This window comes from Trichomycterus rosablanca, chromosome 4 (assembly GCF_030014385.1).
Source record: "Trichomycterus rosablanca isolate fTriRos1 chromosome 4, fTriRos1.hap1, whole genome shotgun sequence".
Classification (NCBI taxonomy): domain Eukaryota; kingdom Metazoa; phylum Chordata; class Actinopteri; order Siluriformes; family Trichomycteridae; genus Trichomycterus; species Trichomycterus rosablanca.
Genome location: NC_085991.1, coordinates 10,752,164 through 10,824,252, shown reverse-complemented (window position 1 = coordinate 10,824,252; position 72,089 = coordinate 10,752,164). Strand labels below are relative to the sequence as shown.

The following is a 72,089-nucleotide window of genomic DNA, read 5'->3' as shown; positions in this document are numbered from 1 at the left end:
CAGCTATATACACGTACATATTGAAATGAAACAACGTTCCTGCAGGACCAGGGTGCAACATAGAACAAAAAGTGCAAGACAGTACAGTACACAGTGCAGATAGACAACAGTACAATAAACACAAAAAGGCCTAAAATAAATACAAAAATACATTTCTAATCTAAAAAGTAATTAAGGGAGACAAGACTAAAGACAAGTGTTGGTCAACAAGAGTTGATGGTACTCAGTACATGGTACTGAGTAAATGGTACATGAAAAGCATATTCTGATATGCAGTTAGCAGTGTAGGGTTTTTAGCAGCGGATATATAAAAAGAGTAAAAAATGCAAAAACTTTGCAAAGATGCAAGTAATACAGTCACAGTAATACAAAACAGTAGTTGTATGAATTCAAGTTGTGGGTGTCAAGTCAAGTCAAATTTATTTATATAGCGCTTTTTACAATGGACATTGTCTCAAAGCAACTTTACAGAATCCAGGACCAACAGACCAAAACCCCTATTAAGCAAGCCGAGGACGAGGGTGAGTACATAAGTACGTACATCCATGTGAAGTGATACTTAAATGTCAAATAATTCAAAATTGTATCTGCGTACAGTAATTGCATTACTTCTAAGTTGGACAGAAGGGTATTTGCTCTGTAAAATTAACCACAGTAGGAACTCGATGCAACAAACATCAAAACATCAGTACACCTTTCATTATTAAGATTTAAATTTTAAATATTTTTAAATACCTAGTGTGTCCACCTTTAATTTTGATGACAGACTCAATCCTCTTCAGCATGGAAGATACCAGTGTTGCACAAATATCTGATTTTTTCAAAGGTTTTTTCCTTTGGACGCCGTCCATAGAGGTTGATGTTATGCAATGTCCGTCCCACTTTCTGAGCTGTCACAGAAACCCCTATATGTATTTACTCCTATATGTATTTACTTTTGTTGCATTTATTGTCTACTTTAAGGCCTGTATTTAGAACATAGTCTTTCTAAAGTATTTATTTTTGGTTGTTTATAAGAGAGAATACTCTACTTGTCAACAATGCAGTTATTGAGAGGGGATACAATTTTAAATTATTTGACATTTAAGTGATATTGCACAGGGGTGTACTCACATGTAGATAAACAAACTCAATGACAGCAAAAAGTCACTAGAAATAAAGTACAACCCCAAATCAGAAAAAGTTGGGACAGTATGGAAAATGCAAATAAAATAAAAATGCAGTGTTTATTAAATTAACTTTGACTTTTATTTTATTGCAGACAGGATGAACCTGAGATATTTCATGTTTTATCTGCTATTTCATTTATTAATAAACCTTCATTCCTGCATTTCAGGCCTGCAACACATTCCAAAAAAAGTTGGGATGGGGGCAATTTAGGGCTAGTAATGAGGTGAAAAGACTAAACAAGTATGCAGTTTTAAACAGGTGATGTCAACAGGTGATTGTAATCATGGTTTGGTACAAAAGCAGCATCCAGGAAAGGCTGAGTCTTTGATGAGCAAAGATGACCAGAGGATCTCCAGTTTGTCAACAAAATGCTTGAGAAAATTAATGAAATGTTTAAAAACAATGAACCTCAAAGAAAGATTGGAGGGGATTTGCATATTACTCCCTCTACAGTGCATAATATCAATAAACCATTCAAGGAATCTGGAGGAATTTCAGTGTGTAAAGGCCAAGGGTGCAAGCTGAAGCTAAGCGCTCGTGATCTTCGATCCCTCAGACGGCACTGCATCAGGAACCAACACTCAACAATAGCTGAAATAACCACATGGGTGAGGGATTAGTTTGGCAAACCTTTGTCAAGCACTACAATACAGAGTTACATGCACAAATGCCACTTAAAACTTTACTGTGTAAAAAACTTTACTGAGTGCTTGTAACTTTATGGTGTTCATTTGTATTCTTGGGTAAGGTAAGCTTCTGGTTAAAGTGTATATTTTTTGCTGTAACTTGTTCTAGACTCTATCTTTGTAACTTTGATTATTAACATTGCTAGAATAGAAGTAGCATTTAAGTAGCATTTAACTATTGTTAAAAAATAGTCTGTTGATGCATTAATCTGTGTTTTGCTGATTGGTTAAAGTGGCTTCAGGTGCCTTTTGTTAGAGGCCTAGGTGTGAATTGAGGGGCAGGGCTAAGCTTAGTATAAAATTAAATTTCCGCTACAGACGGTACAGTCTGTAGTGGCTGGTCTTCTCTATCACTAGGTTTTTTCTACTAATCTAAACTAACTTGGGTAAGTACTATCAGTCTCTGACATTGTTTAATCTATCAAACTTTTTCTCAGCATGTGCTACTCAATTATTCCTGTGCTTATATCTCACAGACCCTGCAGATATCAGAGGGCACATTATAGGAACAGCAACGCCAGCAACCTCATCTACCCCCAACTGTTGCAACAGTCTCAAACAGTGGTGGTAGGTGGGGTCTGGAACTGTCAATCAGCCGTCCAGAAAGCTGACTTTTTATCTCAGCTTTTGCACTTTCTCACAGCCTTGACTTCCTGGCACTGACTGAGACATGGATCACCACCGAGAACTCAGCAACACCAGCAGCCTTATCCTCTGCCTACACCTTCTCTCATACACCGAGAGGATCTGGTAGGGGTGGAGGTACAGGTTTGCTCCTGACCAGGAAATGGCAATTCACTACTGTGAATGTTTCTCACCTAAACATTTCATCTTTTGAATTTCATGCTATTACTGTTACTTTTCCAATTACTCTTCATATCATTGTCATTTACAGACCACCTGGCGCACTGGGAGACTTCATAGAAGAGCTGGATGTTCTTCTGAGTTTCTTCCCTTCAGATGGAACTCCTCTGACTCTTCTTGGTGACTTTAATCTCCCTACACTTCAGTCCTCCTGTCTTCTTCCTCTTCTTTCATCTTTCGACCTCCTCTTTAACCACAGCCCTCCGACACACAAAGGAGGCAATCTTCTGGACCTGGTCTTCAGCCGTCCAGCTTCTGTTCTGGACCTCACTGTCACCCCACTCCACCTCTCTGACCATCACTTTGTGTCCTTCTCTCTCTGTCTCCCAAATCTTCCTACCTCCAACCACACTTTCACCCTTACAACACGCCCCAATCTTCACTCTTTATCTTCCTCCCTGCTAATCTCCAACATCCTAACTTCACTACCTAACCCTGACATGCTTGCTACCCTTCCACTCAACTCCGCAACTAATACTCTACTCTCTTCTCTTTCAACATCCCTCGATCAGCTCTGTCCTCCTACCCTCAAACTAGGAAAACCTTCTCACCCTGCTCCTTGGCTTTCAGATGCACTGCGCAGCAACAGAAGAGAATTAAGGGCAGCTGAGAGAAAGTGGAGGAAATCTAAGCTCGGTGTTGATCTCCACTCCTACAACGATCTGCTGTCCAGGTTCTCATCTGACGTGACTGCTGCAAAAACATCTTTTTACAAAGCCAAGCTTGAACAATCTGCTGCTGACCCATGTAAGCTTCATGCTATCTTTTCCTCTTTTCTAAACCCTCCTCCTCCTCCCCCTTCTGCCTCTCTCACTGCTACTGACTTTTCAACATTCTTTCAGGACAAGATCGACAAAATCAATCCTTCTCTCCGACTGACCCACTTTCAGCTGACCCTCAACCCACCAACACACTCACCAGCTTCACCCCACTCACCATGGATGAGGTTACACAGCTCCTCTCATCCAGCAATCCCACTACATGTGCACTCGACCCTATACCATCCACCATCCTCAAAGACATCTCACAGGACCTAATCCCCTTCATCACACCCATCATCAACAACTCCTTGACATCAGGTGCTGTCCCTACTACTTTTAAGAAGGCTCAGGTCATTCCCCTTCTTAAGAAACCTACACTAGACACTACAGACAACAACTACAGACCTGTCTCACTCCTCTCTTTTCTATCCAAAATTCTTGAACGTGCTGTCTATAACCAACTATCTGCCTTTCTTACTCAGAATGACCTCCACGATCCGTACCAGTCTGGCTTCAAGGCAGAGCATTCTACGGAAACAGCTCTTGTAGCGGTTACTGAGAAGCTTCATGCAGCCAAAGCAGCCAAACTGTCATCTGTCCTTATTCTTCTTGACCTCTCTGCAGCCTTCGACACAGTGAATCACAGCATTATCTTGTCCACTCTCTCCAAACTTGGAGTAACAGGTTCAGCATGGCAATGGATGGCCTCCTACCTGGAAGGGCGCTCCTACCAAGTGTCATGGAGGGGATCCATATCTCCCCCATGCACTCTCTCAACCGGTGTTCCTTAGGGCTCTGTACTTGGCCCACTTCTTTTCTCTATCTACACCCGCTCTCTGGGCAAGGTCATAGCCTCCCATGGCTTCTCCTACCACTCCTATGCAGATGACACTCAGCTCGTTCTGTCATTTCTTCCTTCAGACACGCAAGTCTCAGCTCGCATCTTAGCATGTCTGCAAGATATCTCGCAATGGATGTCGGCTCATCATCTAAAACTTAATCCCAGCAAGACAGAGATGTTGCTCATTCCTGGAGATCAGTCTCCAACCCAGGACCTAGTAATTTCTCTGGATGACTCCCAGATCAGACCATCTGATAAGGTAAGAAGTCTTGGTGTTGTCCTTGATAACCAGCTGACATTCTCTCCTCATATAGCCAACATGACAAGAGCGTGTCGGTTCCTCCTGTACAACATCAGGAAGATTCGTCCATTTCTCTCCAGGGAAGCTACCCAGATTCTTGTGCAATCACTTGTAATCTCACGGTTGGACTACTGCAACTCCCTTCTGGCTGGAGCTCCCATGTCCACGATTAAACCCTTACAGCTCATTCAAAATGCAGCTGCCCGTCTGGTTTTTAACCAACTCAAACACTGCCACATCACCCCACTGCTACGTTCTCTTCACTGGCTTCCTGTAGCTGCACGCATTCAGTTTAAAACACTGACGCTCGCCTACAAAGCCAAAAATGGACCAGCCCCAAGCTACCTTCGGGGTCTAATCAAACCCCGCTTTGTACCACGCAACCTCCGAGCCTCTAGTCTTGCTCGACTTGAGCCTCCATCCAGGACTAAAGGAAGACAAGCATCAAGGCTGTTCTCTGTTCTAGCGCCGAAGTGGTGGAATGAACTTCCTCTGTCTGTCCGAACATCTAAGTCTCTTGCTGTCTTTAAAAAACGATTAAAAACTCACCTTTTTACTAAACACTTAGGCTGACTTGAACTTATTTGCTAACATTCTAATGTTCCATTTACTAACGTTCCATTCTTTTATATTAAAAAAAAAAAAAAAAAAAAAAAAAGGCACTTTGGTTCTAACAGGTTTTAGCAGATTTGTGTTCTTTGACTGTTGTTTACCTAAACTTGAGAAATGAAATGCTCACTATAGAAGCACTTCTGTAAGTCGCTCTGGATAAGAGCGTCTGCTAAATGCTGAAAATGTAAAATGTAAATGTAAAATGTATGTTCGAAAGCGGCTTCGACTTCTGTGGGCTCAGAGGCATCTAGGATGAACCATCACACAGCGGAAACGTGTATTGTGGTTAAATGAATCAGCATTCCAGGTCTTTTTTGGAAGAAATGGACACCGTGTGCTCTGGACTAAATGCAAAAAAAGGCCATCCAGACTGTTATCAACAAGTCCAAAAGCCAGGGTCTGTCATGGTATGGGGCGGCTGCTCCCGTTAGGGGTCGCCGGCAGATCGTGATCCACATTATTGATTTGGCACAGTTTTTACGCCGGATGCCCTTCCTGACACAACCCTCCCTATTTATCTGGGCTTGGGAACAGCACTACAATGCACTGGTTTGTGCATCCCAGTGGCCGGGTACCTATTGGACAATTCAGTGTCTCCAATTAGCCTGGCTGCATGTTTTTGGACTGTGGGTTTTCTCCGGGTGCTCCAGTTTCCTCCCACACAGACACAGGGAGATCATGCAAATTACACACAGAAAGGACCCGGACCGCCCCACCTGGGGATCAAACCCAGGACCTTCTTGCTGTGAGGCAACAGTGTTATCCATTTAGCCACCGTGCCGCACGCCCAGGAAATCTAATACACTGTAAAAATAAAAATGTGACAAAAAACCTCTCAGAAGAGGGTGCTGTCTGTCTGTTTATGTTTCCCGTCTTTATGTCCAAATATAATGTTATGTAATCACATATATAAACAGTGTCTAATTTAAATAGCCCCACATATACAATTTATTGTGCATTACTGAAAGAATGTTAATTAATACAGTAAGTAATTAATTAGTTAACAGAATGACTTAATAGTATGTTAGTAGTTAACAGCTGTCTTTATTAATGGCTACTCATATGTCACTCATTATATTGTTAATGTACTGTATACATATCATTTATTCATGATGCACTAATTGTTAGTTTATGTATTAACTCATTGTTATTAAACTGGTAGTTAAGTGTTAGTATATGCCACTCAACATCTCAACAAAGCAATGCATGAAATCATACACACATGAATCATTAGCTACACAACAAACTTAAAAACATAAAAAAATGATCTAAATGTCTAAAAGGCTTCTTTTTTTGTTTTGCACTTACAGAAGAAGAAGAACCTTTATTGTCATTATACTTGCATACAACGAAATTTAGTTAGACACTCTCCGAAAGATAAAAAGAAGAAGCAAAGTATTTACATAAGCATATGGTTATTTAAAAAGAGGCAAACATATTTACATAAGCATATGGATATTTACACAATAACCAGTACAATCTAAAGTATGGATTTCAAGATAAATAATATAATAAAATATGGGTAAATATGAATATGTAAAGTGACTGTGCTGTGTGGAGATACCAGTTCAGTTTCAGAAATGATTTATGTTGAGTGAGAGAATGGTTGTTTGAAGATGTGCAAATACGCAATGTTCAAGTTCACAGTCTATGAGGTGTTGGAGGGGTGATGGAGGTCACAGCTCTTGGAAAAAAGCTGTTTCTCAGTCTGTTCGTGTGTGCACGAATAGCTCTGTACCGCCTCCCAGATGGTAGCAGGGAGAACAGATAGTTCCCAGGGTGTGTTGCATCCTTACTGATGCTGTCGGCCTTGTTCTGTAAACGGCTGTTGTAAACACTGTCCAAGTTGGGGAGTTCGGTCCCGATGATACGTTCCGCCGCTCTGACCACCCGATGTAGGTCCTTCCTCTCTGAGGCTGTGCAGCTGGAGTACAGCAGTTGGTGAGGACGCTCTCGATGGTGCTGCGGTAGAAGTTCACCAAGTTCACCAAGAAGTACAGATGTAGTGTGGAGAAGTATACACATGATGGCAGAATTTATCTACATCATTCTAGACACTGTAACAGCTGTACTGTTGGAAAGGGAAGCTGAAGAGAGGAAATGGTTTAAACCTGCTTAAGAATGTCAACAGACTTTGAGCCACATGATTCTGCAATTCAGCCATGGCACTGCTCACTTATCTTTGTCTCATTTTACTTTACTTAGGTAAGACACAGCATTTCATTTAAATGTTTTAACCTTTGATATTTGTATTTCTTATTAGCAGAATACAGAATCCAAACAGCAGGAAAAAAATTTATTAATCTGAACTTAAAATGTATGTTTAAATATGATGTGATGGTAGCTCCTCAGAGGGTTTCTTCTTACTCTCCCACCTTTTTCTCTTAGTCATTAGAAATATGATATACAGTTACCATCTATTTGCAGAACTGAACACTGATTTTATTTTAAACTTCCATTTTTTTTAACAGGTTATAATTCAGCACAGTATATTAAAGCAGTTTCCACCATCAGAAATGAACTGGAGAGAAAATCAGTTACATTATCCTGCAATTACAGTGGGTATGCTGGAACTAATTACCTGCTGTGGTATCATCAGTTCTCCACATTCAGACCAGAGTTTATTATTCGGGTTAGTGAGCTTGATAAAAAAGCTGCAGTTTCTGGGTTTTCTGCAAAGATAAATGAAGATAAAAATCGAGTGGATCTGAACATCTCCTCTGCTGCAGTATCAGATTCTGCTCTCTACTACTGTGCTCTGCAGCCCACAGTGACAGGAAATCATTCTATACTGTACAAAAACCAAACACCTACATTAAGTGTGCTCTGTTATTTCATGGAGGGGAAATATACAGGGCTGTGAAGAGAATGGGGAGAATGTGCAAAGTTCACACAGAATGGACCCGGATCCTGCTGTGAGGCGACAGTTCTACCCACCATGCCACCCTCATATAACTTTATTAACTTACTTTTGAAAGATTTCCAAACGTCACATTTATTTGATTTCACAACGAGATTCATTTAAATGCATTTTCTTTCTTGATAGCAACTCACACACACACACACACAAACACACACACACAGACACAGTGCCACCAGGCCAATGTGATTGACCAACAACACTTTTTTTTTACCAACATTTCAAGCTTTACTGTAAATTACGATTCAACACATTACCTAAGGTTTCTAATATATCTTGTACAGTGCAGTGGTCTATTAGGCTAGCCAACTACTGCTGGGATCCTGTTTCAAATCTGCTATTGGCCAGTGTCTACACAGATATCATTGGCTATGTGTGTAGTTATGCTGTAACATCTGCACTTCCTGTGTGTGGCTTCCTAGAGACATATTATGAGTTTAATCCAGAGTGCTCACAAAGCTGTGTTCAGAAATGCCTCAGTTATGCAACTTGCTGCACATTGGGAGATACATAACACTGATTCTCACTGTAGCATCAGGTAATAGTAAACATATTTATTTTTATTTGGTAAAACAATTTGTTGAGTAATGCTCATGTTATTAACAGTTTAGACATTAATGCATTGCATTGGTTTTTTAAATAAATTTCTTTTTGTATTAAATTACACATTTTTTCTTTACAACAGGTGCTTTTGCAGATGAAATTGGACCAGCTGATACCAACATTGTCAGGAAAGAAACAGAGACTGTTACTCTAAAATGTTCATATCAGTCCAGCAGCAGCTACATTTTACTTTACTGGTACAAACAAAATCCTAACAGCGCACCACAGTTTTTACTGTATAAAGGTGCCAAATTACGTAGTGATGAGTACAAACCTACTGACTCTCGATTACAGTCAAGCACAGGCGATACATCTACTGAACTCACTATTCAGAGTCTAAAGCTGACAGATTCTGCTCTCTATCACTGTGCTCTTAGAGACACCCAGTGATACAAAGCTATTGAGATGCTGTACAAAAACTCACTTATATGAGGTTTCCCCAAAGTTCAGAAGATCAAAGTTTGTTTTGCCTTTTAACTTATCAGTTAACCACACACACACACACACACACATGCACACACAGTGCAGTATAAATGCACATGCCCTCTCTGTGTGATCATGTATTATTAAACAAAACGTAAAAAACATGATATTTAACACCCAAGCAGCCCTTGTTTTTAACTAGGTAAGCTACTTTAGGTATTCATCTTCAGCATATAGCCATCAATCTAAAACATTTTTGTCAGCTCTTACAGAACGGTATTTCTTTAGACTGTAGTTTATCAGTGTATATCACACCATTACTGGAGCAACTACAGTTAAGCATATACGTAGGTAGTAGTGTAATAGTACAGGGGTGCTGAGGTTTCTCAGAACCTGTACGAATGTTGTGTTATGTGGAATCAACATAATAAAGCCTGCAACTAAATGTATTTATTTATTATGCAACATGTTATTAACCTCATGGCAGTCCAGCCTATTTTTGTGCATTTTCCGCCTGATGAACATACCTAGTTTCTAAGGCCTTTCATTCAGAAAGTTTATAATACAAAATGTATTGTTTAATGTTATATAAAACCCTTTAAAGTATCAGAAATGCCAGCTAAATGCCAGGATGATATTTTTACCATGCTCAAATGATAATAAACCCCCCCCCAAAAATGTAGGCGCTTTTTACAAAATTTTTTTTTTTAATCCAAAGTTTCAGTGAGTGTAAGTAGGAATGCAAGTCCACAATGCCATTACCAACACTTTATTTCTGTGGCAAATGTTGTTTACAATCACCATCCCAAATTTTTCTGATCTGGAGTTATTGAAGTTGGAGTAAAAGGAGTCCATGTCGGTCTCCAAATGTCTCCAAGGCTTTCCAACCCAAAATGAACAGATTATACTGCAGACTAAATATGTAAGGTAAATTATTTGTTCTTTACAGTCATTATTTAATACATTTGTGCCTTTTTGGCTCTAAAACTCTTCCAGACTCTGTCCATAGACATGGTACCCTTCCCCATTTCTTCACATCAGTCTGTGAAAAAGCATCACTGAATCACTTAGTGAAACAAGTCCAAAACAACTCTTTTTAAACAAATTATTCATTGGAATCGAATCAGGGAGCTGTGCTCTTATCTGTGGTAAAGATTCATTTATTTTGCTCACTCTCTTTCATTGGGTGTCATGCGTAAACAACTCCTTGGATCAGTGCGCATTCATTTCAAAGATTCAGTCACTGTCCATGTGCGTCATCTAGATGAGCTGGCAATGAAAAACTTTATTGGTTGTAGAGGTATAAGTGACAGTTTAGTTAATTACCAGTTTCAGCTTTTAAACGTGAAAGCCGAGAGAATAAATTATACACTGTATATGGATTTATATATTCTGAAAACATGAAGGAAAACATTTACAAAAAGTGTATTATTTTCCTAATAGAACAGCACAAGCATATAAATTTGGTCTCGATTTGAAGAAGAGAAGCTCAGGTAAGCAGCAGTTATGATTTTATGCTGCTGTGTGGTTGATCTGGGTCGCGGTGCTGCTGTTTACCATGCGCTTTCATTTTGCAATAATAGCAAAGCATTATCAAATATTGAACTTTATTTTGATGCTCATTTATTTGAAGTGAAACGAAGAGCATAAATGTGATTGTGAGATTCTTTCGGTTTGTTTGATATAAATATTACCAATATGAATACAAATACAGCCTGTAATAATACAAAATATAAACAATGCAATCTGTCTGAAAAAAAAAAAAAAAAAAAAAAATTACATTCATTTGTAAAGAGGAACCGACAGTCAGTCATCTGCGTCTCCACACCCCATATGCCGCCCTATCTGCCGGACAACAATGGCAAGGCAGTACAGCATGATTCTGTTATGTTTTCCCCCAGCCAGTCTCCATGGCACATGGGCCCATTACACGAACAGACACACTCTGCTTTGATCATACTGAAAACAGTGGTAAGTCATGATCCAACAGCAATAAACTGTTATAAGGAGAGGCGGAGGACCCAAGGATGCAGAGAAATATTTTATTTTTACAAATAATATATATATTTTACAAAACACAAAAATGGAAAAGAATAACAAAAAACAAATCGGGAGAATTCCGATTGATGCCGCTGGAGTCGCAGGCAACTAAAAAGGGCAAAAGAGAAAAGAAATAAAACAAAAACAAGGCGCAGAGGACCAAAGTCCCGGAGAACGGAGACGGGAAAAAGAGAAACCGGTAGCGGTTTCGGAGTTTCCCAGATCAGCGCTGTCACCAGCCTTCGCACCGCTGAGCTGGGAGGAAGCCGATCTGTTAAGAAAAAAAAGAGAGAACAAATTTAATATTTTACTACATGGATTCGAACCGGTGCTGATAGCACAACAAGCAGATGCTTAGCCCGCTAGGCTAAGCCAGCACTGAGGGATCCGCCTATGTTAGCGGATAAGACCTTTCCGCTGTACCGACGGCTAGGCTAACGTTAGCCACCGGCTAACGGATACAGGGGAGGTCTGGCAAAAACGCTGAACGAAACAGCAGCGCGAGGGCTGCGCGGAGTCGCACCGATCTTTCCCTATCAGGAAAAGAAAACCCTAATTACCTCTGCCTTTCAGCATACACACCCGAACATTATAGAAATGCCCGGGGTTCCCGAACTGGCCCTAAAAAGGGTGCAACTGCACAGCCATACGTGGAAAAACAAGAGAGAAGGTGCGACGCCTGCAGCCATGCGAGGCTCGCTTAAATAGAGCGAGCGCAGCTGCAGGTCGTTGCACTAATTAGGCGGCCTCCTATTAGAGGCCTTGCTGTTCTGAGCTCTGTAACACCTGTGACGCTGGGAACTTGTGGTGCGTTCGCCAGACGCCGCAGGTACCCTAACATAAATAATATCTTTAGCACATGCTACAACACGCTATACCCTCCCGATAATCAATGCATCCCAAAGAAGCAGAAGCAAGGCAAATTTATTTATATTGTACCTTTCACATACTGCAGTAATTCAAAGTGCTTTACAAATTATAAAATGCAAAGGTAATAATTAAACTTTAACAGATGAAAAGAGAATTTAAAATAAAAACATAATAAAACATGATCAGAACAACTGATTTATGATAGAATAAATCAAAATAATTAAAAATCAAATAAAATGTAAAAATAATACATTTATCAAAAGTGCCATTACAGAATAAAAAGTAATCAGTGTTTTAAACTCAGCTGTAAACCTGCTCAAATAACAATGTTTTTAGTCTGGATTTAAAAGTGTGTAAAATATTTTAGTCTTCACATTAGGCAGGACTATATGGCTTGTTTTTTTAATTATCTGAGATTTCTGCTTGGCTTATATCTCTCTAGCATATCTAATAAACATGCTGGTCCTACACAGTTAAGAGATTTATAGACCAGTAACAGCACCTTAAAGTCTATTCCAGGCGTCGACAACCCACATTTAAAGAAAAGTCAAACTGTCATATTTAACCAAAATTAAACTACCTTGGGAGTCACAACATTTAATTATTGGTGTAATGTTTTAACATCTTGGTTGGAAATGTGTCTCAGTATATGCTAGTATAGGCAAAAATAGAATAGTGAATGATGAATTCTAACATCTTGCAGTTTTAGAAGTTACACAAAGAAAAGACTTCTCCACAGCTCAAACATAAAGAATTATATTTTTGTATATCTGCATAGATCGGGTAACAAACATATGAGCTCATCATTTGCAGTCCTTAGCCTCCATACGCATACTTCTGTGGTCCACAGCAGCAGTTCTAAAAAAGATAAAGCAAATGATAAAATATTACCTGTGCTGATATTAGATGCATCTTTGTGGAACATCAATTCTTTGCAGGGTCGTTCTTTGGGCTAAACCACCAATTAAAATCCTCTGTTCCCAAAGTATAACAAGTGTAATAAATATTTTATAATGTGTTAAAGAAATTAAATGTAAGCAAGTCCATCACTGAATGGTTCAAAAGGAGCAAAACTGAGGTCCTGAATCCCATTGAGATGCCGTGGCAAGACTTTATTCGGACAGTTCATGCTCAAAATCCTTCCTTCCTTTTGGAATGGAGACTTTCTGCTTCCCCCTGCTTAATGGTGAGGTGATTTAATACAGGTTTACATGGTTTTGTGTAATGTTGTTGATTAAGCTCAGCAGTTCAAGCACAGTGTGGTATAATATATTGGGCCCAGACAACTGCAGTGTGTTTACCCCTCTTTTACAAACCAAAAAAAAAGAAAATTCATTATCTGAAAAGCTATTTTTACTACAGGGAGGAGAGAGATTTTACACTGAAAATAAACGTAAGTACTTGCAAGCCAACACAAACCACAAGTAGTATTGAAGTAAAGTGTTGTAACAAGAAAATTATACACCAGATGGCGACTCCATCTACATCTTACAAAACACTGAAACAGCTACACAGTTTAAACAGGAAGTCAAGTTAAATGGTTCAACAGCAAAATAAATGATTGCAGTCTTAGCAAAGTCATACTGCAATTCAGCCATGACACTGTTTACTCATCTTTGCCTTCTTCATATCCTGTTAGGTAAGATACAAATTTAACCTGTTGTAAAAAGTCTTTCTTTTTTCTCCATTAGCTTTTAACATTAAATAGTGTATATAATGTAGGAACGAATGAAAAAAGTGTAAATCAATAAATGTGTTTCTCTTTCAAACAGGTTATAATTCTGCAGCAGACATTCAGCCCATCTCTCCAACTAAAACTGTCCTGGAGAAAACGTCTGTTACTCTGTCCTGTAATTACAGTGGAGATAGTACTAATGATTATCTGTTCTGGTATCGTCAGTACTCAACATCCAGACCAGAATTCCTCATTTTGATTACTGAGGGTAATTATGAAAACAAAGCTCATCCTGATTCTGGGTTTTCTGCTACAATAAATGAAGATAGAAATCGAGTGGATCTGAACATCTCCTCTGCTGCAGTATTAGATTCTGCTCTGTACTACTGTGCTTTGCAGCCCACAGTGACAGGAAATCATTCTATACTGTACAAAAACCAAACACCTACATTAAATGTGTTCTGCTGCTTTATGAGGGTTAAAATTTGACCTAAATTTATAGTATGTATTAGCCATACTGTCACGAGTACTAATTCTCTCCTTGCTTCTAACAATACAGACTCCATTTTTCATAATCCCAGTCAGCCAATCCGGATCGGTCCGGTCCTTTCGCTTACCATCACCGAAGTTTAGATTTTTCTGCAGCTGTGTGTAATTACATGGACTTTATTTAAACACTCCTGTTCGTTTGCCTCATCGTGAAGTATTGCTGACATTGTTTTGCATGCGTACCGAGCATTTCTTATTTCTGACTATTGCCATTACCGTGTATGACCTTTTTTGTCTTCCATCTACCGTTTTGCCTAAGCCCTTTCATTTTATCTGCCTGTTTGTTGACCTTCCGGTTTTGAACTCTGCCTGACTTTATACGCTGATTTTTGGATTGCCCTTTGATATTAAACTTACCTTGTTCTACATTTCTGTGAGCGTCTGGTCCATTTCTGTCTTGTGACACATGACAATGACCCAAAACATTCCAGTAAAGCCACCAAGGAATGGCTTAAAATAAAGAAATTGAGAGTTCTGGAATGGCCAAGTCAAAGCCAGGATCTTACACTTTCTAGTGTAAGAATATGTTGGAAGAGCTGAAAAAGAAATTTTAAGTTAAATAAATTAGATATATTAATATGCATATGATAAAATATCCTATCACTCTGCTTCAGTTAAGAATTGTTTTTGTATGCAACATTTTTGAATAGTTGCACATTTGTGGGAGGAAATCAGAGCACCTGGAGGAAACCCATGCTGACACAGGAAAACATGTAAACTCCACACAGAAAAGACCCTAGCCAAAGTTCATTCAGTTGGGGAATCAAGCCCAGGCCCATCTTACTGTAAGACAACAGTTCTACCCACTGTAATGAGGAATATTGTCGCTCTTTGACTCCAGAACAACTTTCATTAATATTGGAGTGCAGTAAAAAGCCCTGAATGGTTTGGTGTGGGATGTTGGTGACTGATAAACCAGCAGGTCATACACCCACTGTTTGACTTTTGTTTCAGTATTTGTTGCTGAAAGATTACAAGAGCTAATGTTTAGAGCACTTTTATAAATGCTGGTAAATATTAGTCATTATGATCATCAGTTACTTGAGCTCATTTTGGTTGTTCTTAATCACTGTTTATAGTTGTTATTTAATTATCACTAATCATTATGTAATTGGGTTCACTCATTTGGGGTCTCTGTAAAGCTTCTTTGTGACACTATTAAGAATGTTAAGAACGTATTTAAATTTCCATTGTTATCAAACTAATTTAAAAGCCAAACATAAAGAAAGAGTTTTTAGATATTTGATATATTTTTGTCAAATACTGACTCACACAGCCAACTAACTCTAAAAGTCTCCAGCAGTGTCTTAGTAAACAACTGATACTGAAATTGTGGATGTGTGTAGTTGTGCTGTAGCTTCTGCACTTCCTGGGTGTGGCTTACTAGAGATGTATGTGATACGTTTTATTCAGCACTACTAGACTTTTGGAGTGCTCACAGAGCTGCGTTCAGAAATGTCTCAGCTATGCAACTTTTTTCATGCTGTGAGATACGTGGTACTGATTCTCACTGTAGCATCAGGTAATATTAAAATATATATTTATTAATATATAAAAGTAAATAAAAATAAATAAAAGTTATTAATTTATTGCATTTAATGCATTTATTGCATTCATTGCAATGTAAATTATTGAAATGAATTTCACATTCTTTCTTTTTATTTTTCTCTCATTACAACAGGTGGTTTTGCAGATGAAATTGAGCCAATAGATGTCAACATTGTTGTAAAAGAAACAGAGACTGTTACTCTACAATGTTTATATCAGTCCAGCAGCAGTGACATTGATCTTTACTGGTACAAACAAAATCCTAACAGTGCACCACAGTATTTATTGTATAAAGGTGCCAAATCACGTAGTAGTGTGGAGAGCAAACCTACTGACTCTCGCTTAAAGTCCAACACAGATGATACATCTACTGAACTCACCATCAACAATCTACAGCTGACAGATTCTGCTCTCTATCACTGTACTCTTCAAGTAGTAGCCCAGTGATACAAAGCTATTGAGATGCTGTACAAAAACTTACTTATATGAAGTTCCTCAAAGTTCAGATTAAAGTTTGTTTTTTTTCTTTTTACTTTTTATCAGTTAACCACACACACACACGATGCAATACAAATAGCACCTGCTCTCTCTGTGACATGAATGTTTATTAATAAATGAAATGAAGTTGAGCAGACAAAACATGAAATATCTCAGGTTCAAACTGTCTGCAATCAAATAAATGTCAAAGTAAATGTAAGAAACTCTGCATTTTAATTTTATTTGCATTTTCCATGCTGTCCCAACCTTTTTTGATTTGGGGGTGTATGAAAATAACCATATGGTTAATAACCATAACCATATGATTTTATGAAGGTTTTTTTTTGTTTGTTTTGATTGTACGAGGACAAAGTTTAAGCTAAAGGTTAGAATTTTAATAATGTGGCATCCACGTAGAAAGCTGTTCAAGTTTTGCTATTTAATCACCCCTTTTCATTTCCATTTACACACTAGGATTAGAACCTGAAGAGGTAGTTGATGAACTAACAATATTTACAGACATGGGTAAACTAGGGCTCGTCCGGGATTTAAACCCGGGACCTCTCACACCCTAAGCGAGAATCATACCCCTAGACCAACGAGCCAGTCAAAACAAACGCCAGGGCATTTCTTTGACCTCCGTGGCTTAGCGTCAAAACCATGTTGACTGGTTGCACTGGGAAGTGTATTAATGATAAAACAAAATTCAATGCAGAGCTTCATTAAAGCATTTCTAACAGTTTAAGCATGAGGTGTCATTAAAGACTCGCTTTGTCAAATGAAAAGACTTGCAAGCATTTGACAGGAGCTGTGTGCAGTCCCACTGACTTTATGCTTCACACTGTTTACGTTATGTATCATGTTTATCCACCCAAACTGTACAATACAAACGTTGTGACTCTGTCTTTAATCGGTTAGTTATACAAGAGATTTTGTAACATTTACATTACCATGATATTTTATCTTGTCATGTTGACTTCATGCTCCTTGCTGTTTGGATTTTGTAACATTTTCAATGCTTTGAATTTGCCCAAAGATTCTAAAATCTGTAGAAAAAAAAACTTGAAGCTGACTGGAAGAATTGTTATGAAAGGTATTTACATTCACATAAGCTCACCAACTTCCACCAGTGTATCAGCATGTGTCATTTTTGTTTGATCATTTAACGGGACACTTCAACGATGCATTCGACTAAACAAGGGCTCATGTTTGGCGTGCGTGACTGTCGCTGCTGTGGGAGCTGAGTTTGGTGTCATATGAGTAAATCCGAAGTAAATCTCCTCAGGAGTTATACGCAGGTTTCCAGCCTCGCTTATTTGTTGGTCTTCCATTGAGCTATGAGGCACATGGTTGTTTTTGGATGACACTGACTAACCGGCTTTGCCATCACGGCTTGTATAGAGTTTGACCGCAGTTTCCCCACGTCACTGTCCATGCGTGGTTGAGTACACCTGTGCAGCAATTAGGTGGGTACATCCTGTTTTAATATCCCTTGTAGAGTAACCATTGGTTGAATGTAGGTACTTAGGTCGGTAGATATTCATATATTTGGTTACGTGTATATTTATCCTACTTAATAGTATTTACGTGTAAGTATCTAAGTATATTCGAGTATGTTATGAGTATTAAATAAGATTATATTTATTTGGTTAAAGTATTATTTATAAATGTTATGCTTTCTTAAACTGAGGCTTGACAGGAATGTATTGTGAAATAGTGTGTTTTTGTTCTGTTTTATCTGTTGCAGTGGAGCCGGGCCTGGTTGCCTGTCGTTCAAGATATTCTCATGTTTCAGGTGGTTCACAGAGTCTGTGGGGCCACTGTATATCCTTATATATTAGGTCTACAAGTGTCTTGTAAAAATAAGTCAAAGAAAAGCAGGTTCCAGGCTACTGATGCAGTAAGCAACTGTAAAATACCATAAAAAAAAAAAACTGTTTGCACACGAAAACTATATTTCTCTTTACAATTGAGACGTTTTACATACATAAAAAAAAAAAATCTAAAACACAATTAACACAATGCAGCTTTTCCAAAAAATGATTGCTAGCTTGCACATATGGGACTGAACTAGATTTGGTTTGCGAGTCTGAACAGATTTATTTTAGATTATCACATACTTCAAACAAATTTCAAGTTTTGCCATCCTAACTTCTGCTGGCATCTTGGAGCTTTACTTGCTTTTATTTTGCATTGGTGAAGCAAGTCATCACATGGTACTCACTTGTCTAAGAATATGATTGTCAGCCCAATTTTAAACACACATTTTTGTCTTATGTGTCTCGTTTTTATAGATTTAGAGAGGGACTGAAAACACTTTGTGTTCTGGATGCAATCAGAATGTATCCAGACAGCTTTAGACCCCTAATGTGTCATGAACCATCCCCACTTACTGCTGACTTAATGGATCAGCTTTTCCACATCCGGTTGTCTGCAGTGGGCAGCAACAAGAGAAGGGCAGAGTAATGTGTTGTTGCATTTTGGAGGGATTACCTCCAGGATGTTGAAGGTAAATATTACTGCTAAATACAGCATTTGTCTTGTTTATAAAGTGTACAAAGGGGTAGGAGTATGAAAAGGATAACCTTTGCTAAAGTGACACTGTCTGGCCATTTTGTCAGCTTCTGCTTCTAGACTTGTTTATTATTTATTCTTAATATATATCTTTTTCATCTTCTACTATCTTCTGTTTCTTTATTTTCTTACTTTTTATATTCTGTTGCCTTTAGAATTGACTCATTCTGTTATCTATACACTTTCAATACTTTATATGCTATCTTTGTAGTATTTTCTTTTTTTTAATCCTGTCCTTACATCCTTCAGTAGGTACAGTAGGTAATATAAATAAGGTAAATAAGTAGAAATGCCATGGCTAGCACAGCTTTCTAAGAAAGCTGTAAAGTAATTGTTAAAAGCCTGATGTAAATGTTTAAATGTTCTTTGTAGCTACGCTTTATCTACCAGTGCTCTGAGTGCAGACTTTGTTTTTAAGGCTGAAAGCCAATCAGGGGATGGGAATGTAAACTGTCTTCCTGTTTGATCAAACTAATTTCCTTTTTACATATATTTCACACTATCAAACTTTCCCTCTCACACACACTATCAAACTCTCTCATACACTATCAAACTCTCCCTCACACACACACTATCAAACTCTCTCATACACTATCAAACTTTCCCTCTCATGCACCACCACACTAAAAGTTAGATGCATGCAAGAGTCTCTGAATAAGCTTATTGGGAATACCTATAAGAATTGCATTGCAATAGTCGATGCGTGAAGTAACCAATGCATTTACTAACACTACCGCTGAATGTTGTGATAAGGCCAGTCGTAATGTTTCGAGGATGAAAATAAGCAATGCAGAAAATGTTATTTATATGACTGGAGAAAGAAAGTGTACTATCCAGGAAAACACCAAGAGCAGATACTACTTTTTGAAAGTGCAGATTTTGGCCCAATAAAGAGTAACTCAGTTTTACTACTATTGAGTTTCAGATAGTTGTCATGTAAACAGTCAATAAGAGCATTGGGAGGAAGGTCAGAGGTTGGTCTGTTAGACACATAAAGCCACGTATCATCAGCATAACAGTGAAAACGGATACCACAGTGGCATGCATAGGTTGCCATGTCTTCGTGAGACACAAACAGTCAAGTGTCCAATCCATTATAAAGTCATTAACCAGAGAAGACTTGTTGGTAATAGACCGAATGTTATAAAGAGCAAATTTATAACAAGACGCGTGTACAATTCCAGCTATTTTTGGAAGCGGCTTTAGCACACTGTGATCCACACCGCGGTTGTAGTTCCTTTGAAGCCGTGCATTGGTAGACCAAAGGGGACATATAGTCCCAGCTCCAGTATTGCCACTGTCAAAATTAAAATCAAAATGACGACGGGATCCACGATGAATATATCTTGGATGCCAGAGAGCAATGTCCTGATGAAAACACAATTCTCTCGGGGGTACATACTGCGTCCAAAGCCGGAAACGTGGTAAGATGGGCTGTAGGCAAAGGTAATAGTCTGTGTACATGCACTAACAACTGGGTAGCAGATAGTGTGGTCTGGCATGCGGTCTAGACAGCTGTGGTTGAAATGGACCACTATCTTAAACCTTTGTCGCTCCGACAGGAGCAGGTGCCTGTGGGATTGTCCTGTAAGCCATTGCATCACCTCAGGGAAAGTCATTTTCTCAGGGTCTTCAGAATCAGCATCTTATAAAATATAATACAGTAATATAAATTACAAAACAAGCATCACCAACTCAGTTACTGCAGATCTAGGGGAGTTCCCTCCCAATCTTGAATGAATATCTGTGACTTGGAACTTCTCTAGTTTAATTTACAGTAAGAAAAACAAAATTAGTACTTGTATGTCTTCACTAGTTCCATTATGAAAGGATGGGGGGGAAATCAGGAGAGGAAATTGCAAACATTCTTGGTTGTGTTTGCCTTCAGGTTCCCATGTAAGCGATCACTGCTAAATATTTCAGCCCAATTCTTTGTGATGGACAAGAGTAACAAAGAATGCTTGTAAAACAAGTTACAATCTACCTTGTCCACACTGCCAGACACAAAAAGGCCATGGCAATGCTCCTGGTTTTTCTCCAAGATGCTCAGAAAGTTGTAGACATCTAAACCTTCTTGTATTTGCCTTAGCTTTGCAGTTCTTTGCATGGTTGCATGTAACAGAATGGCCCTATACATGAAAATAGAAAAGTATACACCAATGTGCATGATAAAAAGAGAACACAAATGACAAATGTTCGACTGGTGTTACAGCTGTGGGCCTTACACCAGTTCTTAAATGTCTTTAGTGTCAAGACAGTTCACATTTGTACTCATCTTCACTTAGGAAGCGATAGTGAGCAGAGAAATAGAGCAAAAACACAAACTGCTAAGGGCTCCAAGCACAGTTTAAGAAACGCTGCCTTGCATTACAATATGTACCTAATAATGTTTGATTTACTCTCAACATTTAATTCGGCCAGTGCAGCCACATTATTTTTATAATAAATATACCAACATGAATTGCTATAGAAAATAAAGGATTAAAGATAAACATAGCCTTTGTATCAGAAGGGACAACTCCAAGTCATGGAGATTGTCTTTAGTTACAGCCATCAGCTCACCAGTTGCCAAGATGTGATACGTTTTTTATTTTATTTTTTTCTTATTATTATTTTATTTACTTTAAGAAGATATGGCATTTTATAGCTTGTATGGAAGGAGTTATGGCCACTTTATGTTAATTTCATACTACAACACTGTATACCTCGTCTCCAGTTCATTAAGGAGTATTGAGCACTTTAAGTTAATTTCATAGTACAACACTGTATACCTCGTCTCCAGTTCATTAAGGAGTATTGAGCACTTTAAGTTAACTTCATAGTACAGCACTGTATACCTCGTCTCCAGTTCATTAAGGAGTATTGAGCACTTTAAGTTAACTTCATAGTACAACACTGCATACCTCGTCTCCAGTTCATTAAGGAGTATTGAGCACTTTAACCCTTTCATGCCTGAGTGGAACATTCCATTTTCGGACACTATGTGACATAGTCATAGAAAAAATCTTACTGTGTAAATACAGTACATAGCATATATACACACCATTATAACCAGAAGAATCAGTTCTTTAAAATGATATAAAACTTAGTATGGTTTTTTAAGTGTAATATAACCAAATCTATACAAAAATCCTCCAAAATCAACCTCAAAAGTTATAATCAATTTAGCAGAAGGTGTCATTTAGCAATTTAGAATGTTCGAGTAGCTCCTTTTTTACTTCACTTTTTACCAATGTCAGCATACACTATAAACCAATGAAAGTGTACTTTTATGGAAAATAAAGACTACATATACACACCATTATAACCAGGAGAATCAGTTCTTTAAAATTATATGAAACTCAATGTTTTTCAAGTGTAATATAATAAATGTTTATAAAAAAACCTTCAAAATCAACCTAAAAGAAATCTTTCGTTTTTTATTTAATTCATAAATACTTAAATTAACACATTTCTGTGCAATATAGAGAAAAATATAGAATATATAAAATGTTTGCAATTTTGTGAGCCATTTGTCAAGACAATAATTTTGAATCCATCAGACAGAAGCCCTATGTAGGTCTAACTGCGAAACTCATCTCCTTTGATAGAATGCCAAGACTGAAAACAGTTTTGATTGCCAACTAAACAAAATCTTCTACCTTGGCACTCAGGAGCCATGCATGCAATCTTTGTTTTATTTTCTTTTTTGAATTTTTTGTAGCAAAGCCAGCAATTTTTTGATACTTGCTCCATCTGAGGAATGTCGGTGACATAAAACGATGAGGAAGTGGTTGGAGCTACTGAAGGCTGAGATGGCAAAATTGAATCGACGGCAATGTCTGCAAGCTGGCGCGAAAGATTTTCCCTAAAGTTTATCTGGCTATAGCCTGCTAAACTAAACCCATAACATGATGCTGGATTGGAACTATGCCAGTCCTGAAACAAAATGAAACTATTAACGACGGCTATGTCCACAAAATGGAAGAAAAGTGTTTTCCACCACTTTTGAGTTTTCTGAAGCAGACTGTATGTGTTTAACATTTGATCAGATCTGTCAACACCTCCCATGTGTTTATTGTAGTCCTTTACTACAGCTGGTTGACGGACTACTTTTCTGTCCCACGTGGCACCATTCTTTACCATCCTAGAAACCTCTGATGAATCATTAGCATTGTGGAAATTAGAGAGGCATGTAACTGCTCACGTGTCCTTTCACTGAACAATTAAGACATTTCCATAAATTCTACACCACCTCATATCACCACGGTAAGCTTGCCGCTCCCATTTTTTGACATCTTTGAAATCCACTGGGAATTTCTTACGATTAATCCTACATGTCCCACAAGCATTGATTCCCCACTCCTTAAGTCGGCCCATAACAGTTGGTGATGTATAGAAGTTGTCAAACCAAACTGTGTGACCTTGATTTTTAAATGGCTGCACAAGGTCTTCGATCACTTTTATAGCCAAATCAGTTATGCGCCATCATATCCCGAATCTGAAGTTGCAATGACCCACAATTTGAAACCCCAGCGAGTAGGTTTGCCCTTCATATACTGCTTGAATCCTGATCGACCTTTTGATTTTACCATTCTCTCGTCTATGCTCAGATTTTCATCAGCCTGGAAAAGCTGCTGACACTTGGTTTTGAGGTGGTCCATCAGGTAATGCAACTTCCTAAGACGATCAAGATTATTTTCTGTGGCAGGATCTACAACATGGAGGGCTGCCATCAATTCCTTGAAACGGTCACGGGACATGAATAACTTGGCCCATGAACCCTGAAGAGATCTGGTTCCCCAATATCTGTGAATGCTGTGGAGGGATGTGAAACCCATGTAAATGAGGAGCCCAAGAAACCGGTAGAATTCATCCAGGGTCACTTCTTCCCATGCCCCATGATGGTTCGCATAAGACGGCCTATTCAGTACAAGCTCCCACCCCTTAGAGTTTGTAAACTGGCAAATCTCGGCAACAATGGTGTACGTGAAAAACAACTTGTCTAAGAAGAAGTCTATTTCACGCAAGGTACTTGTGGCTGACCGTACAGCCCTATGCACACTTCCCAGATCTATGCCTACTGGACGAGAGGGATTAAATGGTATGGGCTCTGGTGCTTCTGTGTCTACATCAGTATAGGAAGGAAAGGACACCGAGTCAGGGAAGCGTTTCCGCTTCCTACCTGACATGGGACAAGAAAGACTAACCAAACCCATAAAAGAAAACAAACATTAGTAAAAATCATAATCTGAGTTTGTACTCTTTTGTTGATTTTAACTTTTGTTGGCAGCCCTGATTGTGTGTGTGGGTGCAAATGCTGACATTTATTGTCAGCATATATGTACACACACACATTTACAAACCCACACACTTGGAATACATGTATTTACCGATAGGAGGTTGTTGGTTGATCCCTCTGCTCATCTTGCTCTTCTTCATCCTCTTCTTCCCCTTCATCCAGGAGCTCCATGTCCATGAAGTCCTCTTCTTCAATGGTCATGCCTTCATGATCTTCATCGCTGTCATGTTCAGCAATAAGCCTAAGCTCGTCAGGGCCTAGCCGCCGTCTCCTCTTCAGAGACTCCAGAAGGCGTGCATATTGAGCCTTGTCTCCATCCATCTCAGAATAATAATAAAAAAGAGATTACAATGAATAAAGGTGGTGACAGTGATGCTATTTTAAAAATAATTACATGTATGTAGAATTCAATCACAAATACTCTATATGTTTTTGTCAGAGAAGCTAATGTCCACAGGCTCATGTTTTGAAGTAAACTCAAGTACACTGAACCAATACATATGACAAAAGTTTCTCAAATCTGGCACATGGTTTACACATAAAACAATAATTATCTAAGAGGAGCAATAATTACAAGACAAAACTTGATTCTATGGTTATATTTAAAAATGTTGTAAATAGTCACAGACTGAAATGTTATGCACCTGTATGCTTTCAAAAAAAGCTTTCAAAAAAAGTTTGATACCATATTTTAGTCCCTTTCAAATATATCTTGCAATACATTAGAAAATTATGCAAATCTGACAGAAATATTTTATAGATAAAACTATATTTCACTGATACAAGTAAGAATTACCACAGAAAAAAATATATTATGGTTAAAAAAAAAAAGTTATAAATTGCCCAGACTGACATGTTATCTACCTTTATGCACCTACAGTATATGGTAGCATAGCATACTTTAGTCTCTTTCAAATAAATGCAGCAATATTTTAGAAAATGATGCAAATTTGACAGAAATATTTTATAGATAAAATAATATTTCTCCGTTATAAGTACAAATTACCACAGATAAAATATACCATGGAAATAAAGGTTATAAATTGCCCAGACTGACATGTTATCCACCTTTATGCTTTCTGCCTCAGCTACTTACTTTAGCCAGTCATGCTAAATGCATGTAATGCAAAATGTAATGCTATTATGAGCAAAGCTAAGGTGATTTCTAAGCAGACTTTAGACAGTATTGAAGTAAAACAAGTAAGCTATAACTGATTTCAAGATTACATGCATATAATCTCACTTTGGAGTTAGTTGAGCACCCTGTTCCAACCACATGGCTGCAGAGTGCTTCGGTAGTTCTGGTAGCTTAGCTTAGCTTGGTTCACTACTATTCCCTTATTTGTGTAAAACTGCTGCATACTTTACAAACTACTAAACAAACGAGACTAAAAAGGTATCTGATAAACTCTCCACACGTATTTATTTCCATCTAAATGGACATAAAACACATTACAATCGATTCAGAAAGGAGAGTTGTGCAGCTGACTGACTAAACTTAGAACACAACTCTCAAAATCACCTCAGCTTTTCCAAAGCGTAAGCACTAATAATATTAAAATTTTACCATTAAAGCCAAGTTTTCTGAGTAGAAATAAGAAGTAATAACACTAACAAACAGTTTTAAAATAGATCTTACCTCTTTTAACTGACAGAATTTCTCTTTCTGTGTTGTTATCCAGTCGACCCTCTCAGCTGCGCTCCGTGTGAGGACAGGGCGAATGAAAAAAAAAATTATCCTCCTTCTCATTAAATATGCAAAACAGCCACGACACAAACCGCTTGACCAATGATATTGCCTTTTAGCCTGGGTTGTCAGCTACCTGGGGCAGTTTTCAGATTTACAATCAGTGATTGGACGGTGGAGATATAAGGCTTTAAGCCATCAAAATTATTGTTTCGAAATTTGAATGGGCCGGCTTTAAAGGGTTAAGTTAATTTCATAGTACAACACTGAATACCTCGTCTCCAGTTCATTAAATGAATTGACTCCTGAATCACTTATATCGATACTGTGAACAGGGCATCTCTCATAAAGACACACTTACGTCCTATAACATCGTCGTTGCTTTTGTCACCAATTTATCTTCACTGTTAGACGTATTTTTAAGGTTTTTTTTAGACTGAACTGGATAACATTAAACGTGTGTGTGTGTTCGTGGTCAGTGAGACTAATCATTTCATAAAGGGTTTTCATTTTCACAGAACACACAGTTCAAAGGTAAGAATTTCACAGATATGAATAACTGTAGGTGTGTAATTTGCAGTCACAAATCTGATTTTGCTCAGTACTAAAACATAGTAGTAGTACTAACAGAAGCTACAGAATTAAGTGTTTATGTACTTATTTTTTTTCCAGCAATATACAGTAATCAGATAAGAATTAAATTAAAGGTTCCTGAACCTCCAAGAGTGCAAAAGTTCTTAATACTGCAGTTCTGCTTGCAAGAAAAAAATACAAACAGAAGTCCTAAAGATAAAACAGCTAGCACAATCATCTGGCTCAGTTTCCACTTTTCTATCGGCACAGTCGGCAGAGTGTCAGAATCAGCCAGAATCAATGTAGCCAGATCCGGCCCAGTTGTTACCACAGCTGGGTTTGGCTAGTGCTCGTAGAAAAGCGCCGGCAGAACGAGCGTCACCATAGCAACAGTGCGACGCGAGCCATTGAAAAAGAGGACTAATCGTTTGTTCGTGTGAGGTAAATTAACGTTTTATCTTAACAACTTTTTACTTAGCAAAAAGTAAGCAGAAAGTCTATTAATGAGTTTTGGATTAAGATAGAGAGAAATTTGGAAATGGAAACTGTTAGGTAATGTTATCTAGTGAGTTTCAGGTTAACTGGTAGTCTGAACTGAAACACTTCAGGTAACGTTAGCTAAAACAGTTTCTAGCATTAGACAACAGCTGCAAAATAATTGAAGCTCATTAAATACTGTGGATAACGTTAACTTAAAAGCTACTATAAGCAACAAGAACAATAATAATAGTAATAATAATAATAATAATAATAATAACAACAACACAACAACAATAATAGTAATACAATAATAAGTAACTAACGGTTATTGGGCTATGATGGACGAGAGGGGCGGACACACACGCAGAGATGAATTAAAGTAAATATATTTATTGATAAAGACAAAGGACAGGTTACCACAAGACAAGCTAACAGGACCTAAGCTAAATACTAACTGCTAAATGCTAATGCTAATAAATATTAAACAAACAAAGATAAATGCTAATAAATATTAAACAAACAAAGATAAACGCTAAACCAATCTAAACATAAATTTACTAAGCTAAACAATAAACATGAACCTAAACCCTAAGCTAAGCTAATAACATGGAACAAGACAGAACTAGACAAGGCTAACAAGGATAAACAGAACTAAGGCTAACAGACAAGGACTAAGGTACAATCTAACAAACGGGATTAGGCTAACAAACAGGAACAGGCTAACAAACAGGCTAATAAACAGGAACAATGACAAATAAGGCAGAACAAACAAACCAACAGACTGGATAAGACGAACAGAAGCAAGGAACAAGGCAGAACAGAGTTCAGAAGGTACTTCAGACAGGTAGCAGAATCTTTAGTGATGTCAACCTCGAAACTCGTATTCGAAACTGAATCGATTCATTTGAAGCTCAGTGTTTGAAACGTTGCTTCGAAGTCCGTATCAAAATGAAAAAGTCACGTGACTGTCCCGAAAAAGGTTTCATTATGTCACACTGTTTCAAAACGTTTCAAATGATTTCCCACGTTTTGCTATACGTGCATAGCAACGTGCAAAGAAGTGCAAGCAGATAATCTGAGTTCACAATGTTTTTACTCAGAATGCTTCTAAATAAGAGTCGGAAAATCTTATCACTGATCCCAGAACTGTGATTAGTGTCAACATATCACATTACATCATTGCCACACCCTCACAAACTTTAAAAGACTTTTCTGTGGAAAAAAGTAACACATTCTTTTTCATTGTTCTCTTATTATTTTGCAAATTATATAATTTATAAAATGGAAAGATCTCGAACAAGACCAAGGTCTGCTGTTTGGGATCATTCTGAACTTCAAGACAAATAAGTAAAATACTTGATCTGCCAGCAACATCTGGTTTATTGTAATAATACAACAACTATGTGGTGACACTTCCGTTCAAAGCATCCTGAATTTTCCAGTGCCAATGTGGCTTCTGATGTTGGAAGAGGTTCCACATACAGTATATATGACATATTATTTATGAATTTTTTTTATGTGTATCTATGTGTAAATGTGTACAATTAGAGTATCTATATCTTACACTTTATAATACTTGTGTATTGTTAATACAAAAATGACATCATACTAATATTTAGCCTGCTTTGTGTGAAGTATATTAACAATATTACTATATTTACATAATCACATTAATGGTATTCTTACCTAACAGCAAGGAAAAAGGAGCTAGATTAGGCTCTTGTCAACTTAATAATAAAGGACTCACAACTATTTTCTGTTGTGGAAGATCAAGGTTTCAAAACTTTTGTTCACAAGCTTGACCCTAATTATGTTCTTCCATGTAAAAATGCCCTTAAGGCAATGGTGAAATCTAGATATTAAGAGGGCGAGAAAAAAACAATGACAGAAGTAATGAAAGCAATTGCTGTCATCATAACATCTGATATGTGGACCTCAGTGAACATGGATGCCTTCCTAGCAGTAACATGCCATTACATCAATGACCAGAACAAGCTCTGTACCACTCTCTTGGGGGTGTCAAAATGTCCTGAGACCCACACAGCAGAGCACATAAAAGAGGCCAAGTCTGCACTTCTGGATTCATGGAGAATAAAGGACAAAGTCACATGTCTTGTTACAGACAATGCTGCTAATATGATTGCCTGTGCAAATCTTTTACAGGTGCAACATGTGCCTTGTTTTGCTCACACACTGAATCTGGTAGTGAAAAAGGCCATAGAACAAACTCCTGGTCTGCATGAGGTACGGTCACAGTCTCAGGACATTGTTGGCTACTTTAGATCTAGCAGCTCTGCAAAATAAAAGCTCTCAAACATCCAGGAACAAATGGGCAAACCTAAAATGAAACTCATCCAAGAAGTGGAATAGCACCTTTTCAATGTTTGAGCATTTGTTTGAGCAACGTGAAGCAGTGGCAGCAGCCTTGGCCTCCCTCAACACCAGTGTGACTTCATTAAATAATCAGTCAGTGTCTTCAAATTCTTGTGGCCTTTAATTAAGCTACTGTTCAACTGTCAGCAGAAAAGAGAATTTCTGCTTCTAACATTATTCGTATGCTACATCACAAGGTCCAAGAGAAAAGCCAAAAGATATAAAATCCAGCAGCTTTACAGTTAAGCCATAACCTACAGAATCATTTGAGGGTACGCTGTGGGGTGGAATCTGTGAGGGTACTTGCAATGGCAACTTTACTGGACCCTAGATTCAAGGTTCTGGGTTTTGGATGTACTGAAAATGCAAACAAAGCAGTGAAGAATTTAACATGAGTGTTGTGCTATCATATGTGGAACATCTCAAACACAAAGCAGGTATTGTCAGCCATCAACATCAGCAGGTACAGCAGCTCTGGTCAGTCAGGAGAATCAAGACAACCTGTGGGATTGAGTTGGTGAAACAACCCAGAGTCAGATTATTACTGTCGATACCACTGTTGAGGTTCAACGCTACCTCTCATCTACATATCTGCCCAGAGGGAGAGGATCCTATGGACTACTGGGTCAGACACTCTGCTATCTTTCCTCATTTGTTTCAGTTAACAAAAACATATCTCTCAACTCCAGCAACCTCAGTGCTTTGTGAGAGAGAGTTCTCCAAAGCTGGATAAATTTTGAGCAAGAGGGGAAACTGTCTTAGTCCAAGCACAGTGGAACAGATCATGTTTCTTAATGAAAACTACTTAACAATTGTATACACTAATAATAAATATTGCATAGCCAGGTTGCACAAGCACTTCCCCTTTTAATTATATAATAAATGATGGTCAATGTCAAGGACACTCATTATATGACGGATTGATGTTTCATACCACTATCAAAACACACTTTTTTCAGTGATCTACAAGACAGATGTTACTGTTAGACCACTGATTGGACACTACATCTCACTGTGGTGCGATGATTCGCATCACTCAGGGATTGCAAGGTTATTATTCTTACTGAGACATGTCTTACAGAGTACATTCCAAACACCATGACTGACCAAGCAGGCTGCAACATCTTCAGATATGACCTGCAGTCTGTTCTATCAGCCTCGAGATATAATGTGCATTATCATTGCCGTTGATAAAATACATTAGTGCACTACCACTGAGATCCAGGGTTTAATTCTCAGCATTGCAATCAGCCGGTCGGATATATACACAAACATGATTGGCTACATCTGAGGTAGTGGCTAAAGCCCGGTAATGGCTTGGCGCCCTGTCAGGGGTGTACTCTCACCTTGTGCCTATTGTTTTAAGGTAAATTAAACCCACTCCAAGTTGAAAAATAAATCTGAAAACTTGCTCTCATTTGGCCACTCACACGCCATCACTCACATTTGTTACTTTGAGACTCACATATGTCTCAGGAAGCACTTAAGTCTGTACCCCCCTCTTACTCTACTGCTGGTGCCACCTGCCAAACATTCAGGTAAAATTTCCCAAACTTGCTGTATCATGCTCCAGTTCATACAGCACAATAGAGACACTTTTTTGTTACTGTAAATTGATGTGTGTAGTGATGTTGTAACATCTGCACATCCTGTATGTGGTTTCTTAAAGACGTCATGAGTTTCATACTGAACTATTATACAGTCCTCTGTAGACTGTGTTCAGAAATGGCTCAACTAAGCAACTTACTCCATATCGGGAGATACATAACACTGATTCTCACTGTAACATCAGGTAATAATACAATATTTATTTATATTTGGTAGAAAACATTATGTTAATTTATGCCCATATTATTAGGAGTTAAGATGTTAATTTATTGTGTTGATTTTCTGTTTACTGAAAATTTTTTTGTAATAAATGACACATTATTTTCTTTTTCTTTACAACAGGTGGTTTTGCAGATGATATTGGACCAACAGATACCAACATTATCAGGAAAGAAACAGAGACTGTTACTCTAAAATGTTCATATCAGTCAAGCAGCAGAAACATTTATCTTTACTGGTACAAACAAAAACCTAACAGTGCACCACAGTTTATACTGTATAACGGTGCCAAATCAAACAGCGGTGATGATCACAATCCTACTGACTCTCGATTAAAGTCAAACACAGATGATACATCTACTGAACTGACTATCAACAGTGTAAAGCTGACAGATTCTGCTCTCTATCACTGTGCTCTTAGAGAAGCCCAGTGATACAAAGCTATTGAGATGCTGTACAAAAACTCACATTTATGAAGTTCAGAAGATCAAAGTTATTTATTCCCACAGCTTGTTATCAGTTAACCACATACACACACACACACACACACACACACACACTCACCTGCTCTCTCTGAGTGATTGTTAGTATCTTGTATTATTTAACAAAAAATTATATTTAACACACATAACAACCTGTGATTGGTGATTGTTCTTTAGCTAATTATACACAAGCTCAGTGTCCCCTAGACCTGTGAAATAATTTTAATAAAATAAATGAATAAATTAATTAGGGCTCTGGAACTTCATAGAACGACTGAGTTATTATGGACAGGTGGAGAAAACTTGAGGCTTCACAAAACCTAGTCCAGGAAATCACAAAAGATACCAGAAACAGCTATAAAACTGCAGGTGTCTCTAGTCAGAATCTGAGATTTACTGAAAGACAGTGGAAATGTATTATTTGGTCAAAAGTGGACATCCAGTTCTCCTTGGCAAAAATGAAAAGGACCATACACAGTGCTGTCAGCAAAAGATACAAAGGCCAACATCTGTCATGGTATGGGGGTTCATCAGTGCTCACAGCATGGGTGACACATACAGTGTATCACAAAAGTGAGTACACCCCTCACATTTCTGCAAATATTTCATTATATCTTTTCATGGGACAACACTATAGACATGAAACTTGGATATAACTTAGAGTAGTCAGTGTACAACTTGTATAGCAGTGTAGATTTACTGTCTTCTGAAAATAACTCAACACACAGCCATTAATGTCTAAATAGCTGGCAACATAAGTGAGTACACCCCACAGTGAACATGTCCAAATTGTGCCCAAATGTGTCGTTGTCCCTCCCTGGTGTCATGTGTCAAGGTCCCAGGTGTAAATGGGGAGCAGGGCTGTTAAATTTGGTGTTTTGGGTACAATTCTCTCATACTGGCCACTGGATATTCAACATGGCACCTCATGGCAAAGAACTCTCTGAGGATGTGAGAAATAGAATTGTTGCTCTCCACAAAGATGGCCTAGGCTATAAGAAGATTGCTAACACCCTGAAACTGAGCTACAGCATGGTGGCCAAGGTCATACAGCGGTTTCCCAGGACAGGTTCCACTCGGAACAGGCTTCGCCAGGGTCGACCAAAGAAGTTAAGTCCACGTGTTCGGCGTCATATCCAGAGGTTGGCTTTAAAAAATAGACACGAGTGCTGCCAGCATTGCTGCAGAGGTTGAAGACGTGGGAGGTCAGCCTGTCAGTGCTCAGACCATACACCGCACACTGCATCAACTCGGTCTGCATGGTCGTCATCCCAGAAGGAAGCTGACGCACAAGAAAGCCCGCAAACAGTTTGCTGAAGACAAGCAGTCTAAGAACATGGATTACTGGAATGCCCTGTGGTCTGACGAGACCAAGATAAACTTGTTTGGCTCAGATGGTGTCCAGCATGTGTGGCGGCGCCCTGGTGAGAAGTACCAAGACAACTGTATCTTGCCTACAGTCAAGCATGGTGGTGGTAGCATCATGGTCTTGGGCTGCATGAGTGTTGCTGGCACTGGGGAGCTGCAGTTCATTGAGGGAAACATGAATTCCAACATGTACTGTGACATTCTGAAACAGAGCATGATCCCCTTCCTTCGAAAACTGGGCCTCATGGCAGTTTTCCAACAGGATAACGACCCCAAACACAACCTCCAAGATGACAACTGCCTTGCTGAGGAAGCTGAAGGTAAAGGTGATGGACTAAACCCAATTGAGCACCTGTGGCGCATCCTCAAGTGGAAGGTGGAGGAGTTCAAGGTGTCTAACATCCACCAGCTCCGTGATGTCATCATGGAGGAGTGGAAGAGGATTCCAGTAGCAACCTGTGCAGCTCTGGTGAATTCCATGCCCAGGAGGGTTAAGGCAGTGCTGGATAATAATGGTGCTCACACAAAATATTGACACTTTGGGCACAATTTGGACATGTTCACTGTGGGGTGTACTCACTTATGTTGCCAGCCATTTAGACATTAATGGCTGTGTGTTGAGTTATTTTCAGAAGACAGTAAATCTACACTGCTATACAAGCTGTACACTGACTACTCTAAGTTATATCCAAGTTTCATGTCTATAGTGTTGTCCCATGAAAAGATATAATGAAATATTTGCAAAAATGTGAGGGGTGTACTCACTTTTGTGATACACTGTATAAAAGTATTATTGGTAAACTAACAACTAATCACTGTTTTTTACTTCAAACATGATCAGCTTTTAGATACCCAACAATAATGATCAGTTCCTTTTTTCTACATTTAAAGCATCAGCACAGAAACAGCAATAATGGATAAGAGCTAAAATACAATCTGTTACTGTAGTAAAAAAGACTCCTGAGTGGTTATACTGGAGAAAAATGATGTTCAGTAAGAAAACATTACATGGGTGTAATGCTTAATTTACAACTGTGTGTGTGTGTGTGTGTTTGTGTGATTGTGTAGGACTTCTAATGTAAAGATGATTGCATGCACAAGTGATGAAGCGGGTCAGGGTGTGAGAGTCTCCATCATTCGGTACAAAGGAGTGTAAAAGACCTCTCTAACTTTGGATGAATTTGGCAAATCGCCATTTAAAATCGTTTGCTCTGTTATATGCAACATTTTTGTTTGTAAACCATTTTTGAGTTTGGAAAACTTCTATATGAAACATTTTTGAGTGGTTGCAGTTTTCAATTTTCTCTGTTATAATCCAAAACATTTAAACACAGGAGTAACATGATGATAATTAAAATGTCACACTGGTTATTAAAAATTGTCTTTGTCTCTTACATCCATGTCTGTATCTGATTGGTTGACACTATGGCAGGACTTCTAGCTGCTGCAATTTGATCAGACAAAGAGTTAGAAGAATTTTCACAGGTCAATCTGCAATCTGATCAACTGTTAAAATCTTATGAAACACATCTGTTCTGTTCACAATGTAACACTGGACACAGGGAATAATGCTGAAATCCTTATAAACAGTGACCAGAGGTAAAACTTTAATCTAGATCTCCAGGACTCCTTTTGCTGTGCTGTATTTAATCTATCAGCTACCCCATCATGCCATTCTATATTGTAACAGTGACATTCTGTGAAGTTTTTAATCAAATAAATCCAGACATATATTATACTTTTTGTGATCTGGATCAGTTGTGTGTGCCCTTGGCAGTCCAGCCTATTTTTGTGCATTTTTCGCCTGAAAGACATACTTAGTTTCTAAGGCTTCTCATTCAGAAAGTTTATAAGATAACACAAAAATTATACTTCAGTGTTATAGAAAACCCTTTAAAGTATCAGAAAAACACAGCCAAATGCCTAATGATATTTTACCATGCTCAAATGATTATAAAATATCCCAAAAATGTAGGCGCTTTTTACTTTTTTTTTGAAAATCCAAAGTTTGAGTGAGTATAAGTAGGACTGCAGGTCTGTATATCACCTAAACAACACTATAGAGTTGTGCTCAATGGTGTTTTCTATCATCAACCCAAATTTTAGGCCTCTAACTCATTCTGATCTGGAGTTATTGAAGTTGGAACAATATGAGACCCTGCTGCTCTCCAAATTTCTCCAAAGCTTTCCAACTCAAAATAAACAGATTATACTGCAGATTAAATGTGTAAAATGCATTATTTATACTTTATAAAGTCATTATTTATAACATGTCTGTGTTTTGAACTGTAAAAAGTTCTCACATTCTGTCCCTGTAGCTGTACAGGCACCACTCCCCCTCCCAGGGGACTCCCTGCATGGTCACTGGTACTGAAAGACAAACCCAGTGACAAAATTCAATTCCATGAGTTGATTATAACTTACAAATAATCAGTAGATTTAGTTTCAAACTGGACATTGAAGGGCAGAGGTGTCTCCAAGGGTAAATTCAGTGGTCTCATGAACTCTGCTGGCAGAGGTCATGTATGGAACACACACACACGTTAAAGGAAGCAAGATATTGCATTACACATGAACAATAGTCAATGTAGCCACCTAACAATGTGAGGCTTCTTCAACAGTGTCAAAGGGCAGTATTTCAGGACTTCTGAGTGTTCACTTGGTCAGTGTCGTCATTATCAATCATGTATGTAACATTTCTGTGCTAGTGGGACAAAAACACACACACAAATACACAAAAAGTTCAACAAAGTCATAACAGCACAGCAACATTTGCATTACTGAACAAAAAAAACTTAATTGTATTATAGTCAGTAGTAACAGTAGTAACAAAAGCACTGCCCCCCAGATTCTCCCATTCCTTTAACTGGGTTTAGAACGGTAAAGCTCTCTTCTCCTCCTTAGACTGGGTGTTAAAGGGTGAAGCTCTCTCTTCCTCCTTCTTAGACTGGATGTTAAAGGGTGAAGCTCTCTCCTCCTCCTTAGACTGGGTGTTGAAGAGTGAAGCGCTCTCCTCCTTCTTAGACTGGGTGTTAAAGGGTGAAGCTCTCTCCTTCTCCTCCTTAGACTGGGTGTTGAAGGGTGAATCTCTCTCCTTCTCCTCCTTAGACTGGGTGTTGAAGGTTGAATCTCTCTCCTCCTCTATAGACTGGGTGTTGAAGAGTGAAGTGCTCTCCTCCTCCTTCGACTGGGTGTTGAAGGGTGAATCTCTCTCCACCTCTTTAGACTGGGTGTTAAAGAGTGAAGCTCTCTCCTCCTCCTTCTTAGACTGGGTGTTAAAGGATAAAGCTCTCTCCTCCTCCTTCTTAGACTGAGTGTTAAAGGGTGAATCTCTCTCCTGCTCTATAGACTGGGTGTTAAAGAGTGGCGCGCTCTTCTCCTTCTTAGACTGGGTGTTGAAGGGTGAAGCTCTCTCCTCTGACTGAGACTGGGTGTTGAAGGGTGAAGCTCTCTCCTCTGACTGAATGTGCAAGTTACTCAACTCTGCAATTCATTCATCAACCTCCACCTCTTTAATGAGAGGTCTCATCAGCAAAGCTCCTTAAATGGTGTGGTATATTGCAGAGTATCTTAAACTGTTTCAGTCTTGCAATGGCTAGTTCAACATGAATTCTATTCTGGGCTATGTCATTTGTTGACTGGACTTTCACTTTGTGTGAATTTCCCATGGTGAAGGAATGGAGGCATGTTTACTGTTACACCTGGAGGCATGATGTCCTGGATCAAGAATCCTTTATCTGCCAAAATTTGGTCTCCGTTAATGAAATGTTTTAGGATTTCAGACTTCAGGACCATGTCTTTGTCAGTAGTTGAGCCAGGGAACAGGCTGCTGCAGAATGTTATGGCTGCGTTTGGTGCAACACCCAGAAGCAATTTAAAAGAGTGCATGCCTCTGTACACTGAATAAGTGACTAGGAGTAGCAACTTTAATATTCGTACAGTCAATAATCATCATAAAAAAATTTCATAAAAGATGCTGGCATGCTTGTTTGATTTTTTTTCTTTGCTGGGAACAGCTGACATGAGCTGTTTAAAAAGTAGCCGGTGGAAAACAGCAATAAATGTTTTGATGATATTCCTTACAGTACTTTCACTACATGCAAAAAGAGCTGCTAGATGTACATTGGTATAGTTTTGCCTCAGCTTCATTAGCGTCAAGAAAACCTGGTCTTCAAATGAGATTGATTGTACAGACCAACCTTCAAAGTAAATGATGGATTCTTGAAAGTTGCCGAGGTATGTGATGATGGCATCAAATGTAGCTCTATCAGGTAACCCAGTCTCAACCCTAAGAACCTCCTCCGTGAGCTGAGATACTGAATACCTTTTACGGTAGTATGCCTGCTTATCCTGCAATAACTTCAACTCGGATTTAACCTTTTCGAGCTCTGCCTCCAGAAGAATTTTCTGTAATCGCTCAAAGATTAGTTCATTATTTGTCTGAGTGGAAGTACCAGGGCATACCTCCAAACTTTCAGATGTGCTCTGATCATTTCCCTCATTAGTCTCCTTCTCTTCCTGTGTCACTGCAGTTTGAGGGATGGTAGTTTCCTTCTCCTCCTCCTGGGTATTTTGTGGAAGAGCAGTGTGTTTTTCTGAGTGAGATGGATGTCCTCCAGGGAAGAGAACTGTTGGGATTTTCTTGCCAAAGTGAAAATGACAGCTGCACACGCGGGCGTGTTGACTTGGCTTCTTGTCAGCTCGCCTATGTAGTAAAATGGGTGCAAAGTTACATTTAACTAATGGCAATGAACATATCCATAAAGACAAATACAACTAAGTAAACACTCTGGAGGTGTTGTGCACTTCTGACCATTACAAAACCATAAAAATTGACAACATTATTCTATTTAATTCTCTTCAACTGTTTAACAATATCACCATAAATATCAACATATGTATGAACAGTTAAAACATTGTGTTTCTATAATGTCTTACAAATGTCTTGGCTATCTGAAGATCATAAAACAATCTCTGTTCTTGTTCATCATGTTATTAGAGATAAGCACCCTTGACCTTGCTGTAGTCTACATAGACAAAGATTAAACCACAATATCATTTGTGTTTTAATCACAATTTGTGCAGCAAATCTTTTCAACAAAGCATATGATTTTTCTTAAATACCAAATTTTGTTATATAAGGGTTTGCAAGGGGGAAAAGGATCAAATAACGATAAATATAAATGTAGTAGGTGTAAACGAGATAGGGTACATTATATATGCTAGGTGGCTAACCATCATAACATAAAACTGTGCATCCGAAATATAATACTCCAGTTAGGTTTTGTTTTAATGGCAAAGTCACGAATTTGGCTGTATATTTCGTTAGGGAGTATGTTTTCTAAGCATGATAATATCATCCAAGGATGAAACTTAGATGTTCGTAGGGTTATGCTTTCTAGGTTTCATAAATTTATTGTATGGACATGCATGGTTCTCAAGCTTAGCTTAGCTTACCATAGCAAACGTGCCCACAGTCTCCTCTCGGTCACATTTGCTGGGAATCAATGGAATGAGCAGCCCGCAATACCTCCAGTTTGGTGACTGCAACCAAAGGAGTAACACCCAACCATTCTTGCTTTCTACTTTAATATAGCTAGCTACTAAAAATGTAAACTAAAACTTGTGAATATCACTCCACTGTTACACTGGTGAATCGTGCTGCTTTGTGCTGTTATTTAAGAGATATTCCAGTCTAGTGACGTCAATTCAGTGTGCAGTAGCATTAGCTTACATGTTGCAATATTCATATTTTGACTCTTTAACGACTTCATAATTCAGAGGATCCAATGAAAATAGACAGAAGAATCTCCATAAAACAAATCATAACAGCTTTGGAACATTTTTTATGGCTACAGGATGTGAGAGAGGCCATGTTCGAAATCTCCATTCATTTTTCCCATTCAAAATTTCTCTTAGACCCGGGTTACCAAATATGGGCATAACAACATGGCGTGGACTACAAAATGACGACACGACTTCAGTGGTCTATATTCAGGTAAATTTAGTAGACATTAAATCTGAGATAATGTTACAACTAAACAAAGCATTAAATACAAAACAAAAACAAACAGCTTCTGTCAAAAGCTTCAAGAAATTCCTACTAGTAACTGATTATCATGGTCATTTTTAGCATCTCATATTTATTAGGATTAGAAAAAAATGTGTCCATGCCTGATTCATGGACAGCTTTCAAATGCTTCCTAGTCCTGACAGTTGACTAATTAAAGGAAGTTTTTACTATTTGGAGCCTTTAAATATTTTTCATGTTTTAACTCTTTAAGAAGAGCTTATAACCAGTCTATGTACTGATACTGGAGGTCTTGATAGTTTTGTAATGCAAAACTATCAAGCATTACCAGCATTACCACTTACCAGCTCAACCAGACAACACAGTTTTTAAGGTCAGTCACGCAGATTAAAGTTCTTGCCGGCTCGTTGGTCTAGGGGTATGATTCTCGCTTCGGGTGCGAGAGGTCCCGGGTTCAAATCCTGGACGAGCCCTCGTTTAGTGGAATGCTTCGTTGAACTATACAAAAAACTTATCAAGTGTCCCGTTAAAATCAAATGATCAAACAAAAATGACACATGCTGAAACACTGGTATAACCCAGGACCTCTCGCACCCGAAACGAGAAACATACCCCTAGACCAACGAGCAACCGTAACATGTGTAAATCAGCATTGCTGTTGCATAAAATTTTATTCCCCTCACCCACATTTGACAATTAGACCACTTTCTGGGTTTCTTCTCCCCCATCATCTGTCATGTGAAACCCATTGTAAATGTGTAACCCATTGTAAGGACTATGAAAGTATGACTGGAGTGGACTGATGCCTCCCTACAACATCAGCTGCAGCACACAGACTGGAAGCAGTTAGACCTTCCAAACTTGTTGAAAACTCTTAGATCTGGGCATCAGTTTCCCACTCTTTAACTGGACTTTGGACTTTCTTACTAACAGAGCACAGTCTGTTAAGCTCATCCATCTTACCTCCTCCACCCTCATCCTGAATACAGGGCTGTGTGCTGTCTATTGCTCTTCTCCCTGTCATGAATACAAATCTGTTTATAGATCTAAGGCTTATGGATTTTTAAATCATTTTAGTTTTCTTGATGTATGAAAATAAGGAATTTGTCTGCTATCACAGGTACAACATGGCGATGATCCAGTGTACCCTGGTGCATCTCTCACTAAATGACAGAGTCTGCTGTTGCTCATGACCTATGTATTAAGACACACCCTGACTGGTGTAGCTCTTCAGCGTCTTCTTGACATTTTCAATGAACATTTTCAGGCTTAGTACCAGCTACCCTAGATTTTTTTGATAAAGGCTACAGACAGTTTGGCCACTATGTGCCACATTTGTATTGTATTAAATGTGAAAGTTACACAGGACCCAGGGAGACAGCTCCAACAGTCTGTTCTTTTTGTAAATCTACATTTGACACTGACTATAATCTTAGATTTGTTTCTTCTTTTCTTGTACTTAGTCTGTCAAGCCATATTGTGGATATTTCTGCAGAGTCTGTTGCACGTCCCCTTCTGAAAAATACAAAACAATTCAAGGGCAAATATAGCTGTGACTTTTGCCTCCACACTGCTGGTGGTCCTTATGCTTGGGAGACACCAGAACCACCTTGTAGGTCAGAGAAAGATAATTTTAAACATGCAATGTTAGCAACACCTGCTGAACCAGTAATGGGTGTGAAAGGCCCATCCCACATTATCACAGGTTTCATTTCTGAGTACCAACACAGTGTTTGCTTAGGAACCACTAGACAGCTTGCATCTCTCTTGCTAGACAGTATGCACCATGAGAAAGACTGGTGGTACTTGAGCACAAAAAACAGCATTATAGACAAGCAACTGTTTGCCATTAAACCACCAGTAGAGGTCACAAGGGCACCAAGAACAATCAGTATTGGAAATATTGGAAAGCAAGTTAATGGAGGTAATTTTTGCTTTTTTATGCAATGCCTGTCTTGAACAGCATTTTGAGGAAGAAATATTGGAATCATCTATTTTTATTAGTTTGTGCACTGCACATTCTTCTGCAGGATGCCATCAAAGTGAGTCAAGTAGTTATGACAAAACAAGCTCTTCACAAGTTTGTGTAACTACAGTGTATCACAAAAGTGAGTACACCCCTCACATTTCTGCAAATATTTCATTATATCTTTTCATGGGACAACACTATAGACATGAAACTTGGATATAACTTAGAGTAGTCAGTGTACAGCTTGTATAGCAGTGTAGATTTACTGTCTTCTGAAAATAACTCAACACACAGCCATTAATGTCTAAATAGCTGGCAACATAAGTGAGTACACCCCACAGTGAACATGTCCAAATTGTGCCCAAATGTGTCGTTGTCCCTTCCTGGTGTCATGTGTCAAGGTCCCAGGTGTAAATGGGGAGCAGGGCTGTTAAATTTGGTGTTTTGGGTACAATTCTCTCATACTGGCCACTGGATATTCAACATGGCACCTCATGGCAAAGAACTCTCTGAGGATGTGAGAAATAGAATTGTTGCTCTCCACAAATATGGCCTGGGCTATAAGAAGATTGCTAACACCCTGAAACTGAGCTACAGCATGGTGGCCAAGGTCATACAGCGGTTTTCCAGGACAGGTTCCACTCGGAACAGGCTTCGCCAGGGTCGACCAAAGAAGTTGAGTCCACGTGTTCAGCGTCATATCCAGTGGTTGGCTTTAAAAAATAGACACATGAGTGCTGCCAGCATTGCTGCAGAGGTTGAAGACGTGGGAGGTCAGCCTGTCAGTGCTCAGACCATACGCCGCACACTGCATCAACTCGGTCTGCATGGTCGTCATCCCAGAAGGAAGCTGACGCACAAGAAAGCCCGCAAACAGTTTGCTGAAGACAAGCAATCCAAGAACATGGATTACTGGAATGCCCTGTGGTCTGACGAGACCAAGATAAACTTGTTTGGCTCAGATGGTGTCCAGCATGTGTGGCGGCGCCCTGGTGAGAAGTACCAAGACAACTGTATCTTGCCTACAGTCAAGCATGGTGGTGGTAGCATCATGGTCTTGGGCTGCATGAGTGTTGCTGGCACTGGGGAGCTGCAGTTCATTGAGGGAAACATGAATTCCAACATGTACTGTGACATTCTGAAACAGAGCATGATCCCATCCCTTCGAAAACTGGGCCTCATGGCAGTTTTCCAACAGGATAACGACCCCAAACACAACCTCCAAGATGACAACTGCCTTGCTGACCTTGCCTTGACAACCCATGTGCCTACTCAGATAGTAAAGAGGTGGAGAAGCTTATCCAGAAAAGCTGAAAAAAATATGGCAACTGTAAGGCAACTGTTTGACAACCTTCAAGATATATCTAGCCACACAAAGAGGTCTGCAGATTTCCCAGGTCATGTGAGAGGTTTAGGCTGCACAAAAACTGAGAGTACATCTGTGTTACAGAGGATGGCTATTACAAAATTTCCTGGAACTACAGTTCTGCCAGGTTTATTTTATAATTGTTTCAGCTGTACAGTTAGAAGATGGAACCTTCTGCAAAATCACTGGGAACTCCTACTACAAATATCTTCTGTGTTGTAGTAAAAGAGCTTGCAAGCATTTACATTTTCAGCATTTAGCAGACGCCTTTATCCAAAGCGACTCACAGTAGTGACAGTATACAGTGTGAGCAATTGAGGGTTAAGGGCCTTGCTCAAGGGCCCAACAGCTGCAACCTGGCAGTGGTGGGGCTTCAACCAGTGACCTTCTGATTACTAGTCCAGTACCTTAACCACTAGGCTACAACTGCCCTAGCAGCAGCACAAAGCTATATAATATAGAGTCAAGCCGGAAAGTCTGCACACCCCTTTCACCTTCTCCACGTTATATGATGTTACAGACTCATTGTATATTAGATTGAGTTCTTGTTTTGCCTCAAACATCTACACACAATCACCAATAATTACAAAGAATACTTGGTTGATGCACCTTTGGCAGCAATTACAGCTTCAAGGCATCTTGGCAAAGAAGCTACAAGGTTGGCACACTTGTTTCTGGACATTTTTGCCCATTCCTCTTTGGCATATCCGTCATGTTTTTTTAGCTCCTTCCACAGATGTTTTATTGGATTCAGGTCTGGGCTCTGGCTGGGCCACTCAAGGACATTTACAGACTTTCTCCGAAGCCACTCCTTTGTTCTCTTGGCTGTGTGCTTCGGGTTGTTGTCTTGTTGGAAGGTTCACCCCAGTCTGAGGTCCAGAGCGCTCTGGAGCAGGTTTTCTTCAAGGATCTCGGTGTACTTAGCTGCATTCATCTTTCCCTCTATCAGGACTAGTTGCCCCGGGCTTGCTGCAATTTTTCTGTACCCTTCTCCAGATCTATGCCCTGACACAATCCTGTTTCTGACTTCTGCAGATAATTCCTTTGACCCCATGGCTTGAAGTTTGCTCTGATATGCACTCGCGACTGTTCGACCTTATATAGGCAGGTGTTGGCAATCCCCAATCATGTCCTATCAATAGAATTTAGCACAGGTGAACTCTAATTAAACTGTAGAAACATCTCAAGCAGTATCAGTGAAAACAAACTGCACCTCAGCTCATTTTTTATTTATTTAATATACTTCTCAAATACTTGTTTTCAAATAGTATGCAAAGTATGTTAAACAACTGCTGAAGTAATTCACTTAAAGCACACTTTAAATACCATATACCAATGTTTACTTATACCAATGTGTATTTTTTCATAAAGCTATGAAGTACACTTAAGTATACTAATCTTCAATATGCTACAGTGCACTAAAGTGAATTATTGTCACACTAGTGATCAATACACTTAAAGAGTGCTAATTATACTGTAACTGTACAAAAATAATACAAAAGCTCCATAGAGTAGGTGTTATTACATGTGTGATTATGGTATTTCGGTGGCACAGCAGTAAAACATGCTAAGACGTATCAACTGACATGTCAAACTTGTGAGTTTGAATTTTGTATCTGCTAAAAGTCTCCAAACTACCTCAAAACATAAAAGTTTTGACCCCTACTGGTTGATGGTTACAATTTAAGTAACAGAGATCAGTATGTGGCTGATAAATTTGGCTATGAACTACAAAGAATTGGAAAGTCTGCAACTGGATGTACAAGGCAAAGGATTGATCATTCATTGTGCTCTGCACGTGTGGGTTCGAATCCCATCCTTGTCAAAGTAAACACACTTTTAAAAGCCCTCCTAAATAACCTCAGTCTGCTTTGAAAACATTGGAAATAAGTAACACTGATGTACTGAATTGCTACTCCTACGTCTGTTTGTTCTTCCTTATATGCTTAATAGGCGGCAATGTTTTTAAAGCAGACCAAAGTAATTCAAGAGAGCTTTTAAAAGTGCAGGCAAATCCCATCCTCATGGAGGTGAAAGTACTTTTAAAAGCTCTCTCAAATGACCTCAGTCTGCTTTGAAAACATTGCAGCCTATTGACCTTATGTGGAAAAGCAAACGGACATAAGAGTAGTAGTTTAGATCGTCTGTGTTGCCTCTTCCCACCCGTTTTCAGGCCAATCCAGCCCTCTGAAGCTCCTCCTGCCACACTTGATTACAAATGACACACCTGCAATCAGACCAGAAGAGCATTCCTCATAGCTTGCCCAGACGAGGTGGCCGAGTGGTTAAGGCGATGGACTGCTAATCCATTGTGCTCTGCACGCGTGGGTTCGAATCCCATCCTCGTCGAAAACAATACCTATTAAACTCTTAATGCATGCTCAATAATCCAGCTCAATAATCCAGCTCCACAAATCCACAAAGTGGAGACTGTTAAACAATGTGTGCTTACTAATCTGTATGTAATTAACATTGTATTAAAAGAACGGCTGTATAAGATGAACTGTTTCTTTTTGGTGTTACAGTTGTGAGTTTTTTGTGAGTAGTGCCAATATTTTGCACAGAGCTGAAAGCAAGAGTTTCAGGGGTATTGTTTAATGTTTAAAGGCTTGGTTTTCAATGAGTATGGGATTCGAACTGTGGTTGCTGCGGCCACAACTACTGTTGCCAACGATCAGCCACGTCCAGCTCACATCCACTGCTCCCTGATAGTCATAGTTCCAACAGAACAAGCCTCTTGAGCTACAGCAACATGGCACTGAAGGGCTCACCATCGGCTGACGCCAGCATCAGTCACTTCTTTCCACTTTGACAAGACCTGCGTTGTTGGATCTGAGGTACCGAGAACCATACACAAGGAGTTAGAAAGACAAAAAAAGTACAAGGTCTTCTGTAGTCAGACACGTTATCCATTGCACCACTGAGAGACTGCGCTTGTGACTTTCCTGAAGCTCTGGCCTCATTTCTGTCTTTTGACCAATAAGAGAAAACTTTAAAGCACAGCATACAAAAACACCCTGTTGTGACCTGGATTCAAACCTGTGTTGCTGCAGCCACAACGCAGAGTACTAACCACTATACGATCACGGCATTCCAACGGTCAGCCACGCCCAGCTCACGTCCACTGCTCCCTGATAGACTGCGCAGTCATAGTTCCAACAGAACAAGCTTCTTGAGCTACAGCAACATGGCACAGAGGAACTAAATGGCAAAGTTTTGCTTGAGTCCTATCATAAAGGAGAATTCCAATACCGGGAGTCGAACCCGGGCCGTCTGGGTGAAAACCAGGAATCCTGACCGCTAGACCATATGGGAAACTGAACGGCTTGCTGTCAGCAGCATCAGTCACTTCTTTCCACTTTGACAAGACCTGCATTGTTAGATCTGAGGTACCAAGAACCAAACAGAAAGTTAGAAAGACAAAAGAGGCACAAGGTAAACAAGCTGCAGTCATAGTTCCAACAGAACAAGCCTCTTGTGCTACAGCAACATGGTGCAGAGGAACTAATAGGCAAAACCTGCATTGTTGGATCTGAGGTACCGAGAACCATACACAAGAGATATCTTGTGGCAATCGAATTCTGAGAAAATTCTGGTCTTCTTTGATATGCTACATGACCACCTTCCCATTGGAAAAACTTGCCCCTGATCCAATATGGCGGCTTTCAAGATGGCGGCCATGTTCCGGACATAGCCTAAAAGATAGGCCCCCTCACCCATTACTTGCTGGGTATTCAAATATGTCATTTTTCCTTTCGTTTCTGAAATAAAAGAGTGTCCTGAGACTTTTGACTCACCCTGTACATACTTTACAGTAAATACAGTGCTGTTGGGATTATATGGTAAGCCTTCTTTTTTTTCCTTCTAAATGCTTGTGTGCAGATTTTTGACGTGTCTTTCAGTGCACTTTTTGCAAGTGTCTTTGGCTTATTGCTAACCATGATAAATACTTCACTTATTATAAACCAAATGTACTAACAGTTGTGTGTCAGTAGTGCAATACATTAAATACATAATTCATAATAAGACAGAGTTTAAGTTTATGTTAATATCAAACATAAAAAGACAGCAGTTCTGTAAGAATGAGCAGATTACATATAATATTTGCATAAATAATTAGTTATATAGTACTAATAGATAGTAGGTTTTGTTCCACACAGATGTAGTGAGTGTAAGTGTGCACATGATGGCAGGCTCCATCTACATGTTACTAAACTCTGTAACAGGGCTGTACTGCTGGAAAAGGAAGTTAAAGAGAGGAAATGGTTTAATTATGTATAAGATATGATAGCAGGTGTTGAGCTACATTATTCTGCAGATCAGTCATGGCATTGTTTGGATTACTGTGTCTTCTTTCCATTGTTTTAGGTGAGAAATAACATCACATAACACATGAGAACCTTTATCCAAACCTTAAATAGAAGTTATATTGTATCTGCTGCTAGATTCTTGTCCTTTTTTTTCTTACACTCATATCTTTCAATAAATAAGCATTATTCTTTCTCTGTCCACAGGTTATAATCATGCACAGGAAATTAATTCAACTTCAACCACTAAAACCGTCTTGGAGAGAGAATCTGTTACTTTATCCTGCAATTACAAAGGATTAGGTACAAATAATGACCTGCTGTGGTATCGTCAGTACTCAACATCCAGTCCAGAGCTCATTATTCTGGTTAGTGAGTATAAGAAAGAAGCTGCAGTTTCTGGGTTTTCTGCAAAAATAAATGAAGATAAAAACCGAGTGGATCTGAACATCTCCTCTGCTGCAGTATCAGATTCTGCTCTCTACTACTGTGCTCTGAGGCCCACAGTGACAGGAACTCATACTATACTGTACAAAAACCCTCACCTAAGTTACATATAGTAGTTCCTTTAGGTAAAATATGTACATTTCGATAGCACCTTGCATTACAGATCAATAATAAGTGGGTAATGATATGCTAATACTGTATTAACGCAACAAATCGTATTTACTCAGAAATTAAATGTCAGTTTACTAGCGGCTACTTAATAATAATCCAGTAACTGTAGCTGTAACAAGTCGAAGTTGTATTTATTTAAAACTTCTCATTCAAATTCTTAATTAATAATAAGTCAGTAATTGTAGCCAAAATAAGTCAATAATAAAATGGTAAGATATTAATCACTCTATTTAAATCATTTCAGCATAACTACTTTTGTGTTTAAAGAAGCCCTGTAGACGTAAACCATATAGAAGCCCTTTGTAGTTCTACAATTACTCAATTCTCAGCACTGCAGTGACACTGACATGGTGGTGGTGTGTTAGTGTGTGTTGTGCTGGTATGAGTGGATCAGACACAGCAATGCTGATGGAGTTTTTAAACGCCGTGTCCACTCACTGTCCACTCTATTAGACACTCCTACCTAGTTGTTTTACATTTACATTTTCAGCATTTAGCAGACGCTTTTATCCAAAGCGACTTACACAATGAGCGGAACACGATGAGCAATTGAGGGTTAAGGGCCTTGCTCGGGGACCCAACAGTGGCAACTTGGTGGTGGCGGGGCTTGAACCGGCAACCTTCTGTTTACTAGTCCAGTACCAGAGCTATCACTGGTTTTACTTTGTAGATGTGAAGTCAGAGACGATAGCTCATCTATTGCTGCTGTTTGAGTTGGTCATTTTCTAGACCTTCATCAGTGGTCTAGAAGGAGACCAACGGGGTGCTGTTGGCTGGATATTTTTGGTTGGTGGACTAACCGATACTGATACTTTTTAATAATTAAGGTAGATGCATCATCAAATTGCTAAATCTAAATGAATTTTCATGATCTTCAAGTGTTTTGTGATTTTTTACTTTGGTTTATTAATTAGTTAAAATTCAGGACAGAATTTGGGCAACATTTATAGGTAAATAGACAATGCTTTATTATCATAATAAACTAATTTAAATACATTCTTTTTTCAGGTACAAAAATTAAATAAAGTATAAAAAAACTAAACAACCCCCAAAGCCTTGAGTTAAAATAAATATTCCCAGAACAGAGGTTTTGGTTAGAGGTTTTTTTCATGTTCACATTTTTAGCTTTTATTGCACATCGCCTGTGACTTAGGAACTGTCCTGCCTTTGAAAAAATCCTCTCGGCTGTCACTGATGTTGCAACTGCTCCCAGATGTTTCTTGGCAAGTTTGCTCAGAAAGGGGAATGTTTTTGGGGTGCATTGTTTTTCCACCAAAGTAGTGGATCCTGATGTGGCTTCTCTTCTGAGCACCTGCACATTTCAATTAGGGCATCAGTGCCAGTTGTCCAATGCTGCTGAGATGCAAAGAGTTGAGAGTAAAATTCTGTCCATATCCCACCTTGTGCTGCAGGTGGGGATGCAACAGCCCTTGAGCTTAATGCTGAGGTCTGACTCACTGACTGCATTTCAGTGACAAGTCGAGCTTTTACAGGCTCAACATTTGCAGTCACGGAATCCCAGGTTTTTAAATATAATGTCCAGGTAGGTGCTGACACTCAAGACCATAAAACTACAATAACAATAGCCCTGAAACGACGGTGACATTACACTAACAGCTCAGCAGCTAGCTTGCTACCTTGGAGCTCAGACGTTTTAATGGTTCTGAGAAGCAGTGACACCACAAAGGGGAAATCACCTTTGAAATTGAAACATGCTTTTCAGTTGATATCTCCCTGGTTGCTTCCTCAAATGGTCTCAGTGCATCGATGGAAAGACTAATGACAGACCATTCTTCTTTACTTAAACAAAGTTAGCTCTTTCCAAGGAGACAGAGGACTGTGGTAACTGGCTCATTTTGCTCAATCTCACTCCATAAGCCATTTAAAGGGCATGGTATAGGCCTTTTAATAGCTTATGCTTAAGTTATTTAATAGCTGCCCAATCACGTGTCCTGGTCAGTCTCTATTGTAGCATTAACATTAAACACAAAGCTTTGACTAACACGTCTTTTAATCTAATCGATGCCTAGAAGCCTGCTCTCAAAGGAACCTTTACTTGTGTGGAAATCCCTGAGGATTCTAGGTAGACTGTAATTTTGATGTGTAGCACAATGGAGTGAATGGTCAGCATGTTAAGTCAAGTCTTGGATTTCTGCTAGCTTGCATCAGCCCTTCAGATCAAATACATTATTTGCTAATAACATATTTAACCCCTTGTTAGTCCGGCCTATTTTTGTGCATTTTCCGCCTGAAAGACATACCTAGTTTCTAAGGCTTCTCATTCAGAAAGTTTATAAGATAACACAAAAATTATACTTCAGTGTTATAGAAAACCCTTTAAAGTATCAGAAAAACACAGCCAAATGCCATGATGTTATGTTACAATGATCAAATGATGACAAAAACACCCCAAAATGTAGGCGCTTTTTACATTTTTTTTTAAAGCCAAAGTTTCAGTGAGTATAAGTAGGACTGCAGGTCTGCAGACCATCTACAGAACATATATAGAGTTGTAGCCAAAGGGGTTTTCTGTCACAGGCCCAAATTTTAGACCTCTAACTCATTCTGATTTTGAGTTATTGCACCTGGAGTGGCATCACACTTTACTGCTCTCCAAAGCTTTCCATAGCTTTCTAACTGACAATAAACAGATTATACTGCAGATAAAATGTGTAAAATGCATTATTTATACTTTATAAAGTCATTATTTATAACATTTGAGTGTTTTTTACAAAAATACAAAAGCTCCATAGAGTAGGTGTTATTACATGTGTGATTATGGTATTTCGGTGGCACAGCAGTAAAACATGCTAAGACGTATCAACTGACATGTCAAACTTGTGAGTTTGAATTTTGTATCTGCTAAAAGTCTCCAAACTACCTCAAAACATAAAAGTTTTGACCCCTACTGGTTGATGGTTACAATTTAAGTAACAGAGATCAGTATGTGGCTGATAAATTTGGCTATGAACTACAAAGAATTGGAAAGTCTGCAACTGGATGTACAAGGCAAAGGATTGATCATTCATTGTGCTCTGCACGTGTGGGTTCGAATCCCATCCTTGTCAAAGTAAACACACTTTTAAAAGCCCTCCTAAATAACCTCAGTCTGCTTTGAAAACATTGGAAATAAGTAACACTGATGTACTGAATTGCTACTCCTACGTCTGTTTGTTCTTCCTTATATGCTTAATAGGCGGCAATGTTTTTAAAGCAGACCAAAGTAATTCAAGAGAGCTTTTAAAAGTGCAGGCAAATCCCATCCTCATGGAGGTGAAAGTACTTTTAAAAGCTCTCTCAAATGACCTCAGTCTGCTTTGAAAACATTGCAGCCTATTGACCTTATGTGGAAAAGCAAACGGACATAAGAGTAGTAGTTTAGATCGTCTGTGTTGCCTCTTCCCACCCGTTTTCAGGCCAATCCAGCCCTCTGAAGCTCCTCCTGCCACACTTGATTACAAATGACACACCTGCAATCAGACCAGAAGAGCATTCCTCATAGCTTGCCCAGACGAGGTGGCCGAGTGGTTAAGGCGATGGACTGCTAATCCATTGTGCTCTGCACGCGTGGGTTCGAATCCCATCCTCGTCGAAAACAATACCTATTAAACTCTTAATGCATGCTCAATAATCCAGCTCAATAATCCAGCTCCACAAATCCACAAAGTGGAGACTGTTAAACAATGTGTGCTTACTAATCTGTATGTAATTAACATTGTATTAAAAGAACGGCTGTATAAGATGAACTGTTTCTTTTTGGTGTTACAGTTGTGAGTTTTTTGTGAGTAGTGCCAATATTTTGCACAGAGCTGAAAGCAAGAGTTTCAGGGGTATTGTTTAATGTTTAAAGGCTTGGTTTTCAATGAGTATGGGATTCGAACTGTGGTTGCTGCGGCCACAACTACTGTTGCCAACGATCAGCCACGTCCAGCTCACATCCACTGCTCCCTGATAGTCATAGTTCCAACAGAACAAGCCTCTTGAGCTACAGCAACATGGCACTGAAGGGCTCACCATCGGCTGACGCCAGCATCAGTCACTTCTTTCCACTTTGACAAGACCTGCGTTGTTGGATCTGAGGTACCGAGAACCATACACAAGGAGTTAGAAAGACAAAAAAAGTACAAGGTCTTCTGTAGTCAGACACGTTATCCATTGCACCACTGAGAGACTGCGCTTGTGACTTTCCTGAAGCTCTGGCCTCATTTCTGTCTTTTGACCAATAAGAGAAAACTTTAAAGCACAGCATACAAAAACACCCTGTTGTGACCTGGATTCAAACCTGTGTTGCTGCAGCCACAACGCAGAGTACTAACCACTATACGATCACGGCATTCCAACGGTCAGCCACGCCCAGCTCACGTCCACTGCTCCCTGATAGACTGCGCAGTCATAGTTCCAACAGAACAAGCTTCTTGAGCTACAGCAACATGGCACAGAGGAACTAAATGGCAAAGTTTTGCTTGAGTCCTATCATAAAGGAGAATTCCAATACCGGGAGTCGAACCCGGGCCGTCTGGGTGAAAACCAGGAATCCTGACCGCTAGACCATATGGGAAACTGAACGGCTTGCTGTCAGCAGCATCAGTCACTTCTTTCCACTTTGACAAGACCTGCATTGTTAGATCTGAGGTACCAAGAACCAAACAGAAAGTTAGAAAGACAAAAGAGGCACAAGGTAAACAAGCTGCAGTCATAGTTCCAACAGAACAAGCCTCTTGTGCTACAGCAACATGGTGCAGAGGAACTAATAGGCAAAACCTGCATTGTTGGATCTGAGGTACCGAGAACCATACACAAGAGATATCTTGTGGCAATCGAATTCTGAGAAAATTCTGGTCTTCTTTGATATGCTACATGACCACCTTCCCATTGGAAAAACTTGCCCCTGATCCAATATGGCGGCTTTCAAGATGGCGGCCATGTTCCGGACATAGCCTAAAAGATAGGCCCCCTCACCCATTACTTGCTGGGTATTCAAATATGTCATTTTTCCTTTCGTTTCTGAAATAAAAGAGTGTCCTGAGACTTTTGACTCACCCTGTACATACTTTACAGTAAATACAGTGCTGTTGGGATTATATGGTAAGCCTTCTTTTTTTTCCTTCTAAATGCTTGTGTGCAGATTTTTGACGTGTCTTTCAGTGCACTTTTTGCAAGTGTCTTTGGCTTATTGCTAACCATGATAAATACTTCACTTATTATAAACCAAATGTACTAACAGTTGTGTGTCAGTAGTGCAATACATTAAATACATAATTCATAATAAGACAGAGTTTAAGTTTATGTTAATATCAAACATAAAAAGACAGCAGTTCTGTAAGAATGAGCAGATTACATATAATATTTGCATAAATAATTAGTTATATAGTACTAATAGATAGTAGGTTTTGTTCCACACAGATGTAGTGAGTGTAAGTGTGCACATGATGGCAGGCTCCATCTACATGTTACTAAACTCTGTAACAGGGCTGTACTGCTGGAAAAGGAAGTTAAAGAGAGGAAATGGTTTAATTATGTATAAGATATGATAGCAGGTGTTGAGCTACATTATTCTGCAGATCAGTCATGGCATTGTTTGGATTACTGTGTCTTCTTTCCATTGTTTTAGGTGAGAAATAACATCACATAACACATGAGAACCTTTATCCAAACCTTAAATAGAAGTTATATTGTATCTGCTGCTAGATTCTTGTCCTTTTTTTTCTTACACTCATATCTTTCAATAAATAAGCATTATTCTTTCTCTGTCCACAGGTTATAATCATGCACAGGAAATTAATTCAACTTCAACCACTAAAACCGTCTTGGAGAGAGAATCTGTTACTTTATCCTGCAATTACAAAGGATTAGGTACAAATAATGACCTGCTGTGGTATCGTCAGTACTCAACATCCAGTCCAGAGCTCATTATTCTGGTTAGTGAGTATAAGAAAGAAGCTGCAGTTTCTGGGTTTTCTGCAAAAATAAATGAAGATAAAAACCGAGTGGATCTGAACATCTCCTCTGCTGCAGTATCAGATTCTGCTCTCTACTACTGTGCTCTGAGGCCCACAGTGACAGGAACTCATACTATACTGTACAAAAACCCTCACCTAAGTTACATATAGTAGTTCCTTTAGGTAAAATATGTACATTTCGATAGCACCTTGCATTACAGATCAATAATAAGTGGGTAATGATATGCTAATACTGTATTAACGCAACAAATCGTATTTACTCAGAAATTAAATGTCAGTTTACTAGCGGCTACTTAATAATAATCCAGTAACTGTAGCTGTAACAAGTCGAAGTTGTATTTATTTAAAACTTCTCATTCAAATTCTTAATTAATAATAAGTCAGTAATTGTAGCCAAAATAAGTCAATAATAAAATGGTAAGATATTAATCACTCTATTTAAATCATTTCAGCATAACTACTTTTGTGTTTAAAGAAGCCCTGTAGACGTAAACCATATAGAAGCCCTTTGTAGTTCTACAATTACTCAATTCTCAGCACTGCAGTGACACTGACATGGTGGTGGTGTGTTAGTGTGTGTTGTGCTGGTATGAGTGGATCAGACACAGCAATGCTGATGGAGTTTTTAAACGCCGTGTCCACTCACTGTCCACTCTATTAGACACTCCTACCTAGTTGTTTTACATTTACATTTTCAGCATTTAGCAGACGCTTTTATCCAAAGCGACTTACACAATGAGCGGAACACGATGAGCAATTGAGGGTTAAGGGCCTTGCTCGGGGACCCAACAGTGGCAACTTGGTGGTGGCGGGGCTTGAACCGGCAACCTTCTGTTTACTAGTCCAGTACCAGAGCTATCACTGGTTTTACTTTGTAGATGTGAAGTCAGAGACGATAGCTCATCTATTGCTGCTGTTTGAGTTGGTCATTTTCTAGACCTTCATCAGTGGTCTAGAAGGAGACCAACGGGGTGCTGTTGGCTGGATATTTTTGGTTGGTGGACTAACCGATACTGATACTTTTTAATAATTAAGGTAGATGCATCATCAAATTGCTAAATCTAAATGAATTTTCATGATCTTCAAGTGTTTTGTGATTTTTTACTTTGGTTTATTAATTAGTTAAAATTCAGGACAGAATTTGGGCAACATTTATAGGTAAATAGACAATGCTTTATTATCATAATAAACTAATTTAAATACATTCTTTTTTCAGGTACAAAAATTAAATAAAGTATAAAAAAACTAAACAACCCCCAAAGCCTTGAGTTAAAATAAATATTCCCAGAACAGAGGTTTTGGTTAGAGGTTTTTTTCATGTTCACATTTTTAGCTTTTATTGCACATCGCCTGTGACTTAGGAACTGTCCTGCCTTTGAAAAAATCCTCTCGGCTGTCACTGATGTTGCAACTGCTCCCAGATGTTTCTTGGCAAGTTTGCTCAGAAAGGGGAATGTTTTTGGGGTGCATTGTTTTTCCACCAAAGTAGTGGATCCTGATGTGGCTTCTCTTCTGAGCACCTGCACATTTCAATTAGGGCATCAGTGCCAGTTGTCCAATGCTGCTGAGATGCAAAGAGTTGAGAGTAAAATTCTGTCCATATCCCACCTTGTGCTGCAGGTGGGGATGCAACAGCCCTTGAGCTTAATGCTGAGGTCTGACTCACTGACTGCATTTCAGTGACAAGTCGAGCTTTTACAGGCTCAACATTTGCAGTCACGGAATCCCAGGTTTTTAAATATAATGTCCAGGTAGGTGCTGACACTCAAGACCATAAAACTACAATAACAATAGCCCTGAAACGACGGTGACATTACACTAACAGCTCAGCAGCTAGCTTGCTACCTTGGCGCTCAGACGTTTTAATGGTTCTGAGAAGCAGTGACACCACAAAGGGGAAATCACCTTTGAAATTGAAACATGCTTTTCAGTTGATATCTCCCTGGTTGCTTCCTCAAATGGTCTCAGTGCATCGATGGAAAGACTAATGACAGACCATTCTTCTTTACTTAAACAAAGTTAGCTCTTTCCAAGGAGACAGAGGACTGTGGTAACTGGCTCATTTTGCTCAATCTCACTCCATAAGCCATTTAAAGGGCATGGTATAGGCCTTTTAATAGCTTATGCTTAAGTTATTTAATAGCTGCCCAATCACGTGTCCTGGTCAGTCTCTATTGTAGCATTAACATTAAACACAAAGCTTTGACTAACACGTCTTTTAATCTAATCGATGCCTAGAAGCCTGCTCTCAAAGGAACCTTTACTTGTGTGGAAATCCCTGAGGATTCTAGGTAGACTGTAATTTTGATGTGTAGCACAATGGAGTGAATGGTCAGCATGTTAAGTCAAGTCTTGGATTTCTGCTAGCTTGCATCAGCCCTTCAGATCAAATACATTATTTGCTAATAACATATTTAACCCCTTGTTAGTCCGGCCTATTTTTGTGCATTTTCCGCCTGAAAGACATACCTAGTTTCTAAGGCTTCTCATTCAGAAAGTTTATAAGATAACACAAAAATTATACTTCAGTGTTATAGAAAACCCTTTAAAGTATCAGAAAAACACAGCCAAATGCCATGATGTTATGTTACAATGATCAAATGATGACAAAAACACCCCAAAATGTAGGCGCTTTTTACATTTTTTTTTAAAGCCAAAGTTTCAGTGAGTATAAGTAGGACTGCAGGTCTGCAGACCATCTACAGAACATATATAGAGTTGTAGCCAAAGGGGTTTTCTGTCACAGGCCCAAATTTTAGACCTCTAACTCATTCTGATTTTGAGTTATTGCACCTGGAGTGGCATCACACTTTACTGCTCTCCAAAGCTTTCCATAGCTTTCTAACTGACAATAAACAGATTATACTGCAGATAAAATGTGTAAAATGCATTATTTATACTTTATAAAGTCATTATTTATAACATTTGAGTGTTTTTTGGAGTGATGAACTCTCACAGTGAGCCAGTAAGCGCTCCCTTCCCCCAGCGCACACACACATATACAAACCGCTAGATTTGTAACAAGATACATGCAGCCGGTTGAACTTTTCACGAACTGAGTCGTTTAAATTGATTCACACTGTATTATCAGCCCTAAGAGAAAAGTTTGACTCACTCTACTGATTCAGAAGCACACATACCAGCGTGCGTAATGTGTATCCATGGTGACGGCTGGTGAAATACAGCTGTTTAGACTAATCCGAGAGGCTAAATGCAAAAAGTGGGGCGGGATATAAGCTGGTCCTCCAATCAAAAGCAAAATATGCTAATATTTTTGCATTTCTCCAATGAAAAACAAGTATTAGGTGGTGAGATGGATACTGTCTCTACATTGGCTGTAGAGGTATTGCGCAATCTCACAGCCAAAAAGTGAACGCTATCTGTTAGAGGAAGGTTTTGTGATTACTGTGAGCGCTCTCTCATTATGATACGATCTGATATTCGCGTGTTATTGACTTATAAACTTATACAACATTCTTGCAACTATTCAAAATGGCCGCCGGTGTTTGTAAACATTTACAAAAAGTGGATTTTATCTGGAATGGAAGGACTAATGAACATAAATTTGGACTCAGCTTGAAGATAGAATATCCAGGTATGTGCTGGTTTAGCTCTAATGCTTTTGTTTGATATACATTTGTCGCGGTGGTGTTGTTTACCGAGTGCTTGATGCATTGCATGCCATGCATTGATGGCAGAGCTTTATCAGATGTAAAACTTTTCTGTAATATTTTGGATGCTGATGTATTTGAAGTAAAACAAACAGCAGAAATGTGATGGTGAAGTTGTGCTGGCTTGTTTGGTATAAATGTTGTCGGTATGAAAGTAAGTACCGCAGTATAATATTACAAAATATAAAGGCTGTATTTCTGGCAGAAATTTTTCAGACCTACAATTCTTTTGTGTTTTTAAAAGAACTTATAAACAAAATAAGCTCAATGTTTACGTTGCTAAAAACTAGAGATTTTAAGCTATCAGAAGGTTCCTTGTTTACCAACAATGATATTTTGACGGTGTGACAGTATACAGAGAAACACAAACATAAAAATTCAAAGCCCGTTCACGGGCTAAAGACCACCATGGGGTTTTAATTCTATGCACCTGAAAGCAAATCAGATCTCAGTAGAAAGTCAGTATATTATGCACTATAAAGAATTATACTTGATTCATGGGTTTGGCTGTTTAAGTGCTACCATGTATGGTGCTCCTGCAGAAGCCATGTGTAGGTGCTTTGTTTACACTCGATGGGATATTAAACTGATGCTGGTAGGATGTTGTGATGCGACACAAGAAAAGTGTCCCAAATTAACAAAGTAAAGTGTATTGTAGTATTTTATTTAGGAAATTACAAGAAAAGCCATTGTCTGTCCACATTACAATTATAAATACAGCTGTTACCAGGTGCAATAAAAGTTCATGCTTTTACTACCTCTCCTTTTAATTACAGCAACACCTTGTTCTCCAGAAGTTTTATTGGGTATAAAGTGCAGAAAGCAGCAGCTCATGTTCTTATTTGAAGTACAAAATTAGATATATTATATATAGGTAGGTAGGTAGGTAGATAGATAGATATACAGCACTGATTCTTACAGTAGCATCAGTTAATTTATTACTATGTTACATGTTTCTCATTCAAATTTAAGATCTTACTTTAGTTTCCTTACAGTGTTTTAAGTGTTTTTAACATTTTCTTTTTGTCTTTATAACAGGTGGTTTTGCAGCTGTAATTGGTCCAACAGACAAAGATTCCAATATTGTTTCAAAGGAAACAGAAACTGTTACTCTAAAATGTTCATATGAGTGAAGCAGCAGCTACATTGTGCTTTACTGGTACAAACTAAATCCTAACAGCGCACCACAGTTTTTACAGCCCAGAGCACTCCTGATGACCCTTGATTAAAAACAGGAACAACTGGGGACTCCACTGTACTGACCATTAACAATGTAAAGCTGACAGATTCTGCTCTCTATCACTGTGCTCTTAGAGAAGCCTACTGATACAAAGCTATTGAGATGCTGTACAAAGACTCACATATTTGAAGTTCCTCAAAGCTCAGAAGATCAAAGTTATTTATTCCTTCACCTTGTTATCAGTTAACCATATTCACTCACACGAAAACCACATGCCCACAGACAAGATTTTTTATTGTTTCTCTCTCTCTCTCTCTGTCGGAGTGCATACTGGGAGCAAGTGAGCGGAGTGGCAATGGCAGCAGGTGCAGGGGATTTTAGTTTCCTCACATGGTGCCACACAGTTAAGGTGGCATCAGAAGTTGTTGGACATGACTGTTATATCTGGGTCTAGAATGAACAGCAAGTTTGTTGTTTTCCTAAGTACAAAAGAAAAAGCTAACAAACTAGTGGAGAACGGTGTAGTTATAAGCGGTTCACACGTTAGTGTTCTTCCCCTTCTTAGGCCGGCAAAAAGAATCACCATATCAAACGTACCGCCGTTTATTAAAGAAAAACAGCTGATCTCAACTGGGAGCAAATCTCCACTTTTAAAACATGTACTTTCATTTAGATGTGGTGTGTACACGGTTCTTAATGATAGTAATACAGAATTGAACCTGTCCTTTAGTTTCCATGTTGATTATACAGTAGTTGCTACTACTGACACAATTAAATGTCTTGCGTGTGGCAGACCTGGGCATTTATTGTATGGCTTTATTGTAATTTTAGCTATATACAAGTACATATTGTAAGGAAACAGGACCAGGGTGCAACATAGAACAAAAAGTGCAAGACAGTATAGTACACAGTGCAGATAAACAACAGTACAATAAATACAAAAAGACGTTTCTAATCTAAAGAGACAAGTGTTGGTCAGTACATGGTACTGAGTAAATGGTACGTCAGGTTGAAAAGCATATTCTGATATGCAGTTAGCACCATAGGGTTTTTATAGTGTTGTGTAGGCCTGGCATCCAAGTAGAAAGCTTTGCCATTTAATCGCCCCGTTTCATTTCCATTTGCACACTGGGATTAGAACCTGAAGAGGCAGTTGATGAATTAAATGTGAGCAAACAAGGGCTCGTCCGGGATTTGAACCCGGGACCTCTCGCACCCTAAGCGAGAATCATACCACTAGACCAACGAGCCAGCCTGGACGAATGCCAGGGCATTTCTTTGACCTCCGTGGCTTAGCATCAAAACCATGTTGACTGGTTGCACTGGGAAGTGTATTCATGACAAAACAAAATTCAATGCAGAGCTTCATTAAAGCATTTCTAACAGTTTAAGCATGAGGTGTCATTAAAGGCATGAAGGCTATTTGCATCCACATAAGCTCACCAACTTCTACCAGTGTATCAGCATGTGTCATTTAACGGGACACTTGATAAGTTTTTTGTATAGTTCAACGAAGCATTCGACTAAATAAGGGCCCTTCCGGGATTTGAACCCGGGACCGCTCGCACCCGAAGTGAGAATCATACCCCTAGACCAACGAGCCAGTGAGAACAAAAGTCTTTGTGTTACTTTAATCTGCGTGACTGACCTTCAAAACTATGTTGTCTGGTTGAGCTGGTAAGTGTGGTCAGTGCTTGCATTACAAAACTATCAAAACCTCCAGTATCAGTACATAGACTGGTTATAACCTCTTTTTAAAGAGTTAAAACATGAAAAATATTTAAAGGCTCCATATAGTAAAAACTTCCTTTAATTAGTCGACTGTCAGGACTAGGAAGCATTTGAAAGCTTTGTGCTGTTTTCATAAAGTACCTTTGTAACCCCATGTCATTAGACAGGATTTACATGTTTACCAATTTAATGCCACCTTTGATTTCTAATTACACACTGTAATTACATTTTGAAGAGACAATTTGATGTCAACATTCTTTAGTGCTAAAAATGATCATGACAATCAGTTACTAGTAGGAATTGTATGAAGCCTTTGACAGAAGCTGTGTTTGTTTGTTTTGTATTTAATGCTTTGTTGCGTTGTGACATTATCTCAGATTTAACGTCTATTAACTAAAGGAAACAACATTTTTTCTGCACACAGATGTAGGAAGGAAAGTAAACACATGATGGTAGACTCCATCTACATTTTACTAAATGTAACAGAGCTGCACTGTTGGAAAGAGAAGCTGAAGAAAGGAAGTGATTCAAACGTATAAGAATGATAACAGGCTTTAAGCTGCACTAGTCTGCACATGGCATTGCTTGGGTTTGCTTGCCTTCTTTTAGTCATTTTGGGTGAGAAATAATATTACATATAATGTATTTTTAATAATCTAATGCTTTTATTTGTTTTTAAAGTAAATGACATTTCTTTTCTTTCCTTTTTTTAAGTTTATACCTCTGCACAGACTATTACATCAGTTTCTACCACTGTAAATGTCTTGGAGGGAAACTCTGTTACTTTATCCTGTAATTACAGTGGATCTGGAAATAATGAGCTGCAGTGGTATCATCAGTCCTCCACATTCAGACCAGAGTTCATTATTCTGGTTGCTGAATATCAGAAAGAAGCTGCAGATTCTAAGTTTTCTGCAAAGATAAATGAAGATGATGACCGAGTGGATCTGAACATCTCCTCTGCTGCAGTATCAGATTCTGCTCTCTACTACTGTGCTCTGCAGCCCACAGTGACAGGAAATCCAATGATACTGCACAAAAACCAAACACCTACATAACATGTGATAGATGATCAAAAGATGATATTCTTAATAAAACTTGATATAGTATTATATTAATATAATAAAATTTTATAGTTCTATATACGTATATATATAATGTTAATCTTAATATAACCTTATTCTGTGCTTACAGAGCACTGTAATAATATAATGCTTTTTATAAATCCTACATTAGGTTTTGTGTTTTTCTTATTGGTGTAATTGTGTGTCAAAATGAATGTTAATTATGTATTTTTAATTGTACAGTAATGCTAACTGTATTATTTTTGTAATTATAAAACAAGAAATGTAGCCCATGCATCTTTTTAAAGGTTGTGTACAATGTTTGCACTTACAGTGGGGCCAAAAAGTATTTAGTGAGTCACTGATTGTGCAAGTTTTCCTACTTAGAAAGATGAGAGAGGTCTGTAGTTTTCATCATAGGTACACTTCAACTATGAGAGACAAAATGAGAAAAAAAAATCCAGGAAATCACATTGTAGGATTTTTAAAGAATTTATTTGTAAATTATGGTGGAAAATAAGTATTTGGTCAATAACAAAAGTTTAACTCAATACTTTGTAACATAACCTTTGTTGGCAATGACAGAGGTCAAACGTTTCCTGTAAGTCTTCACCAGGTTTGCACACACTGTAGCTGGTATTTTGGCCCATTCCTCCATGCAGATCTCCTCTAGAGCAGTGATGTTTTGGGGCTGTCGCTGTTAGGATCCGCCAGCGCTTACCTTTCATTTTCAGGGTTTCCCAGCGTTTTGTTTTCATTCCGGTTGGTATTTTGTTTTTCTCCGTTTTCTTTAGTTTCCCCGATCGCTTTTGTTCTTGGTGGTGGTTTGCGTTTGTTTTCCCGTTTTGCTCCCTTCTCCCCCTAGCGGCCTGGAGCGGTACTGTTTTCGGAGGTTGCTGCGGTTCCAGCCAATAGATCGCTGGAGGGCGGACCCCACACACACCTGCGCCTCATTCCTCATCTCATCAACTCCTGCATTTAAACGCCGGCTTTTCTCTCACTCGTCGCCAGATTGTCTGCTTGCCATACGGTACACAGACGGCCGTTCGTTGTGTCCTTAAACCGTGAGTCTTCTTCTTTTACCTTCTCCTCTTTAACGTATTTTGTTTTTCATCGCCTCCTAGACCTTCCCCCCGTTCCTGCGTTCCTGCCGTTCCTGGTTCTCCTGTGTTCCTGCCGTTCCTGGTTTTCCTGTGTTCCTGCCGTTCCTGGTTCTCCTGTGTTCCTGCCGTTCCTGGTTCTCCTGTGTTCCTGCCGTTCCTGGTTTTCCTGCCGTTCCGCCGTTCCTGGTTCTCCTGTGCTCCTGTCGTTCCTGGTTTTCCTGCCGTTCCGCCGTTCCTGGTTCCCCTGTGTTCCTGCCGTTCCTGGTCATCCTGCATTCCTGCCGTTCTTGGTTCTCCTGCGTTCCTGCCATTCCTGGTTCTCCTGCCATTCCTGGTCATCCTGCATTCCGGTTCATCACTCCTGGTCATCAGTCCGCCCTGCAGTTCCCCGGCGCTTCCAGTACCGCTCCTGCCGCTCCCCTCTCGTTTTCTGTTATCTTTTTGGTTGTTTGTTTTGGTCGTTTATTTATTATTTGTTTAAATAAATATCGTATTATCACTTCTGGGTTTTGTTGTTTGTGCACTCGCCTTTGGGTTCCCCCCTAGTCCTTGGTGGGTTATTAACTAACCCTAACAGTACAATCTGGCCACCATGGAACCCACGGGTGCACAAACGGTTGAGGGGATCCTTATCCGCCATAACCAGATGCTGGGGACACTCAGCCAGCAGCTCGCTGACTTGACCCAGCAGGTAGTACGTCTAATACCTCCTAATCCTGTACCTCTTGCTCCTTCCCAGGTTCCGGTCGTACCTCCGACGGGTCCCGTGGTTCCAGGGTCCTCCGTGGAAACACCTGTCCCCAACCCCGAGCCCTTCTGTGGAGACCTGGAGAGGTGCAGAGGGTTTTTGTTCCAATGCGAATCCATTTTCCGTCAGCGTCCCACTACCTTTGCCACCGAGGCCAGTAAGGTGGCCTTTATTATTGGTCACCTGAGAGGCAGGGCCCTGACCTGGGCCGAAGCGGTACAGTCACAGACGGACCCTCGAGAGGGCTCGTTTGTTGACTTCCTCGCCCGGTTCAGGACAGTGTTTGACCACCCGGATTATTCGGGGAGTGCCTCTTCCCGACTATTTTCCCTGCGCCAAGGTTCCCGGTCCGTGGCTGATTATTCTATTGAGTTCTGGACCTTGGCCGCCGACTCGGGGTGGAACGACGAGGCCCTCCGGGAGGCTTTCCGGCAAGGTCTCATCGACTCCCTGAGGGATGAGTTGGCGGCAAGGGACGAGAGCCCCGACCTCCACTCCCTGGTAGCTCTGGCCATCCGCTTGGATAACCGCCTCCGCAGCCGCCGCCATGAAAGGGCGGCCAGAACCGGTTCCAGGCTACCTTCCCCTTTGACCTGTTCGAGCCCCTCAGAGCCCTCAGGTGCCTCCAGTGTTGCCCCTATACCCTTAGTACCAATGCCTGAACCCATGCAGTTGGGGCGTGCCCGGTTAACCCCCCAGGAGCGGGCTAACCGCTTCAGGGCCGGGCAATGCCTTTATTGTGGTCAGGCAGGCCATATTCTCCGGGCATGCCCTGTCCGGCCAAAAGAGGGCGCCCGTCAGTAGCCGTGGGGGTACTGGCGGGCGACTCTCAGCTATCCCCCCTCCCACAACTATCCCAATCCTCCCAGCAACGCCACCTCCGCATGCAGGCAACCCTTTGTTGCCATGGCTGCTCGGTCCCTCTCCAGGCCTTGGTGGACTCGGGTGCGGAGGACAACCTGTTAGACGAAGGGCTGGCAAGTCAGCTGGGGGGGACCCTGGAGCCCCTGGACCCTCCTATCACTGCGCGAGCCCTGGATGGACGGATCATTGCCCGGGTGACCCACCGTACCGCGCCTTTGTCCCTGATCCTCTCAGGAAACCACCGGGAGACCCTCTCCTTCGTAGTTATCAAAGCTCCTCAGACCCCCCTGGTCCTAGGCTACCCCTGGTTGGCACGTCACAACCCCCACATCGACTGGGCTCGTGGACGAGTTGTGGCTTGGAGCGACTTTTGCCACGCCAATTGTCTGGTCTCCGCCATCCCTCAGCCGGGGAACGGGACAAGCACCACCCCCTCTGCAGCATCCCCTGACCTGTCCAAGGTGCCCCGGGAGTACCACTTCCTCCGCGAGGTGTTCAGCAAGTACCGGGCCCAGTCTCTACCCCCTCACCGACCCTACGATTGTGCCATCGACTTGCTGCCTGGTGCCCCACTGCCTACCAGTCGGCTCTATAACCTCTCTCGTGCTGAGAGGAGCACGATGGAGAGCTACATCTCGGAGTCTCTGGCCGCCGGAATCATCCGCCCCTCATCATCTCCCTTAGGAGCTGGTTTCTTTTTTGTCGAAAAGAAGGATAAGACCCTGCGGCCATGCATCGACTACCGGGGCCTCAACCAGATCACGGTCAAGAACCGGTATCCCCTGCCGTTGATGTCGTCGGCCTTTGAACCCCTGCACAGTGCTACCATCTTCACAAAGTTGGACCTGCGTAACGCGTATCACCTGGTGCGGATCCGAGAAGGCGACGAGTGGAAGACGGCGTTCAACACCCCGCTCGGCCACTTCGAGTACCTCGTAATGCCCTTCGGGCTTTGTAACGCCCCAGCAGTCTTCCAAGCCTTGGTCAACGATGTGCTCAGAGACTTCCTCAACCGGTTCGTGTTCGTCTACCTTGACGACATTTTGATTTTTTCCAAGTCCCGGGAAGAACACGGAGCGCATGTCCGGAGGGTCCTCTCTCGGTTATTAGAGAACAGATTGTTCGTCAAGGTCGAGAAGTGTGAGTTCCACGTCGACTCTGGAATTCCTCGGGGTCGTTCTGGAGAGCGGCCAGGTTAGAGCCGACCCCCACAAGATCCGAGCGGTCACAGAGTGGCCTACCCCTACCACTCGGAAGGAGCTCCAACGCTTCCTGGGTTTCGCTAACTTCTACCGACGATTCATCCGAAACTACAGCCACGTGGCAGCACCCCTCACTCGCCTCACCTCGACTAAGATTTCCTTCACCTGGCCCCGGGAGGCAGAGGAAGCTTTCCTCCGGCTCAAGACTTTGTTCACTTCCGCCCCCATCCTCATCCAGCCCGACCCCGACAAGCAGTTCGTGGTGGAGGTGGATGCATCCGATACTGGGGTAGGGGCTGTGCTCTCCCAGCGGGTGAGTCCCGAGAACCCTCTGCACCCTTGTGCTTTTTTTTCACGTCGCCTTTCTTCAGCTGAGGCCAATTACGATGTCGGGGACCGTGAGCTACTGGCGGTGAAACTGGCCTTGGAGGAGTGGAGGCACTGGCTGGAGGGGGCCGCTCAGCCCTTTGTCGTCTGGACGGACCACAAGAATTTGTCTTACGTCCAGACGGCAAAGAGGCTGAACGCCAGGCAAGCCAGATGGGCACTGTTCTTCGCCCGTTTTGATTTTACTTTGACCTACCGGCCTGGATCCCGGAACATCAAACCGGACGCCCTCTCTCGCCAGTTTGCCCCGAAGGAAGCCCTCACCTCTTCCGAGACTATCCTCCCGCCGAGTCGACTTGTTGGGCTCCTCACTTGGGACGTTCGTCGTCTAGTCACCGAAGCCCAGGCCCAGGAACCAGACCCCAGGACAGGAACCCAAACCCGTCTCTTCGTCCCGGCCACAGCTCGCTCGCCGGTCCTTCAATGGGCCCATGAGTCCCGCGTCGCCTGCCATCCCGGGACTAGTCGTACCTTATCCTTCCTAAAGAGGCATTTCTGGTGGCCATCCTTGGAGAAGGATGTTGGGGAATTTGTGGCGGCCTGTACCACCTGTGCACGCAGCAAAGCATCCCATCAATCTCCTGCGGGGCTACTTCAGCCTCTCCCTATCCCGAGTCGCCCATGGTCCCATATTGCCTTGGACTTCGTCACGGGCCTTCCGGATTCCAACGGGAACACAGTCATCCTCACCATCGTTGACCGGTTTTCCAAGGCCGTACATTTTGCTGCTCTGCCGAAGCTCCCCACAGCCTTCCAAACAGCAGAACTTTTAGTTAATCTAGTTTTTCGCGTTCATGGAATACCATTGGACATTGTGTCAGACCGAGGACCCCAATTCACCTCCCAGGTTTGGAAGGCCTTCTGCGGGGCGCTGGGCGCCACAGTCAGCCTTTCCTCCGGCTTCCACCCACAGTCCAACGGTCAGGCGGAGAGGACCAACCAGGGCCTGGAGTCGGCCTTACGGTGCATGGCTGCTCGCAACCCCAAGGCCTGGAGCTCCCACCTGGCCTGGGTCGAGTATGCCCACAACTCTCTAGTGTCATCTGCCACAGGTTTGTCCCCCTTCGAGGCCTCCTTAGGCTACCAGCCACCACTGTTCCCCGAACAAGAAGCCGATGTGGCAGTCCCCTCTGTTGGGCACCACCTTCGCAGGTGCCGAAGACTCTGGCGCTCCACCAGGACCACCCTCCTGCGCACTCGGGACGCCAACCGGCAGTCGGCCGATCATCGTCGAAGACCGGCCCCCCCCTATGCTCCTGGTCAAGCGGTCTGGTTGTCCACCCTTCACATCCCCTTACGTGTTGAGTCTCGGAAACTCTCCCCCCGCTTCATCGGCCCCTACACCGTCGAGAAGGTCATCAACCCCACGTCGGTACGACTGAAACTCCCCCGCCACATGCGGATCCACCCCACATTCCACGTCTCCCAGCTCAAGCCCGTGGTTTCCTCACCCTTGAACCCTCCGACCGAACCCCCACCACCCCCCCGGCTCATCGATGGGCATCCGGCATACACGGTTCGCCGGTTGCTGGATGTCCGTAGACGTGGTCGGGGCCTCCAATACCTGGTAGATTGGGAGGGTTATGGGCCTGAGGAGCGGTCATGGGTTCCCCGGGTTGCCATCCTTGACTCCAACCTGGTCCGTGAGTTCCACCGTCTACATCCTGATAGACCCGGTAGGCCACCTAGAGGTGGCCGTTGAGGGGGGGGTACTGTTAGGATCCGCCAGCGCTTACCTTTCATTTTCAGGGTTTCCCAGCGTTTTGTTTTCATTCCGGTTGGTATTTTGTTTTTCTCCGTTTTCTTTAGTTTCCCCGATCGCTTTTGTTCTTGGTGGTGGTTTGCGTTTGTTTTCCCGTTTTGCTCCCTTCTCCCCCTAGCGGCCTGGAGCGGTACTGTTTTCGGAGGTTGCTGCGGTTCCAGCCAATAGATCGCTGGAGGGCGGACCCCACACACACCTGCGCCTCATTCCTCATCTCATCAACTCCTGCATTTAAACGCCGGCTTTTCTCTCACTCGTCGCCAGATTGTCTGCTTGCCATACGGTACACAGACGGCCGTTCGTTGTGTCCTTAAACCGTGAGTCTTCTTCTTTTACCTTCTCCTCTTTAACGTATTTTGTTTTTCATCGCCTCCTAGACCTTCCCCCCGTTCCTGCGTTCCTGCCGTTCCTGGTTCTCCTGTGTTCCTGCCGTTCCTGGTTTTCCTGTGTTCCTGCCGTTCCTGGTTCTCCTGTGTTCCTGCCGTTCCTGGTTCTCCTGTGTTCCTGCCGTTCCTGGTTTTCCTGCCGTTCCGCCGTTCCTGGTTCTCCTGTGCTCCTGTCGTTCCTGGTTTTCCTGCCGTTCCGCCGTTCCTGGTTCCCCTGTGTTCCTGCCGTTCCTGGTCATCCTGCATTCCTGCCGTTCTTGGTTCTCCTGCGTTCCTGCCATTCCTGGTTCTCCTGCCATTCCTGGTCATCCTGCATTCCGGTTCATCACTCCTGGTCATCAGTCCGCCCTGCAGTTCCCCGGCGCTTCCAGTACCGCTCCTGCCGCTCCCCTCTCGTTTTCTGTTATCTTTTTGGTTGTTTGTTTTGGTCGTTTATTTATTATTTGTTTAAATAAATATCGTATTATCACTTCTGGGTTTTGTTGTTTGTGCACTCGCCTTTGGGTTCCCCCCTAGTCCTTGGTGGGTTATTAACTAACCCTAACAGTCGCTGGGCAACACGGACTTTCAACTCCCTCCACAAATTTTCTATGGGGTTGAGGTCTGGAGACTGGCTAGGCCACTCCAGGACCTTGAAATGCTTTTTACGGAGCCACTGCTTCGTTGCCCGAGCGGTGTGTTTGAGATCATTGTCATGCTGGAAGACCCAGCCACGTTCCATCTTCAATGCTCTCACTGATGGAAGGAGGTTTTGGCTTAAAATCTCACGACACATGGCCCCGTTCATTCTTCCCTTAACACGGATCAGTCGTCCTGTCCCCTTTGCAGAAAAAACAGCCCCAAAGCATGGTGTTCTTGGGATGCAACTCAGCATTATTCTTTCTCCAAACACGACGAGTTGAGTTTTTACCAAAAAGTTCCATTTTGGTTTCATCTGACCACATGATATTCTCCCAATCCTCTTCTGGATCATCCATATGCTCTCTGGCAAACTTCAGATGGGCCTGGACATGTACTGGCTTAAGCAGGGGGACACGCCTGGCACTGCAAGATTTGAGTCCCTCTCGGTGTAGTGTGTTACTGATGGTAGCCTTTGTTACTTTGGTCCCAGCTCTCTGCAGGTCATTCATCAGGTCCCTCCATGTAGTTCTGGGATTTTTGCTCACCGTTCTCATGATCATTTTGACCCCACGGGATGAGATCTTGCGTGGGGCCCCAGATCGAGGGAGATTATCAATGGTCTTGTATGTCTTCCATTTTTTTACAATTGCTCCCACAGTTGATTTATTCACACCAACCGGCTTGCCTATTGTAGATTCACTCTTCCCAGCCTGGTGCAGGTCTACAATTTTCTTCCTGGTGTCCTTCGACAGCTCTTTGGTCTTGGCCATGGTTGAGTTTGGAGTCTGACAGTTTGAGGCTGTGGACAGGTGTCTTTTATACAGATAACGAGGTCAAACAGGTGCCATTAATACAGGTAAGGAGTGGAGGACAGAAGAGCTTCTTAAAGAAGAAGTTACAGGTCTGTGAGAGCCAGAAATCTTGCTTGTTTGTGAGTGACCAAATACTTATTTTCCACCATAATTTACAAATAAATTCTTTAAAAATCCTACAATGTGATTTCTTGGATTTTTTTTTTTCTCATTTTGTCTCTCATAGTTGAAGTGTACCTATGATGAAAATTACAGACCTCTCTCATCTTTCTAAGTAGGAGAACTTGCACAATCAGTGGCTGACTAAATACTTTTTGGCCCCACTGTAGGTGGTTGTGGAGAATCAGATGACTGATCTCTTCCATTGGTTGTGAGATCTTTGGCAGTAAATACAGACACCCTTCTAGTGAAAGGACCTCACTTCAGCTGAAGAGAAAGAAGTTGGTTCATGACTCCTAGGCACACAGGGTGCATGTAGGTAACTCCTGTGCATAAATCTGAAATGTTTTGGTTCTCAGCCTACCTGAGCACAAATCACTGACAAATACTCAGTTTTAGTCATTTGTTTTGATTGATCTAAAATATTATAATTTGTTTCTCTAACTTTGCTGATCCTGAGATCAGCTGATCAGATCATATGAGTCACATTTAGCAGATTGATAGAGGCCCCTCAGTCAGAGGGTCACGCAGATTGGTCATTCTAGGCTAGCGCAAGGGTGCACAACTCCAGTCCTGGAGGGTTGGTCTCCAGCAAAGCTTGGTAGTTGCCCTACTCAAACACACCTGATTCAACTCATCAGTTAATTACCAGACAAAGTGGGTGTATTTCAGTAGGGCAACTCCCAAACTTTGCTGGAGACCAACCTTTTTGAAAAGCCCTGCCCTCAATCGGTATCTGCCGAGTCGTTCACATTTGAAACTTTGTCTACCTGTGAATTATTGTGCACACAGCTGCACTGTGTAGCTCAAAGTGGGGATGAATCCACTGAGCTTCTGGATGTGGGACTGACCTCAGAACTCCATGTATCGCTTGTAAAACTCAGGGAGGTAACATAAGTTAATCTGTGTGATTAAACTGCTTGATACAGCTCGGGAAAGGCAACACTTGAAGAATAGGAATGGCATTGTGTGGCTCCTAATGGCATTGTGTGGCTCCTGGTGAAATATTAAGCACTAAAAATTCCATCACTTTGGACGTGATTTCTTTAGCCTTCCGGTTGCTGTACTTTTGGTATTGGTCAAATGTGGTCTCCACAGTTCGCTGGATTTTTTTTGTTTTTTTTGTGGGTTTTACTAGCTGTGCTGTGTTCTGATCACTGTAATACTTACGTGCCTTGGGTGATGTACTCTTGAGTGTCGTGTCAGGTTAGTGGTGTTTAAAAACCTTTTTTTTGCCTCCCCCAGGAAGAATGTTAGTTTTGCACGTTTTACAGGTAAGGTGTCTTTTGTCCGAGTTGGTAGAAACTTTCCAACTGATCACATTTTCTATCAGCACAGCTGCAAAATTAACACTGTTTTCTGTAGCCGTGCACAAGGTCTGTATCTTCATCTGGCAGTTGAACAATGGGTCCTCATGCAGAGCTGCTGCAATCCTTACGTTGTGAAAATGGCCGATCACATATTTGGACTGAAAATTGGCCGATGCTGTTAAATAGCCAATTTGCTTTGTTCACTTCATGTCTAAATTTGAAACGCTACATAAATAGTGAGGAATCTTTAAAAGGTTTAATACTACTCGAGACAAATTTGACTGAAAAGACATTTGAAATTGGTTGGATATTCACCTATTTTATCTTTTTGAAATATTTTTATTCTAAGTAAAAGTAAAACTGCTATAAAACTGCAAAGTCTAACGCTAAACTTTAATGGAGTAGCATTTTAGGCTATTGAGGTCCTACCCAGTATTACAATCATTTTGCTCTCAAAAAGGCCTCAATTGTTCATGGTATGGTTTCCACAAGATGTTGGAAACATTCCTTTGAGATTGTGGTACTTGTTGACAAGGTTGTCATGCAATTGCTGCAGAGCTTTCAGGTGCACTTACATGTTACCAATCTCCCCTTCTGCCAGATCACAAAGGTGCTCTACTGGATTAAAACCTGGTAACTAGGAAGCCCCTCTCCTTGGATCACCACCTTATCGTGGTGGAGGGGTTTGCGTGCTTGAATGATCCCAGGAGCTATGTTGTCTGGGGCAAAAGCTCCTGGTAGGGTCTCCCAAGGCAAATTGGTCCTCGGTGACAAGTCAGACAAAGAGTGGTCCAAAGAACCTCTATGAAGAAAAATAACAGGAACCTGTGTACCCTGCCCGGATTAGGGTTACCGGGACCCCACCCTGGAGCCAGGCCCGGGGGAGGGGTTCGCCAGCGAGCACCTGGTGGTCGAGTACTCTCCCATGGTACCCGACCGGGCCCAGCCCGAAGGAGTTACATGGGTCCCCCCTCCCATGGACTCACCACTTGTGGGAGGGGTAGTAATGGGGGTTCGGTGCATTGTGGATCGGGCAGTGACCGGAGGCGGGAGCCTTGGCGTCACGATCCCCGGCTGCTAAAACTGGCTTTTGGAACTTGGAATGTTACCTCACTGGCGGGGAAGGAGCCCGAGTTGGTGCGGGAGGTTGAGAGATACCGACTAGATATAGTCGGGCTCACCTCAACGCACATCTCGGGCTCTGGAACCAATCTCCTTGAGAGGGGCTGGACCCTGTTCTTTTCTGGAGTTGCCCATGGTGAGAGGCGTCGAGCAGGTGTGGGTCTTCTCGTAGCCCCTCAGTTTGACGCATGTACGCTGTGGTTTTTTCCGGTGGACGAGAGGGTAGCTTCCCTATGCCTTCGGGTTGGGGAACGGGTTATGACTGTGGTTTGTGCTTATGCGCCAAATGGCAGTTCAGAGTACCCAGCCTTCTTAGAGTCTCTGAGGAGGGTGCTGGAAGGGGCTCCTCCTGGTGACTCGGTTGTCCTACTGGGGGACTTCAACGCTCACGTGGGCAATGACAGTGAGACCTGGAAAGGCGTGATTGGGAAGAACGGCCTTTCCGATCTGAACCCAAGGGGTGTTCAGTTGTTGGACTTCTGTGCAAATCACAGTCTGTCCATCACGAACACCATGTTCAAGCACAAGGGTGTTCATAAGTGCACATGGCACCAGGACACCAGGACACCCTGGGCCGCAGTTCGATGATCGACTTTGTTGTTGTGTCATCAGACCTGTGGCCATGTGTCTTGGACACTCGGGTGAAGAGAGGAGCTGAGCTGTCAACTGATCACTACCTGGTGGTGAGTTGGATCAGATGGCGGGGGAAGATTCCGGTCAGACCAGGCAAG

General features: G+C 40.9%; 7 non-coding genes across 7 annotated transcripts; 3 read left to right on the top strand and 4 right to left on the bottom strand.

The window, feature by feature from the left end:
- Window positions 1-16,873: 16,873 nt before the first annotated feature.
- Window positions 16,874-16,945, bottom strand: trnap-agg (transfer RNA proline (anticodon AGG)). Its single transcript has one exon. It is a non-coding gene; the product is annotated as a tRNA-Pro (tRNA).
- Window positions 16,946-39,417: 22,472 nt separating this feature from the next.
- On the top strand, window positions 39,418-39,489 carry trnap-cgg (transfer RNA proline (anticodon CGG)). The gene has a single exon. It is a non-coding gene; the product is annotated as a tRNA-Pro (tRNA).
- Window positions 39,490-44,618: 5,129 nt separating this feature from the next.
- On the top strand, window positions 44,619-44,700 carry trnas-gcu (transfer RNA serine (anticodon GCU)). The gene has a single exon. It is a non-coding gene; the product is annotated as a tRNA-Ser (tRNA).
- Window positions 44,701-45,594: 894 nt separating this feature from the next.
- trnae-uuc (transfer RNA glutamic acid (anticodon UUC)) lies at window positions 45,595-45,666 on the bottom strand. Its single transcript has one exon. It is a non-coding gene; the product is annotated as a tRNA-Glu (tRNA).
- Window positions 45,667-50,786: 5,120 nt separating this feature from the next.
- trnas-gcu (transfer RNA serine (anticodon GCU)) lies at window positions 50,787-50,868 on the top strand. The gene has a single exon. It is a non-coding gene; the product is annotated as a tRNA-Ser (tRNA).
- An 894-nt stretch (window positions 50,869-51,762) lies between these two features.
- Window positions 51,763-51,834, bottom strand: trnae-uuc (transfer RNA glutamic acid (anticodon UUC)). The gene has a single exon. It is a non-coding gene; the product is annotated as a tRNA-Glu (tRNA).
- Window positions 51,835-59,266: 7,432 nt separating this feature from the next.
- trnap-agg (transfer RNA proline (anticodon AGG)) lies at window positions 59,267-59,338 on the bottom strand. Its single transcript has one exon. It is a non-coding gene; the product is annotated as a tRNA-Pro (tRNA).
- Window positions 59,339-72,089: the final 12,751 nt, after the last annotated feature.